Source organism: Diospyros lotus, chromosome 6 (genome assembly GCF_014633365.1).
Source record: "Diospyros lotus cultivar Yz01 chromosome 6, ASM1463336v1, whole genome shotgun sequence".
In the NCBI taxonomy this organism is placed as follows: Eukaryota; Viridiplantae; Streptophyta; class Magnoliopsida; order Ericales; family Ebenaceae; genus Diospyros; species Diospyros lotus.
Window position 1 is genome coordinate 12,963,038 of NC_068343.1, and position 72,089 is coordinate 13,035,126.

The following is a 72,089-nucleotide window of genomic DNA, read 5'->3' on the forward strand; positions in this document are numbered from 1 at the left end:
TTAATTTTGATTTGATTATGATTTTGACAAAAATTAAAACCAAATTGAATCATTGCCAACCCTAATTAGTGGTGTGGTTAGGTTGGGTTAGGTTAGGTTAGTTAGGTCGGCCTGCTTCTCACACTAATTATTAAGGATTAAATTTATTTGAGTTTGAGTCTGTCAATCTTTGAGTGGCTTGCTATACATAATTTATAGACTATAACATGTATGTAGAGGTCATCTAATACGTACTTCATAAATAGTCTAATCCATATAATAATTCTTTAATAATTAAAAAATATGACATTCGATAATTAATGTGTAAATGTCAAGATTCATATCTTAATTATTAAAAATTATTATTTTAAATCATTATTGTGATTAAGAATAAACGAAATCGTTATCTATATCACATAAAATGTCACGTTACATAAAAAAATTACTTTAGCGAGACACAAAATTAGTTTTAATATATAAATATGATATTTAATTTCTCAACAATTAAAAAAATTAATATTTCATTCCTAATATGAAAAGAGACTAAATTTAATATAAAAAAGACCTAAATTTTATTAAAAAATATATAAAAAAATTCATAGAAAAGATTTAAAAATATTTTAGAAAATACCTAGATTTTATAAAAAGACCTAAATTTCATAAAAGATTTAAAATTTTTATAAAAATGACTTAAATTTTTTTAAAAAAAAGGACATAAATTTCATAAGAAGACTTAAAAATTTCATAAAAATACCAAAAAAATAATAAAAAGACCTAAATATTAAAAAAAAAACCTAAAAATACTCAAAAAATGTATAATTTCATAAAAAGACCTAAACACTTCATAAAAAGACTTAAATTTCATTTTATATGTTCTATTTTTAGGTTTTTTAATAAAATTTTTAGGTCTTTGAAATTTAAGTCCATACTTTTTAAAATATTTTTAGGTTTTTTATAAAATATATGTCTTTTATGAAATTTAAATATTTTTTTTATCAAATTTGGTTTTTTTTAATACCAAGAACTAAATATCATATTTATGTAGTAAAACTAATATGATATATTTCATTGACGTGACCTTTTTTATGCAACGTGACATTCTACTAGCATAAATAACATGATTTCATTTATTCTCAATCATGGCAAGAATTTAAAATAATAATTTTTATAGTTGATATATCAAATTTTGATATTTTACACTTCAGAATCTAAATGTTATATTTTTTAATCGTTAAGAAACTAGCGTATATATTACCTTAAAAAATAATAGACACAAGTTTCTAGTGAAAAGGAAAAAAAAAAAAAAAAAAAAAGCAAGGCAACTAATTAATTTATAAGCAATTTTTTTTTTTTTTGTGGCCTTGAGATGGATTGTCATAAGTCAATTTTCATTCACAACTTAGGAATGTTATCTACTAAATACGTTGTTGTTGTTGTTTTGTTATTATATAAATATATATATATATATATATTATCATGTCTCATTCAATAGTGGAGGTGGGGGCAAAGATTTAGATTTACTATAAAAGTGGTGATGATAAACTTCTTTTGTGGCACAGGAAAATGCCATTTTAATAAAAAAGGATAATAATAATACTTACAATTGTTTTCGAGAAAATAATTAAGCTAAATGTAGTCTTTATTTTATCTTACATTTTAAAATATCTTATTTGAAAACTGAAAATAAGACATCTTATTTAGGAATTAAATTTATTTATTCTATCTGAAAATATATTTTAATATTTATTTAATACATTAATAGGGTAATGAATATGCAAAAAATAACATATTTACGCCGTCTGTGGGAATCGAACCCACGACCACGTGGTTAAAAGCCACGCGCTCTACCAGCTGAGCTAAGACGGCTGGTTGCTTTCAGGGTTACAAACTACAATAATAACCATTTATAATTTGGCATGAAAACTCCCCCCACATCTTAGAAAGTGCACTAACCGTTCACAAATTATATCAAATTACCTTCAATCATTAAATTTACTTTGACATAAAATCCCTCTGGAATTTTGTATACTTAAACAAATTTTCTAACACATGTTTAACAAAAAAATAGATCAATGTAATTTTCAGGACTTAAAAAAGCACAAGTAACTTAAAGAAACTTAGGAGTGCCGACTATATAACTTACACTATAATAAGCTTTATCATATTAAGTATTTTAATTTGAAATAAAAAAGTAAAATATAATTGAGGAGCTCTTGTCAGCTATTGTGTCTGTTCTGTTTTGTTTCTATCGACAGGGCTGCTGCTAGCTGAAGCCTATTACTATTAAACCCCTCTAAAGTTGGCAGGTAAGGATATTCACAGAGCTGCTGCAGCTGTATCATTTGAATGAAATAAGGTTCACAGAATTCGCTGCTCTCTCCCTCACTGGTTTGCACAACTCTATTTATTAACAATGAAACAAGCTCTGTATATTTTCTTCATTTGATTGGCCAAAATAAATAGAGTGGTTTCAATCAAACAAATATGAGAATGCTCGTAATTTTGAAGCAAACCAATCTGGTCATTGATAAGATCATCAATGGGTACTTCTAATTCTGCAGTAAAGAATAGAGTCTGGAGAAAGGCGATTATGCAAATGAGGATATTTGGAGCTCTATTCCAGCAACTCAATTAGGACTGGATGAATGATTAAATACCAACCGTAGCACCTTTGAGTAAGATTGTTTTTACAATATAAATTTGACATTAATGGAGCCAGCCCATTTCTTGCACATTGGTGGCTTACAGATCACTCTTCCCCACTTGACTTCCAATTTCCTGCAAGTAATGGTCAGCTTCCAAGGCTGCCATGCAACCTGCGTCAACATGGAACAAGAGGTACTGTCACGAATGCCAATGAGATAAACAATGATGTGATACTAGTTACTTGAAAGTTACAACCCCAAAAAGTGGTGTTACTATAACTAAGCAAGCAAATTGGCTTCATTTAGTCAGTGTAGTTATGTTAGACCACAGGTAGCACATTTGAAATACTAAATGCCAATAATCAAAGTTGGATAAAGAGAAAGTAGATTTAGAAAATCTATCCGTCCCCAAAGACCCTTTGTTTTTTACATGGTTCCTCCCCTTCAGACTTTTTTCTTCTCTCTTTATATGATGCTAATTAAAAAAAGGAAGGCAGCCTGCCACTAAGGAATCAAAATGGCGCACCAGGAAAAGAATTAAGATTTAAACTAAATTACTTTCTTTATTTTTTTTCTTTACTGTCTACGCAACAAACATACTCTAGGTGGAGGGGTTGCCTATCAAGTCCAACCGCTAGGATAAATGCACTAAAACTGGGAATCTGGCACCTTCATGCCAGGTAACCATGTAGCAATCCAGAACATTATGCTATTTAACTTTCGAAGACATAAATAGACATTATTACGAGTATAGAAGATAAAAGGTCAAGCAATCACTCTCAAGAAGATAGTTAAAAGCCTAGCATTTAACTGCAGGCTCATGAGTCTCACAACTAAAATACATTAGGCTTCACCACCAAGAGAAGCAATTTTGTTGCTTCTTAAAATATCATAAGCATAAATCAGAAAAGGACCAAATGCACCCTCAAAGAAGATTAATTAATTGCTTCCGTTCTCACGCTCTTTAAATCACAATTAGGACAATCACTGTTGTGATTGAAGATTCAGGCATAGAACATAGAATTAGTTTTGATAATATCTTTTCATACGTCACAGTTTCCAATAAAAGGGAAAGACTCACCTGCACTGGCTAAAGCATGCCAGATACCCCCACTCATTATTGTTCCTCAGTTCCAAACAAAAACAAAAATATTATTTGTGACTACAATTTCTTTTCCTTGCCTAGGGACCAACCAGGCAAAACAGAAATGCAGGTTAGATGCATTAAAAAAAAAAAGCATCAGCACAAAGGTCTGAGCATAACTTTTCTCTCTGTGAAGACAACTTAAAGGACAAGTATTTGTACATGAGAAAAGTATACTGATAGAAGTAGAAAACTACATGCACAGTTGAGCACAGCAGAAGTAGGAAAACACCAAGAATATTAGCAGGACAAAATGCTCTTGATAAAAGAATCAAGAAGATTTAATATTTAACAGAAATCTTTTGAAAAGAAAGTCATTGTATAGCAAAATTTTACTTTTGCATGTATATTTTTGCTCATTGTGTCCTATTGACTCATTCTGTCTATATTTTACAAATTTTAAAGAGATTTTTTTAGGAGAGATGCTTGCAGGGGCAGCTGACTATTGGTAGGCTACATGAACAGTGTTGACCATTCAATTATTTGATTTTGTAGTAAATGTTTGTTCCTGGGTGCAGTATAGGATAGTCTATTTTTGTATAGATGATATAGTCAAATAAATTGACAAGATAGTTGCACCCCAAGTTACAGACAAAGTATTGATTTCAATTGTATTTGGCAATCCAAATGTATTGACAGAGTTGTTTGTTATGGACCATCTGATGTATGTTGACATATATATATATATATAAGAGGTATATTAATGGTGATTCTTGCTCTTGATATTTATGCTTAAAAATTGAATTATTCAGAGACTTGCAGCCTTGCAGGTCCTTAGGAGGCCCTTCACCTACTAGGGATCCGTGCCAGGGGCAGCTCCCCTTATTTTCAGGTCATGATACAAGCCAAATTATTAGAATGCTATCATCCCTAACCCCCATGGAAATCTCTCCAAACTTGAGAATGTTCAAGTCCAGTAAAGAAAAGTAACGTCAACCAGGAGAAAGTAATTAGTTTAACAATATGTATTTCACAAAAAGTACAACTCATACATCATTATATTAGAACAAAAACACCCGAAGACTTTTAAAGTTGTTACTAGCATTGTAAGGACAAGTATTGGCAATATTTTGTTAATTCTATGTAATCAACTTGCAAAGGCTGAAATCATCACTTCATCGCTATCCCACAAATATTATACAACTATGCCTACCTATAAAACACCAATTTCTGCTGCAAAATAAGTTTCATCTTTAAAGGGCTAGTTATGTGACAAAATATAATCAGTAAAACATTAATACAGCATGATTGTAAGCAACATCCTAACAATATATAATCTAAACACCATAAGTAACTCCTATACAACGAAATACAAAAAAGGGCACCCTAGTGCATGAGACTCCCCACTTTGCAATGATCAGCTACATACACAGCCTTGTTTTGCAAAAAGTTTGTTTCTACAACTCAAGCTGATAACATTCTAATCACAAAGGGACAACTTTACTATTGCAAACACGGGTTGCTCTCATACAAATAGAAATAGCAAAAACTTAAACTAGCATTCCAACATGTAAATAAAAATTTAACCTATCTCTATGTTACAAAAGTTCAAAGTGACAATGGGATGCTAAAATGAATAAGTTAGTGTGCCATAACTCATTCCAATTTCCCATCCTTATGACATGATTAATCCAAGATAAATCCATAACAATGTCTTATCTCCATCATCACTGTATGTTGGGTGCACATGCATATCCAGTAATGTACTTTGGACCTAAAATCTAAAAGTTAATGTAGAAATAGAAGTATTTTTTGAATATAGAATATTCTTTGTATATCTTAGATTCTATGTATATTCTTATTTCTTTTTTTGTTATTTTTCTTTTGTATTATTCTCTTTCTCTATAAAGAGAAAAGGAAAATCATTATATAATTCTAAGAAATAGAGAATTATATTTTCTCAATTTTGTTTAGATGGTATCCGAGCAGCAATTAGGATTAAATCACAGCCGTTCAACTGTGAAACCCTAATTTCCTCTATTCCTCTACTATACCCTAGAAGTGTCACCGTCCTTCACTGGCCATCCTCCGACTGCCGCCGCCTCTGAGATTTGGCCATCCCGACCGCTGCCGCATCTTTAGTCGTCGTCGTTCTCCAGTGGGTTCCCACCTTTGGAACGGTCGCGATCTCCTAGCCTCTCGCGAAGGTCGGCTTTCATCAGTTGCACCTGTCGCTGTCCTTGGTTGCGAAGGTCGGTGTTGCATCGCACTCTAGAGCCGCTCCTATCGGTCATTCGTGCTGCTTCTCCATCACGCATCGGACGTTCGCACTTGTTGCTATCGCGAAGGTCGGCTCTGCATCACACACCAGAGCCACCCCTATCCTTTGTTCTTGCTGCTTCGTTCGTGCTGTTTGTGCTGCTATTCGTACTGGACCTCTATTGTTCAGATTGGGCAACTAGATACCCAGATCCAAGTATCCAGATCCATGGGTCTCTACTAGGGTGTCCAGATTTGTAGAGATCCAGATCCAACTGCTAGTGGGTCCTTGCTTCTGCTGCCCTGATCCGTTTCTTCAACCATCATGACTGACTCTGCATCTTCAGTTCACTCCGACCCAACAATCCCAGTCTTCTCAAGACCAGTTTCGAGTTCCCCGAAACTCCTCTGACTCACATCTGGTACAGATTACGACCATTCGTCTCAATGGTACCAATTTCCTACGTTGGTCGCAATCTGTTCGTATGTACATTCGAGGTCGGGGAAAGATTGGCTATTTGACTGGCGCCACATTAGCCCCAGACAGTAAAGACCCGCTATATGACATTTGGGATGCCGAGAATTCAATGGTGATGACGTGATTTGTTAACTCCATGGAGAAAGAAATAAGTTCGAACTACATGTGCTTCTCTACAGCAAAAGAACTATGGGATGAAGTCACTGCCATGTATTCCGATTTGGGAAATCAATCCCAAATCTACGAGCTCAACTTGAAACTTGGTGAGATTCGACAAGATAGTGATACTGTCACCCTATATTTTAATTCTTTAAAGCACATTTGGCAGGACTTGGATCTCTTCAATACATATGAGTGGAAAAACACAGAAGATTGCAAATATTATCAGAAAATGGTAGATGCTAACCGGGTATTTAAGTTTCTCGCTGGACTCAATGTTGAGTATGATGAAGTCCGAGGGAGGATCGTCGATAGAAATCCACTCCCGTCTCTTAGTGAAGCCTTCTCTGAAGTTCGGCGTGAAGAAAGCCGAAGACTGGTTATGTTGGGCAAGAAAAAGAGTGGAGAAAGTGGGCTATCTGAAAATATGGCGTTTGTGACTGCTGATGCTAATGCTAGTGGACGACATATTGCGAATCAACGAAAGGCGGAAGAAAAACCTCGCGTTTGGTGTGATCATTGCAATAAACCACGTCATACTCGAGAGACCTATTGGGTGCTTCATGGCAAGCCAGCCAATTGGAAGTCTAGATCGAAGTGATCCCAACCTACTGCTCATGAAGCTGATGCAGGACCATTCAACAAAGAGCAACTTGATCAATTTTTGCAACTGTTAAAGCCTAATCTGTCCCCTGGTACACCCAATTGTTCTTTGGCCTATTCATGTAGAAACTCTTTTGCCCTATCTAGCTCTTTTCAATATGTTCTATGGATCATTGATTCAGGAGCATCTAATCATATGACTGGTTTATCGCATCCATTCAACTCGTATATTCCCTGTTCTGGTAGTGAAAATATAAGAATAGCCGATGGTAGTCTTTCACCTATTGCAAGTAAAGGTCTAATTAAACTTTTTGACAATATTGATCTTCAATCAGTACTCCATATTCCTAAACTTGCCTGCAATTTTCTTTCTGTTAGTAAACTCTCCAAATATTCTAATTGTTATGTTATTTTTTTTTTTATTCTTATTGCATTTTTCAGGCCCAGAACTCGGGGAAGACGATTGGCAGTGCTAGAGAAATAAACGGGTTCTACTATTTGGATGGGGATGTCTTGCGTAATAAAAAAACTCACGGGCTAAGTGATATTAGTTTACCTCTGTTTCTAATCAAATAATGCAATGGCATCTTAGGCTAGGCCATCTCAGTTTTCCTTACTTGAAATATTTATTTCCTACATTGTTTAAAGGAGTGGAACTTTCTATGTTTCAATGCGAGAGTTGTCATTTATCCAAAGATCATGGTGTTAAATTTCTTTCAAAACCCTATTGTCCTTCAAAACAATTATATTTAATACATAGTGATGTTTGGGGCCCTTCTAAGGTCTCCACTTTGTTTGGCAAAAAGTGATTTGTTACTTTTATTGATGATCATACTCGAGTTTGTTGGGTTTACTTACTTGCAAAGAAATCAGATGTGCCTAGAACTTTCAAGGATTTTTTCCATTTGATTGAAGCTCAATTTAACACAAAAATCTGTATTCTTCGATCTGATAATGGCACTGAATATTTTAATGAATCTTTGAGAGGTTTTTTTTTAAAAAAAAGAAATTTTACATCAATCCACTTGTCGTGAAACTCCCCAACAAAATGGTATTGCTTAACGGAAAAATCGACATCTACTCGAGGTTGCCAAGACCATCATGTTTTCTATGAATGTCCCTAAATACCTCTAGGGTGATGCAATTTTAACCGCTTCCTATCTCATCAATCATATGCCCACTCGTGTTCTACAGTTTCAAACCCCCTTACACTTTTTAAAACAACTCTTCCCTCTCTATCCTATATATTCTGGGTTACCCTTAAAAGTTTTTGGATGCATTTGCTTTGTTTATGTTCTCCTCATATTTTTCATTCCAAATTGGATCCCACCGCTGAAAAATGTGTCTTTCTAGGCTATGCACCAAATAAAAAAGGGTACAAATGTTTTAATCCTGTTACCAAAAAAACTTATATTAGTATGGATGTGTCTTTCCTCGAAACTCAACCCTACTTTCCCAAAAATCATCTTCAGGGGGAGCATATTGAGAAAAAAGATAATTTTTTAAATTATAATATTGAGGAAGATAATTACTTAAAACTCTATGATCCTCGTCTTACCATGATTGGTGCTCCCCTCCACTCTGATAAACAACTCAAGGATATAAATGTTCCAAATATTGTGGAACAAGGTGTGTCTGGTTCACAAGTGCCTAGCGTGATGGGATTGGAACTAGGGGGAGAATTACCACAAACGGATCAAAATATTCCAAAACCGGAGCTTCAATTTTATACTAGAAGACAAACCCTGAAGAATACTATCAATCCAAATATTCCTCTAACAATTGAACAATCGATGTCTTCGAGTGATGGGCTTTCTGATAGTTCTTCTTCTTCTCATGATAACTCTAAACTCACTCCTCCAGATTATTCTTCATTTGATTTGTCTAATCTTGATATCCCTACTGCTACTAGGAAATGAGTGAGATCTTGTACCAAACACCCAATTGCTAAATACCTGTCATACCGAAAATTGTCCAATCATCATAAGGCCTTTCTTTCAAATATTTCTAACCTACATGTCCCAAGAACAATTCAGGATGCCCTAGGTGACCCAGATTGGAAGTTAACAATCTAGGAGGAAATGAGTGCTCTTAGAAAGAATGGAACTTAGGAGATTGTGAACAAACCAGAAGGCAAAGCAACAGTAGATTGTAAGTGGGTATTTACTATAAAATGTAAGACAGATGAGAGCATTGAAAGATACAAAGCAAAGCTGATTGCTAAAGGTTTCACCCAAACATATGGCATCGACTATCAAGAAACATTTGCTCCAGTAGCTAAAATAAACTCCATTCGAGTTCTCCTCTCCCTTACAATGAATCTTGATTGGCCACTCCACCAATTTGATGTAAATAATGCCTTCCTAAATGGTGATTTAGAAGAAAAAGTATTTATGGATCTTCCACCAGGGTTTGAAAAGAGCCTCGGTACAAACAAGGTATGCCGTTTGAAAAAATCATTGTATGGTCTAAAACAGTCTCCGAAAGCGTGGTTTGAAAGATTTGAAAAGGCGGTGAAAAGCTATGGTTACATTCAGAGCCAAGCAGACCACGCACTATTCTTCAAGCACGCCAACGACAGTAAGAAAGTAATCTTAATTGTCTATGTGGATGATATAATAATGACTGATGATGACAAGGGAGAGATAGAAGAGCTTAAGAGGAGATTAGCTCATGAGTTCAAGATCAAGGACTTGAATTCTTTAAAGTACTTTCTTGGAATGGAATTTGCAAGATCTAAGGAGGGGATCTTTGTCAACCAACGTAAGTATATTCTGGATTTACTCAGTGAAACAGGAATGCTTGGGTGTAAGGTTGCTGAGACTCCCATTAAACCCAACTTAAAACTTCAACCTGCCGAGGCCAAGAATGTGGTAGAAAAAAAGAAATATCAAAGACTTGTGGATAGACTTATCTATTTATCCCATACTGGACCAGACATAGCCTTTGTTGTAAGTGTTGTAAGTCAATTTATGCACTCACCTGGTTCACAACATTTTGAAGCTACCTACAGAATTATGCGGTACCTAAAGGGAACCCCTATGAAATGTCTACTTTTTAGAAAACGTGGACATCTTCATGTAGAGGCTTATACAGATGCGGACTGGGGGCAGGCAGTATAACTGACTGAAGATCTACATCAGGGTACTACACTTTTGTGGGAGGCAATCTTGTTACTTGGAGGAGTAAGAAACAAAATGTGGTGGCTAGAAGCAGTGTTAAACCTGAATTTCATGCAGTTGCCCATGGTATTTGTGAGGTCATGTGGATAAAGAGGCTTTTATCAGACTTGAGGGTCTCCACTTCCCTTCCAGCTAAAGTTTATTATGATAATAAAGCTGCAATCTCTATTGCTCATAATTCAATTCTCCATGACAGGACAAAGCATGTAGAGGTGGATAAACACTTTATTAAGGAAAAAATTGATAATAGAGTAATTTGTATGCCCTACATTCCAACAGTTGACCAAGTGGCTGACATTCTTACAAAAGAAGTACATAGAACTCAGTTTGAGAAACTTGTGAACAAGCTTGCCATGGAAGATATCTTCAAGCCAGCTTGAGGAGGAATGTAGAAATAGAAGTATTTTTTGAATATAGAATATTCTTTATATATTCTTATTTCTTTTTTTGTTATTTTCCTTTTGTATTATTCTCTTCCTCTATAAAGAGAAAAGGGAAATCATTGTATAATTCTAAGAAATAGAGAATTATATTTTCTCAATCTTGTTTAGAGTTAAAAACACCCTTCATTATTCCACATCCTAATTAACCATCACTCAATGGTAGAGCTAGCCTATTGAGCAAGTCCAAGCCCACACACCCTTCTCCCTTCCCCCAAACCAAAAAGAAACAAGAAAAATAAACTTTCTTACGAAGTCACTTTTGTACTAAAATTCTTTTACATGGTAAGCAACTCCTAATTTAACATGAGTCCCCAATTAGATTATCCTATTGACTTGATATTTCCAATATTTCAAGCTTAAGTTTCACTACACAATCATTATAGGGGATGCTAAAGCAAAGATTTTGGGTCGGAAGCAACTACCTTGACTATGCTCTAGTGAAAGGGACCTCTCCACTAACAACAAGAACAACATCAAAAGCCTTAACAAACTAGGAGGGATCACTACACGGATTCCAACTCTTCAATCTTCTCTATCCATGGTCATATCACTTCGTAAGGGGATATATTTTGCACCATGTCAAAAAGTTTTCCATCAAATTTTCTTCAATCTTATTCTACCCAGTGTTTTCAAAAGTGCTAAGCAGACTTAAATGCAGAAGACCTACCGAGCTTAAGCACAAAGCACATGTTTAAACAAAGTGAAGTGCACATAAATGAAATAAAGAGTATAAACTTTTACAAGCATAAAAGAATATAAATGATTAAAAAATCAATCATTAAAAAAACTGAATAAGAATAAGGGCATCAAATTTAACAAACGATGAGATACTATTTTTCTTGTATATTTTAGACAAGTTTAAAAGTTCTCATAAAAAAAGCATAAGACAAAAAAATCATCCGTACTTTACAACTATCCCCAATCAATTAACCCTTAACTTAGCAACAATCTGCAAACAATCAATCAATAATCCGTTTTTACAACAATCAGGAATCAATCATCAATCCCTAATTTACATCAATCAAGAATATATTAGCAATCCAAATTTACACCTAATTACACATGTCCATCAATATTTTTAGCTCAGTAAATACAATTGGGTCTTCTTTTCTGTTTTTTGTTTAAATGAATGAATGATTTTATCAGATCTTAAACAGCTTTTTTTGTGTAATGTTTCCATTCAGGCAGCAATATCATTGCGAAAACTTAAACAAATCCAACTATTCATATTGTCTGATTTAAAATATAAAAAAGAAAAGAACAAGCATATTTCTAAAGCACACTTTTTTGCACTCAAAAGTTCAGGTAAACTTGAGCGTGTTTTAATCGCACTCAGTTAAAGTTGCTGAGCTTCACAAACAAAAAGCCCTAAGCAGGCTGCACTTTGTGCTGTGCTCTTTTTAAACACTGCTTCTACCTCTCTTGTTATGAACTTCCATTTGATTCATTCACCAAAAATATCTCTTCACTAACACCATGAAAAGCTAAAGCCATGTTTCTTATCAGCATCGTATGTCTGGCACTAATTCAACTTTCTCACCATGTTTTTCTCATGCCCCACCTTGTTAAGTTGAGTTTAGCAACAGCCAGTTCCCTCTATTTTCTCATCATGTAAATTTGAAAACAAAAATAAAAAAGATAACAAGATAGCAACTAAAAGATAGAATAAACACATGAGCTAGCAAACACAAGAATAAAGGTATCAACTATGAAAATGAAAATATGCAAAAGTACAAAATAGATAAGCTACCTCAAAAAATGCAATCCAGGTTAATTTCTCGTAATATTCTTCTTGCTTTCTTGTAGGTTAAAAAATTCCTCATGGTGTTACACATTAACGAGTAACCTAAGAGGGTGTGGACATAAATAAGATAGGTACGAAAATTTCCATCAACCAAACAACAACATCATTCCCAAGCCTAATCCCATTATGGGGTGTTTGGCTTACTAGTTTAACTGCTTATAAGCTATGTAGCTTATTTTTTATGCATTTGATAACATTTAAAAGCTTAAATGCTATCAACCTTATAAGCTAATTCAATAGCATTTGAGAAAAGTGTCACATTCCAAGGATAGTATTTGTAATTTTGGTTTTCTGTTTTTTAATTTCTATTTCTATTAGGGCTATTTGTCTAACTAGAGGTTGTTAGGATATTTTTTCCTTTTTGTCTTATTGTTAAGGCAATGTCATGTGACAAGAGTAGCTGTGCCTATTAGAAGAGGGATAATATTGTAATAAATGAGGATGGTGGTTATGGGGGTAGAAGAATGTAGAAGATCAGTAGTTAGAAGAATGTAATTCAAATCTTGGCGCCACTCCTTAAGGAGGAGTATATAAGCCAGCAACCGCTGCTACAGCGGGCATGCTTGAATACAATTGGGTCTCATTTCCCTCTCTCATATTCTCTTTTCCGACTCTCCCTCTCTTTCTGTATTCCCTCCCCCTTCATCAATTCCCGTGCAATTCATCTTGAATTGCAAGAGAATCCTCTGTCAGAATCGAGTTCTGACAATCTAGTATCATAGCAAGTTCTTAGGCAATTGGGCTAGGCCATGGCAGACAGGACAAAGATGAAACAGATGGAGGCGCAACTCCAACAAGTGACGGCGACGGTATTATAGATGCAGAGCAAGATGGAAACGTTTGAAAATTCGGTGGAAAGGAGGATCGAAGGACCGGTGAATGTATGGTGTGAGGAGAGTAAAACGTAGGCTGCTCAATTAGAGGATCAGATGAGAGAACAGAGCCAAACTCTCGGGGATCACATGCATCAATTTATCCTGATGCTTTCACGCCAAACTTAGGTACGAATCTCACATGAGTTCCCTCCGAGGGAGCGCTCTGAGTCAATCATAAATGGCCAGGGAGGTAATTTCATATCGGAGGGATCTGCTGAGTTAGAAACAGAGCAACTGGTGATGGAGGAAAATGTGGGAGTCAGGAGGTCAAGCGTTGCAACCGGATCGAACTAGATCAGTTCGCTTATGCCTAGGATGGAGATTCCCCTATTTAATGGCCAGAATCCGAAGTGGTGGGTGAGGCGATGTGAGAAAGTGTTCGGCCTCTACAATGTGGCCGAACAACAGAAGGTAACAATCACAGCAGCCTACCTTAACGAAGTAGGAGATGTATGGTATCAAGGTTGGATGGGAGTGAAGGAGGAGTGCTCCTAGGAAGAATTCGTGGAAGGACTATGTGGGAGATTTGGGGAGAAAGGAATGTTAGACGTTGTGGAAGAATTTAATAAGCTTAGACAAGAGGGGTCTGTACAAGCTTATCATCAGAGGTTTGAGGAGTTGAAGGCCCTCATGCTGATCTCCAATCCCACCCTCACCGAGGGATATTTCGTGTCAAGCTTCATCAGCAGGTTGAACGAGGAGATTCGTCCCACCATGAAGATGTTCCAACCAAAAACAATACAGCAGGCCACTGAGTGTGCCAAGTTGCAAAACTTAACAATAGAGGCATTAACAAATAAGCAAAATGGGGTGAACAAAGGATGGCAGGCGGTGCCCCTACAACAAAGTAATTGGGGGTGGAATAAGGAAGGCAGAACATGGGGACAAAGCAGCAAGGGATTAGCTCTCCTGGCTCTTTCTTAGTCATTCGGGGGCAATTTGAGGGAGCAGAAGAGGTTAGCAAGGTTTTTCTTTAGATGTGGGGACAAGTACACCTCAAGCCATCAGTGCAAACACCAATTACTACTATTAGAAGGAACGAAAGAAGAAGAGGAAGAGATTGAAGAAGCAGATAATCAAGGCAAAGAAGAAGAGGATGAGAAAATGGAGATTTCCCTTCATGCTCTGAGGGGAGTGTCCACAAGCAAGATCATAAAAGTAGATGGGAAAGCTCAGGAGAACGACATGTCAATACCTATTGACAGTGGAAGTACATATAGCTTCCTCGATGAGGGCATAGCTAAGAGGCTTCATTGCAGACGAACGGGGACTCGACCATTGTCGGTTACCATCGCTAATGGACAGAAAGTAATTTGCAAGTCAGCATGTATGGGGTTTTGTTGGCAGATGTAGGGGGGAAGCTTTCGAGGCTAGCGTAAGACTCCTTAAGTTGGGAGGTTGTGACATGGGCTTGGGTGTGGACTAGATGAGAGAAGTAAGCCCCATTTGTTTTTATTTTAATAAAATGGAAGTTACGTTCGAAAAAAAGGGGAAAAGAATGACTATCATTGGTAGTGCAGAGGTTGGTACTTGCAAGCTTATCTCGAGAAAGAGAATATATAAGCTATTCAAAAACAAGTGGACCATAACAGGTAGTTACAATGCCTTGCCTTGTAATTAAAGAGGCTACAACTGTGAGCTTATATATTGAAGCCATAGCTCAGCTTACGTTGGATGGTATGAATGAGAATGAATTGAATATTGTTGTCTCTCCCCTAATATTTCTACCTCTATCTCTCTCGATTATCTTCTCTCCCTTATCCTCATCTTGCTGTGTTTCTCTCCCTTTCATCTTATCTCTCCCCCAAATTCTTCTCTTAATCTTCCCAAGTCCCTTTTCATACCCTAGCTTAACCCTAAGGATGTGACAAAAAGCTGCCCCCCCCCCCCCTCCTCCCATTTTTCCAAATAAGCTCCTAGGAGTTTTCTTGCGTTGACCAAGTAAATGACAGATTTGCCCTCACACAACTTCTTAATTTCCAATCTAGCCATCTAGGGTCTAACAAATTTGACAAGCAAGTCGCGAGAATTCTGCAAGGAATTTTGGAGAGTTATGTAGAAGTCTTGATTGGAGAGAAAGAAGCAGGAAGAAAGAGAGGAGGGGGGGAAGAAATTGAGAGGGAAATTTGAGATTCAATTCATTCATATCCTTTTTGGACGAGATCAATCTCTATTTATACTGGTCTTCCCTCAATCAATTGAAATTTTCCTGCCTAGTGCAACTTGTATCCTAACTGCCAGCGCCACTTGCAACAAGCATGTGCGCGTTAGTTATTCTATTTCACTCCTAATCTCCCAAGTTACAATTAGTTATTTTAGGCGGTACACGACAATTACCCTCCCCTTGAGGAATTTCTTGTCCTCAAGAAATACAAAGTAAACTTGCCACCCTAGGGAATTGCTTGAGCAAATCTGACAGATATTCCCATGTATTGTCATCCGTAGGCATTTGGCTCCCATTTGACTAGCACTTGAATTAGGGGCGCCCCTTGTTGATATTACACCTTTCCGTCGAGGATAGCATCTAGCTCTACTGTAGGCTCCTCGCTCCTTGTTGAGAGAGTTTGGATTGAATAGAAATTCTCTCTTATTTATTCCATGAGTATGAAACCCTATATATACAAGAAGAATGCTAATAAATCTCCTAAAAACTAGGAGAGGATAACAGCCTAATAAGTATGAACAATAATCATCTATAATTTACAAATTTATACAAAATATGAAAACTTAAACTTGATTTATCTTCTTAGACTTCATGCTTCCTTATCTTCTCATCATTTAACCGCCACTCCTTATCTTCTAAATGATAAGGTTCTTTATCCATAACACTCCCCCTCAAGATTGAGAATGGAAGTCATCCATCCATTCCAAGCTTGCTAATCAACTTTTGATGCACAACAGTAGGCAACCCTTTAGTGAGAATATCTGCAAGTTGTTCACAAGATGATATATATGGAGTACATACTAGACCACTATCCAATTTTTCCTTAATAAAGTGTCAGTCCACCTCAACATGCTTGGTTCTATCATGTTGTACTGGATTGTGAGCAATACTGATTGCTGATTTGTTGTCATAATATAGTCTCATAGGTTCCACCAAAGTAATCTTCAAATCATCTAACAAGATTTTTAACCAAAGTAACTCACATACACCTAACGCCATGGATCTGAACTCTGCCTCTGCACTTGACCGGGCCACCACATTTTGTTTTTTGCTTCTCCAAGTTACAAGATTACCCCCTAGAAATGTACAATAGCTGGATGTAGATCTTCTGTCCACCACTAACCTTGCATAATCTGCATCAGTATAGGCTTCAAGTATCATACTCTGTCCCCTTTTGAACATAATGCCTTTCTCTGGTGTCCCTTTCAAGTAATGAAGTATTCTAAAAACTGCTCTAAGGTGAGTTTCTTTCGGACAATGCATAAATTGACTGACCACCCCCACTGCATATGCAATATCTAGCCAGGTGTGAGCTAGATAAATTAGTTTCCCTACTAGCCTTTGGTAGGATTCTTTATTCACCTCTTTATCTTCTGGAACCTCCCCCAATTTGTGGTTAAATTCAATTGGAGTTGTAGCAGCCTTGCAACCTAGCAGCCCAATTTCTTTTAGCAAGTCCACAATATACTTTTGTTGAGAAATAAAGATGCCTTCTTTTGAGTGTGCAACTTCTATGCTCAAGAAGTATTTCAACCTCCCCAAGTCTTTAATTTCAAACTCTTTAATTAGGCATTCCTTTAATCTAGTCATACATTCTTCATCATTTCCGGTCACAACAATATCATCCACATATACCAATAGGACTGTTACTCTCCCTGTGGCCAAGTGATGGATGAAGAGAGTATGGTCTCATTGACTTTGTTTATACCCTAAGGTAAGCATCACATGGGTAAACCGGCCAAACCAGGCCCTAGGAGATTATTTAAGGCCATACAATGCCTTTTTTAGTTTGCACACTATCTGCCCGCGAGTATCTGTACTATAACCCAATGGTAAGTCCATGTAAACTTCCTCCTCTAGGTCTCCATGCAAGAAGGCATTTTTTACATCATATTGCATCAATGGCCAGCCTAGGTTACCAGCTAGAAATAGAAGAACTCTCATTGTATTTAGCTTTGCAACTGGGGCAAAGGTGTCTAGATAGTCAATGCCATATACTTGAGTGTATCCCTTTGCTACTAGCCTTGTCTTATACCGGTCTAGGTTCCCATTGGATTTGTATTTGATTGTATACACCCATTTGCATCCTACTGGTTGTTTTCCTTTGGGTAATTGAACGAGTTCCCAAGTGTTGCTTTTTTCAAGGGCTGCCATCCCGATTTCCATGGCAGTCCTCCAATTCTCATCCCTTATTGCTTCGGAAAAATGGTGAGGAATTGGAATGGTATGTAGGCTAGTTAGGAAGGTTTTGTGTTGTGTAGACAATTTAGAGTAGGATAGGACCAAGTGTAAAGGATGCTGAGTACAGGTCCTGGTGCCTTTTTTGAGGGCTATAGGCCATTCCAGATCACTGGGGGAAAAGGTAGGAGCATTTTGAGGTGTGTGATGTTCAGTTATAGATGCGGTGGAGTCAATAGGATTATTACCTGCTGGTGTCACAAGAGAACTACTGGTGTCAGTGTTGTTAACAAGTTCAGAGGAGGAAGTAGATTCTTGGATCTGCACTGGGCTAGTAGGAGTACTTGGTGAGGTTTCCTCTAGAGTCTTGTCTGGTGTATCTTCTGTAGTAACCGGATTTGGTGAGGAGGTAGTTTGAGGTGAGGGATCTAGATCAAGTAGAGACATAACTGGATTTCCCTCGGCAGCTTTTGTACTATCATGAGAGTGATCAAAATAGGGAGAATTTTCCACAAAAGTAACATCAGCCGAGATAAAGAATCTTTTGGAAGAAGGGCGGTAACACTTATAGCCCTTTTGGCTGGAGGAATATCCAATAAAAATGCATTTCAAAGCGCGGGGATCTAATTTGCCTCTATTAGGGTTGTGAACATGTACAAATGATACACACCCAAATATTTTTGGTTTCCAGTAGCTAGATATATGTAAATCAGGAAAATGACTGCTTAAGAGTTGAAGAGGGCTATAGGATTCAAGAGTTTGAGATGGCAGTCTATTAATAAGAGTAGTGGCTGTTAGGACAGCCTCTCCGCAATAATTTTTTGGAACATTATGGTGGAAAAGTAGTGCCCTAGTCACAGCTAATAGATGCCCATTTTTCCTCTCAGCTACCCCATTTTGTTGGGGTGTGTATGGACAAGATGATTCATGAATAATTCCTTTTTGTTAGAAAAAATGTGCGAGGGATTGATTGAACAAATCTTTGGCATTATCAGTCCTTAGCCTTTTGATTGGCACTCCAAATTAAGTACTAATCATGTTATAGAAGTTAGGAAAAATAGTGCTTACTTCAGATTTGTTTTTCATAAGAAACAACCACATTATCCTAGTGCAATCATCCACAAATATTATGAACCACATTGCCCCAGACAGATTGGGAATAGTTACAGGCCCCAAACATCACTATGGAGAAGTGAGAATGGACTAGAGGTTCTTTTATTGGATGAAGGGTAAGACACCCTTTTATGTTTAAAAAATTCACAAATAGGGCAATGAAAGTCTTGAATATCACAACTCCTAAACAAAGCTGGAAACATAACTCTAAGAGTAGAAAACGAAGGATGACCAAGACGATGGTGATGTAACCAGATCTGGTCCTGATTAGATTGCACCAAACAAGACACAAGATTCACCTTGTCCTTGTTTTCTTCCCCATTTGATCCATCAAAGTAGTATAGGCCAGCCCTAGCTTTAGCAAGCCCAATCCTCTTCTTCAACCCCTGTTCCTAAATTTCACAGCAAGTAGAAGAAAAATTAACACTGCAATTGTTAACTAGGCTAAGCTTTTGAATGGAGATGAGGTTGGTGAAGAGTTTAGGGACATGGAGAACATCTTTGAGAGTTAGATGGTTATTAAGGATAATATTTCCTTAGCCAACAACAGTGGTCAAAGAGCCATCCGCCAATGTTATCTTTTTTGAGCTTGAACAAGGACTATAGGTAGTGAAATAATGGGATAAAGGGGTCATGTGATCTGTTGCCCCAGAATCAATAATTAGATTGGGTTATTTCTGAAGCATGTGAGGTAAGAGAATGAGAGGACATACATGTAAGTGCAAGAGAACAAGTACCTTTTTCTTTCTTTTCAAGAGAGTCTAGAAAGTTTCTTAGCTTTTCAATGTTTGCCCGGTTGAAGTCCAAGCCATCTGCCTGCTCCTTTTGTTCCCTTTGCTTGTGCTTTGTCTGCTACTGTTGACTGCTGGCTATATAGGCTTGATTTTGGACCCCAAGCTGTCATCCTTTAGATGGTTTTCCATGTAGCTTCCAGCATCTCTCTATGGTATGCCTTGATTTCTTGCAAAAAGTACACCATAGAGAGTCTCGAGAATCTCTATAGCTGGAAGTTTTATCTCCAGCAGACTTCCTTTCCTCCTTAGGACCCCAGTTAGGACCTCTCAACGTTATTAATGCTGACTTTTCTACAGGAGCAGTGTGTAGCATTACTCCTCTTCTCCTTTCTTCAGCCCGAATTAGAGAGATTACCTCATTTAGGGAAGGTATATCCTCTTTGCCAAGTATTTGAACCCTGACTGCATCAAACTCCATATTTAGACCTGCCAATAAGTCATAGGTTCTCTCCTTTTTCACAAATCTTTTATGTAAGGTTGCATCTTCACTACATTTCATCTTTAGACATTGATAATGATCTAATTCTTGCCATAGAGTTTGCAGCGTATTAGAGTACTCAGTAACAGATCTTACCCCTTGTTTGGTTGTTGCAATCTTAGTTTGGACTTCATATATTTGTCCTGCATCATTCACTTTAGAATATGTGAGGTTGACAGCCTCCCAAATATCCTTAGCGGTTGTTAGAAACATCACTGTATCACTTATCTCGGGCATCATCGAATTCCAAAGTCAAGACATAACTAAAGAGTACTCCTCATTCCATACAGCAAACATGGGATCTCATTCTTTAGGGCCAGTCCCTAAAAGATGACTTATCTTACCTTTACCTTTGAGAAAGTTCCGGATAAGCTGAGACTATTTTAGGTAGTTTCTCTCATTCAACCGGTAGGCTGCTTGGAGATTTTGTAGTTCTCCTCCATTACTTGAGTTGCTAGATCCAGTGAATGGAGCTTTTGATGGGCAGCTTGTTTCAACCGCTTCTGATGTAGGATTGGTGTTGGAGACGGTAGACATCTTAGGAAAAACTCGGACTTACTTATCGAATGATGAACCAAACGAATGAAGGGAAAAACGATGAGAGAATATCGGGTGAAGAAGAAAGTCGTAACTGACTTTGATCACTTCAAGAAACGGAACAAGAAAAACCAGGCCAGAATGGTACTAAGCAGGAAAAATCAGCAATGAAGGCCTAAACGGAATTCCCTTGATACCAGGCTCTAATACCATGTTGAGAGAGTTTGGATTGAATAGAAATTCTCTCTTATTTATTCCATGAGTATGAAACCCTATATATACAAGAAGAATGCTAATAAATCTCCTAAAAACTAGGAGAGGATAACAGCCTAATAAGTAGAAACAATAATCATCTATAATTTACAGATTTATACAAAATATGAAAACTTAAACTTGATTTATCTTCTTAGACTTCATGCTTCCTTATCTTCTCATCATTTAACCGCCACTCCTTATCTTCTAAATGATAAGGTTCTTTATCCGTAACACTCCTATTTACAATGGGCAGTTTGAGGCTTGCCGGTTGACCCCCCACATATTTCTTTAGTAAGAACACATGAAAGACCAAGTGAATGTGAGAGTTTTCCAGCAATTGGAGCTTGTAGGCCACTTTGCCCAACCTTGCGATAATGGGAAAAAGGGTCGTAGTATCTCGGACTTAGCTTAGTTATTGGCTCATCTATCACGGCTTTATGCTGAGGAAGTCTAAGCTTTAGGTACACTTCTTCTCCTACTGAAAACTCCCTTTCAATCCTGCCTTTATCCACTTGTTTCATTCTGTTGTGTGTCATGGCTAGATCTTTTTTAAGCTGTTGAAGTACCTCTTGCCTATGTTGAAGGTGGTCATCCATTGTTGCAACATTAGTAAACTCTTATGGCATTGGTAGTAGGAGGTTTGTACCCAAAGAGAGCTTCAAACGGCGACATCTTGATGGAACTGTGGTGACTAGAATTGTACCACCACTAGGCTAGAGCAAGCCACTTATGCCATTTTCTGGGCCATTGAAAACTCAGACACCTTATGTAATTCTCCAGGCATTGGTTGACCCTCTTAGTCTGCCCGTCCGTTTGAGGATGGTAGGCAGATGACATGCTAAGCCTGGTTCCCAATGATTTCAGTAATGTCTGCCAAAAAAGGCTGGTGAATACTTTGTCCCGATTTGATATGATATTTTTAGAAACCCCATGTAGCTTGATAACTTGATCAAGGAACACTCATGCAACCTCCAGAGTGGTGTAAGGATGGGATAGGCCGGTGAAGTGAGCAAACTTTGTGAATCTATCAACCACCACCAATATACAATCTCTACTCTCTAATCTGGGCAACCCTTCAATAAAATCTATAGAAACACTCTCCCAAGCTTGTCCCGGAATGCTTAAGGGCTATAATAACCCCAGTGTGGCTATGGTTTCATACTTGCATCTTTTGCAAGTATCAAAAGTCATTACAAACCGAATCACCGCTTCCCTCAACTTAGGCCAAAAGAATAGTTGTTTCACCTTGTGGTACGTGTTTCAAATTCCGAAGTGTCCTCCCAAGGGGGATCCATGTAGGGCCTGGAGAATCTTGTCTTTCACCTATGGGCAGTCCCCAATCACTATCCTTCCCTTATATCGAAACACCCCATCATGTAGTGTGTACCCCTTTTTGCTGTTAGGATCCAACACTAACTACTCTAGAATCCCTCTAAATTACCTGTTTGAATCATAACTGCTGGCCACCTCCTGGTACCACTCCAGTATTAATGCAGTAATGGTTGCTGCCTCTCCCTTCTCCTAACATTGCAATAAAGCATCAGCTACCACATTGTCCTTCCCTTTCTTATACTGTATAATGTAGTCGAGACCCATCATCTTAGCCATACCTTTCTTTTGTAACTGTGTGTGGATTTTCTATTACAGCAAGTACTTCAAACGCTGGTGGTCGGTCTTAATCACGAATTGCCTTCCCTCCAAATAGTGTGTCCACTTTTCTACTGCCAATAAGACTGTCACAAACACTTTCTCGTAAATGCTCAATCCCACATGCCTTGGAGCCAATGCTTGGTTGAGAAAGGCTATGGGTCTGCCTTCTTGTGTCAGTACAACTCCTAACCCAATATCACACGCGTTAGTCTCCACCACAAAGGTCTTGTTGAAGTTTGGTAACCCCAACACTGGTGCCACGCTCATTGCTTGCTTCAATTGCTCAAAAGTTACCTCAGCTTCCGGCCCCCATCTGAACCCTTCTATTTTTAACAATTGTGTTAGTGATCTACTTATTACCTCATATCCCTTCACAAACCTCTTGTAGTACCCAGTCAAGCCTAGGAATCACCTTAAAGCTTTGAAGGTGGTAGGTCCAGGCCATGCTCGCATGGCTGCCACCTTGTGCGGATCAGTGCTAACCCCCTTTCCAAATATGATATATTCCAAATATTCGACTTCTTTGACTTCTTAATGTACAATTGTTGACTCTAAGGATCTCGCAAGTAGCCTTTAAGTGTGTAAGGTGTTGGTCAAAAGTATGGTTGTACACCAAGATGTCATCAAATAATACAAGAATAAATCTCCTTAGGTGCAGCTCAAATATTTGGTTCATTAAAGATTGAAAAGTGGCTAGGGCGTTGGTGAGTCCAAAAGGCATTACTAAGAATTCATAATGGCTTTGGTGGGTTCAAAATGCTGTCTTAGGGATGTCTTGTGGGTTCATTCTAATCTAGTGATAGCCTGCCCTAAGATCCAATTTAGAAAAAATGGTGGCATCCCTCAGTTCATCTAGGAGGTCTTCAATAAGGGGAATGGAAAATTTATCTTTGACAGTAAGGGCATTCAACTGTCAGTAATCCACACAGAAGCGCCACGAGTATTTTTTACTAACAACACAGGGGACACAAAGGGGCTATGGTTGGGTTGAATGAGAGAGTGTTGCAACATTTCTTTGACCATTCTCTCTATTTTTGTTTTCTGTGTTGGGGGGGTAACGATAGGCTTGGGCATTACAAGGTTCTAATTGAGGTTTCAAGATGATGGAGTGGTCGTGGGTTCGGGTTGGAGGTAAGGTTTTAGGCTCTTTAAAGGGATCCTCATATTCAACCAAAAGTACATTGAGTAAGTCAAGTTGGTTTACCTCCCATGTTTGTTGGGTTGGGCTGCTGACCACCAACATTTCGCTCATGATTCCTCCTCTTCTTCTTCGAGTGCTTGGATAGAGAAGAGCTGAGCCACGCAGCTCATCTTCTGCTTTAGTATCATCTGTGGCCTTTTTCTTGTGATCATCTTACACATCCCCACTTCTTTGTAGCCCACCAATGCCATTCTTCTTCCTTCTTTTTCGAACGTCACCTTCATCCTATTGAAATCAAAGCATATGGGACTCACATGCTTCATCCAATCCACACCTAAAACCACATCACATCCCCCCAATTGGAGCAGTCAGAGGTCGGTCTCGAAATTCTCTCCTTGCATTGCCCAACAGAACCCCACACATGCTAATCTACTCACCACCTTGCTCTTGTTTGCTACAATACTGTGAGAGGTTGTGTACTGATCAGGGGACACTTCAACTTTTTAGCAGTTCCTTCATCCAAGAAACTGTGGGTACTCCCACTGTCTATGAGGGTCATTAACTTGTATTCTCCTACTCTTCCTTCCACCTTAATGATCTTATTATTGGCCAATCCCCTCAGCGCGTGCAATGAAATTTCACCATTATCTTCCTCTCCTTCGTCAGGTATTTCCGCCACTTCCTCTTCTTCCACATTCTCCTCTTCGCCTTCCAGCAGAAGCAATTGCTTGTTGCATTGATGATTAGGGAAATACCTATCCCCATATTTGAAGCAAAGGTTAGCATGCCTCCTTTGCTCTGTCAGCCTATCTCCTTGTAATTTAGGACCCATAACGGGTACACTTTTCATTCCTTGATTCTTTCCAATGGGAATCAACACATTGTGTACCTCCCCTATTCATCAGCCTCTACTTCTTCATAAGCACTTCCACTGTCAACTCATGTAACCTTGCACTGTCAATGGCACGCTTGAGGGTCCTTGGTTGCAAGACCTTCACCATAGGTCTTAATTCTTCACTCAATCCACATATAAAACTCGAGGCGAAATAAACCTCTGTGAGATAAGGATTGTGGTTAAGCATCAATGCCTTTAACTCCTCAAACCTCCTATGATAATCCACCACTGATCCTTCTTGTTGAATCTTGTTGAATTCTTCTACTACATCAGTCATTCCCCTTTCTCCAAACCTCTCACATAATTCCTCTGCGAACTCAACCCAATGGCATTCCTCTTTCACCTTAGCCCATCCTTGATACCAATCATCTCTGGCATCATTGAGGTAAGCCACGGCTAGTCATCCTCTGTTGCTCCAGCACCCACTCAAGCTCTTTCACACCTCCTAATCCACCATCTAGGGGCGTTCCCGTCAAACATAGGAATATCCAATTTGGGCGTTGGAATTCCCGGATAGCCTTGGCCCCCAATTATTCCCGACCTCCTTCCGACTACATTTTCTCCCGTTCCCACCAGCTCATCCCCCATCTCATAAGCTTCCAGCCTCCTCTAATTCATCTCGTGACTAGGAAGAATCGATTCTACTCTTTCTCTACTAGGAAAATCGGGGGATAGACTTACCGAGTGTTGACGAGCAAACATCACCATAAACCCTTGCAATTGCTCCCTGATCTGAACTCCCACTTCCTCACGAATTTGACCGACCACTCCATTCAATTTGCGATCAATGGAAATGATCGCCTCATGATTGCAATTGGATCCGAGCTCCAACTGATTCACTCTTGCCTGCAAATCCAACACTGTAGAACCAAATTGTTATAGCTACATCTCCATGTTCTTCATCCTCATTCCCTCCACCATCTAGCTTAATTCACGGCGATCGGAATTGGCCCGGACGAGCTCTAATACTAGAATTGTCAGGTCTAATGGATCTGACAAGTAAGTCTCGAGAATTCCGCAAGGAATTTTGGAGAGCTATGTAAAAGTCTTGATCAGAGAGAGAGAAGTAGGAAGAGAGAGAGGGGGGGGAGAAGGAATTGAGAGAGAAATTTGAGATTCAATTCATTCATATCCTTCTTGGATGAGATCAGTCTCTATTTATACTGATCTTCCCTCAATCAATTGAAATTCTCCCGCCTAGTGCAACTTGTATCCTAATTGCTAGAGTCACTTGCAACAAGCATGTGCACGTTAGTTATTCTATTTCCCTCCTAATCTCCCAAGTTACAATTAGTTATTTTAGGCAATACACGACACCATCTCCTTCATTGCTTCTCTGTCGCCGCCTCCCTCCAGCTTTGATCGTCGCCGTCGCCTTTGCCACCTCTAGATGCTCTGTCATCGTCGGTCATCACCTCCAAATCCTCCTTCGTCATCGACCACCGCCTCCAACTTCGACCGTCACCCACACCTCCTCCATCTCCGTCGCCATCGACTGTCGCACGTGCCCCCTCCATCATCTGTTGCTTCCTCCTCCATCGGCCGCCTCTTTGTGTATATATATATATATATGTAACATATATATTTAACATATGTATATATTGTATTAATATAATTTTTAATAATTGTGTATATTTTTATGAATTTAATTTATATTATTCAGCAACATGTCTATTTTAATCTTCTTGTCAAGTTCTGACAACTTATCAGTTTTTACAGACCAAACGCATAACTATATAACTAATAGCTTAAAAGTACATTTATTTAAACGAGTTATCAGCTTAAACGATGCCCAACTTTTAAGCTCTGTACAACTTAAAAGCTAAATAACTTAGCTACTGAAAAAAAAGGGTAAGCCAAACACCCTCAATTTGGGGTCAGTTACATGACACAATTTGATTACACAAGCCCATTTAGAACACGATGTCATTTACTGTACAAAGAAATGAAGAAGGCTAAAACAAATGTCATCCACTAATTTGCTCTGCTATTTGATTTCACCACCAGAATGAATTCATCGATGCAATGCGGCTATGGTGAGAACATAGTAAGACCTTTTTTTAACGTGAACTACCGAGCAGAATTTCAGACATGAAGGTGAAGGAAAAAGGAATAGTCACACTAACCGGTTCCAGCAGCAGTAACTGCTTGCCTGAACTTCTTATCCTGAACATCTCCTGCCGCAAAGACACCCTGCACACTGGTCTGCGTTGTGCCGGGCTTTGTCACGACATAGCCATCTGAATCAAGCTGCAGCTGCCCATCCAAGAAGCTGGAAGCAGGCTCATGCCCAATTGCGAAGAACAAACCAGAAACCTTCAAATCAGAAACCTTCCCCGTGGCCACGTTCTTCACCTTCAATCCTCCTAAAACCCCCTTCCCCTTCTCTCCGTACGCCTCTACCACCACCGAATTCCACAGCACCTCAATTTTAGGGTTATTCAAAGCCCTGTTCTGCATTATCTTCGAAGCCCTAAACTCGCCCCTCCTGTGGATGATGTAAACCTTCGATCCGTACTTTGTCAGAAAGTTAGACTCCTCCATGGCGGAGTCTCCGCCGCCAACTACGGCTATCGGTTTGTCCCGAAAGATCGGGGCGGCGCCGTCACAGACGGCGCACGCCGAAATCCCCCGGTTCCAGAACCCTCCCGGGCCCTCGTCCGAGCCGGGGAAGTTCAAGCGCTTGGCAACGGCGCCGGTGGCGACGATCACGGAATCGGCGAGAACCGTCCTGGAGTCAGTGAAGAGCTTGAAAGGATTGGTGGAGAAATCGACTTTGGTGACAGTTTCGGTGAAGATCTCGGTGCCGAACCGGAGGGACTGGGCTCGGCACCGGTCCATGAGGTCCATGCCGAGGATCCCATCGTGGAAGCCGGGGAAGTTCTCGACGTCAGTGGTGGTGGTGAGCTGGCCGCCGGGGGCGATGCCGTTGGCCATCCAGCCCTCGAAGAGGATGGGCTTGAGCTCGGCCCGGGCGGCGTAAATGGCGGCCGTGTGGGCGGCGGGGCCGCTTCCGATGATGCAGAGACGGGTCCTGAGGGTCCGCAAATCGTCCATGAATGAATTTGCTTTGGTGGCGATGCGGGCTGAGCAGCGAAGTCTCCTCCGAAATCCGGGGATTACGAAATTTGGAAAGCAGCGCATTTAGGCGTTTCGGTCTCTGGGGTCCTTAAAAATAGGTCGAATTTCGTAGTTTCCGCGCCCAGCGCCCTTGGGGAACGGCTTTGGGAGCGAATTCGGGGTTTTGCAAGTCTTAGGGATATGGTAATCAGGATCCTGGAATCGGGTATCCCCAAACCCAAACAGAGACGCAAGGCATCTGCAAAGGAAGGCAACGTGGAAAGGCGCGTTTCATTTGATACCACTGAAAGGGAATATGGTTTCTAACTTAAACTAAAAGAAAATTGATTTTTTCAATTTTGATTAGGTTGCAAATGAGTTACTCACAAGACCTAAGACTTGTTTGTTAAAAATTTTATGAGCTTGTGTAGAGTTTAAATATGATGCTTTACGTGTATATTTAAAAGTTTGTTGCGTTCGAGTTTACTTTTTGATTTCAATTTATCTATTTATGTTAAACGAGATTTTAGTAATTTTTATATAAGTATTTTTATAATTTTATTAATTTAAAAAGGACTATGAGCAATAAAAAAGCTAAATATTTTCGTGTTTTTACGATTTTATCCAAAACTTTCAACTTTGATAATAAAAAATTGATTTGAGAAATTTAGTACAATTTTATCCAATAATCAAAATTGATTAGAGATGAGTGTGTCTTTGCCCCATGTGGCATGTCACGTGGCAATTTGAGTGAGCCCCACATTGATTGTTGTTGAAAAAAATAAAAAGCAAATTAAAACATTTAACTGAGATATCCATCAAAACTCATCCTTGCCTCTAAGAAAACAAATGAGGCGACCGATTGAGAAGACAAATGACGAATTTGGGAGAAGATCAGAAGCCATGGCAACAACGAACACCATCGATAATGAGAAGACAACCACGACAAGCTAGAGCCCAAGGTGAGATGCGGATCGTTGGCCATGGCAGACATCAACTCTGGCCACAAACATGATGAATTATCGAGACAAAAGTGGTCACGACAACCTATCACCACCATCACAACCATGGCGCATTCACGACAGCGAGCCATGACGATGAAAGATGTAGGAGAAAGGGACAGCCGACAATAGAGGAAAAAGGTGATGGCTGTGCAGAGGCAAGGCAAACCGATAGAGAATGAGAAAATGGGTCTTGACTTAATTAATTTGACTTTCATTTTTTTTTTTTTTTTTTCAACAACAATTAACATAAGGTCCACTGGCAAAGCCACACTCCTCTCTAATCAATTTTGACCATTAGATAAAATTGCACCAAAATTCTCAAATTGGATATTTATTGTCAAAATTAAAAATTTTGAATAAAATCGCAAAAAACACAAAAAAAAATTGACTTTTTGCTGCTAATACCCTATTTAAAAATCATTATAAACTTTATTTTAATCTTATTTATGTAGATCATACTATATATTCTTAAATTTAAAAATGAGGAATGATATTATTGTTGGAACTCTCATATGAACAGTGAAAACATATTAGTGTCAACTTAACGTAATTAAGCTTAACCTAATTAATTTATAGAATGAAAGGGCTGAGGTGGGCCTGTGTGTGTGAAGCGCAATTGGACACTAAAAGCAAACAGTTATGGGCCCAATATTCCTGTGTTGGATCGGGCCTTACCCTCTGATAAGGAGACACTTTGGAATAATAAAATTGCAAATTAATGACACTCATAAAACACATAAACAATCATACAAAATAATTTATCCATTAAACTCAATAAAATATATCAATAATTTATTTTATAATTATAAAGGATTTATTTATTTTTACTATTTTATTGTATGAATATTAGTATGTAATAGCATATATGTCTGAACATCACATGCAACAAATTTCCTTGGTTTAAGAGTTTTTTTTTTTTTTTTTTTGGGAGGGGGGGGGGGGGGGGGGGGGATAAAAGTACAAGGATGTACCATACGATAGTGGCAATAATGGAGAAGGTGGGGCGATAGCAAAAATTATGTGGTGTTCAAAATTGTAAACATCTTTTTATTATTTTTAAAACTTAAAAAATAACAAATTAAATGTCACATTTTGGCTGATAACTAATTAAATGTCCAAACGCGAGAGTTTATTAGTAAAAAAACGACAACTTAAATAAATACATGATGACAGTGGGAGGGACGATTACTAATTATTAATTAATTAAGCCATTTTTATTGTTACATTGGAAATTAGATATTCAAAAAAGTCAGTTGATGGACGCTCAACAACTCCATCCCAAGTTTGTTGCCGCTCTCTGTGCGTCAACAAAGATTGCCTTTTTCTCTTAATAACCTTCTCCTTAATTATTCTGATTAATTAGTTAGTCAAATAACGACGCTACCTCCCATTAATGTCTGCCCCCAATATCTTTTTCATATCTTCTTCATACCCACTCTGAACCTTCCTTCAAGATTGCCATATCAATCCAAACTATATAATATCAAACTCCCATTAAGTGGTGGCTAATTAAGTCAACACTAATTGTTGTTTTGAGGTCTAAAAAAGATATTAATAGTCGAGTAAATGACACTTAATTAGCTACTTTGTAGTAAAAAAAAAAGGATTATCGTGGAATTTAACCTCGCGGAGCTTTAACTTAATAGTTGAAGCAAAAGGTTAATTAATATCGAGTGATCGAGCCATTTGAATATGCATAATCAAAGTAAATCGAGACAACTTAAATCAAACAAACACAACTTAATTATATGCCAACTCATTAAGACTAATTCGCAGGACAAAAGAGACGTCACAGTTGCAGTTCTTTCGTTTTCTTCTTTACCCAGGGACAGAAACAAAAACCATGGACAATTAACTGAGGGTTTCCATCTGTATATACAAAGGTTCCGAATATTTAGGGTTAGGGCTTCCATATATATGTATGTATATAATTTACGTGACGTCGACGGGCTTGTACTCATCCACAGAAATGGAGGAGCGTTTGATGAACTCCAAGCAATCTGCAATGGCTTCTGAATAGAAAGAATTTGATCTCAACCTGCAATCGCCGGTCACCGCCATAGCCAAAGTACTTCTTCTAACGCCGGAACGCTCCTTCCGCCTGCCGGACGAGCTCCCGGCGACGCCTCTCTTGATCGATTCTATCGCCTGCCCGGACGAGTATCGCCACCTTCTCAGAAGCCGGAACAAGTACAAGAACTTGGCTCGCAGCCGCTGGACGGAAAATCTTCTAGGGTTCAGCCGGAAACATCTTCTTCCGTGGCACAATCTCCGGCGAACCTTCTGGTAGCCCATGTGGAAGAAACAGCAAGTGAGAAAGTTAATTTGAAGAAGGTGGTGTGGAGGGAAGAAGAAAGTTAAAAAGGGTTTGGAGAGTTTGGCTTTTGTTTTTTGAGGCAAATTGATTACATGGATATGACAAAGATATTATGTACTTAAATAATTGCATGACATAATGTAGATGATAATGATATTAGTGATTAATTATATTTATAATTAAATTATGAAAGTGTCGCTTTACGGATTAGGTGACATGTGTATAAGTGGTTGGATACAAGATTGGACAGCAATAGCATCTTTGAAATTAATTAATTGGAGGGTGGTATGCTATTTGCATAAAATTAATTTGTCATATACATAAAGGACCTGATTTTCTTACATTCTCATTAAAAGAGAGAGTTCCAAAACCTATTAATAATCAACATAAATATATAGTTGAATTTTACTCAAAATAACCATATAAGTAATTAACCTTTTGTAGGGATTTAAGACATTTCACTAATTAAGTATAATTATTACTATTATAGATATCAATTAATTAATGTATGTTTATGTTTATTTTAGTGGTACTTGTTTGGAAATAATCATAAATTTTGACTATTTTGATCTATTCAATTAAAAACCAAATTATAATCTTTTATAGCTGAATTGAAAACCAAAATTAATTTAAAAATTTAAAGCTGAATCAAACTGAAATTTGTAGATTCATTTTAATTAAAAATTCAATATTTATTAATTTTTATTTAGTTGTTATATTGTAATTTTGTTGGGTACATACATACATACATATATCTTTTATAAAAATTATGCAGGGATATGGATTCATATATGGTTTGTTTTTGTTTTTAATTGAAATGAGTTGTCTAATCTTGTTCTCAAGATTAAGGTAACAGCTAGCAGTGGTAATTCCAAAAACAAAGCTAAAAGTGGCAATTTTTCCACTAGGGTGGCAAACTTTCTCAATAGGACATTTTGGCATGCTTTCTGGTCTCCATTTGGAAGACAAGGTGATGGCTTTATGCCCTAATCAGCCATTAATTTTGAGTTTTTAGAGCAGCAATTTGTTGACCTTGTGAAAGACAAAGGTAGCAGTTAATGTTAAAGTTGAGACATGTAGTCATAATATATTAATATTAGAGGGATGGGCACAAAATTTAATAGCACCACAAATGCTGGCATCCAATCTTCATCAGTCTTCGCCTAGGAAAATGATGTTTCATAGGCCCATCATAATTCAAAATTTTAGTAGCTTTTTAGGCTTCTATATATAATATAAGCTTATATAATAGTACATTTGTACAGAAATAATACTTTTCTACCCGTGTGTTTGCCCGTGGACATATAAGGCGTTGTATGGAGGGTGGGGGAAGGGGATGGGCCCATGCTCTCCCCTTATATTATTCGTGGGGGCAAATATTATATTATTTAAAGTAAATAATATAATAATTTTGTATATTTATATTTACTCTAATTAAATTTACAAGATCCAATCAATATGTAATTATTTTAACCTTTCAACTTGGAAGACATAATATAAACTAAATAGAATGTGCCCATAGCTTTTAAACTAAATAGATAGTTGCCTTTTTGTTAGATGTTTTGGTTTGCAATCTTTAGAATTGGATTTGTATGAAGCTGTTGGTTAGATTGTCTGTTTTTAAGATCTTTACCTAATGAAAAAATAGCATAAGTTGTACCGACTATTTGTGGTTTGGACTATTATATTTTTTTTATGTATAATTTAATAATAAATATTAATATATTAAAATTTTAATATTATTTATACATTTTTAAAATCAATTTACTAACACATAAATGTACAAAATTAATAATAAAATATACAAATTAATGAATAATTCCTCAAAATCAAATACACAAACCTTAGCCATCACTGTCGGAGATGCCATCGTGACTATCCGCCTTCTGTTGTCGGGCCTGTTCACCATCAATCGTGTCTACTCCTCGTCATTGTCGTGTTTGTTCGCCTTCTATCACTGATTCTTTGTCTTCTTTGATCACGAGCCTCTTTTAATCGTCGTCTCCAACCGCTTGGACCCTCATTCTCCAAATTGATTGCAACCACAAACCTTTTCTGACGGCAAATTAGCTTCAACCGACGATGGCGACTCTTGCGATGATTCCTATTGTCAAGGCGTTAGTGGTTGAGATGGCATTGTGGGGAGATACGACGAAGGCTTTTTAGACTAGTTGGATCTCAAAATTTGGCTAGACATTGGCCGTTCACTATCAATTTGGCAAATGACAAGTAGCATTGGACTTGAGAAAATGGATTACCTCCCTAAGGCGACGTTTGGTAGAAGATAAATTTTTAAATTTCTAAAAATATTAGGTTTTAAATATACATTCTCATATTTGGTATAACTTTTTTTAAAATGAATTATGAAAAAATAGCATTTCTATTATTTATTTTTGATCAACTTTATGAGAATCTTGGATTCCCATAGATTAAGAAAAAAATTTAACAAATAAAAAAACCAAAACATCCTTTACCCTCTTATAACCCCATAATATTTTCACTATTATTTTTGCCATACCTTCCTTCTTGTTGTGCTCTTTACACGCCACAGCCCTCGTAGCTTTCTTATTGTGGGTTCCAATATTTTATATATTAGAAAGAATTTATTATTTTTAAACAAAAAATTAAATAAGGATAATTTTAAAAAAATAACATAAATTGTGCATTTAAACTAAATATAGAAATGTACGATTATCAGAAAATAAATATCTAACATTCTTAAGAATATTTAAAACTAATTAATATAAAATTGCATAAATTTTGAGAATAAAAAATATTTAAAAACATTATTAAAAATCATGAATTTCAATAATTCAAAAAATATTTTTATACTAAACGCCATGTAAAAATATGACTTGGCAAGGGAAATAGCGACCTGGAGAGAGCCTTGGGGGACCTATTTAAATATAATCAACCTAATTTAATTTTTTTATTCGTATCTAGGTTTCGTTTTCTATTCCTACTTGGATGTAAAATATTATAAATCATTTAAATTTGTCATCAATTTCCGTGTGTTCATTTTCAATATTTATTTTCAAATTTTTGTGTATAATTTTCATTATTAATTAATAAAATAAAAACTAACCATTTAATTTTATTTTTGGAGAAATTACACTATTATTAATTTCTAAATTTTACACTTTTATACCGACTAGTCACTATACTTTTACTAATTTTTGTTGCTATAATTACTAAGCTTTTATTTTTGTCATCATTCAGTAACAGATTTCGATTTATCATTAAATTTTATAAATAAAAATTGACTTGACATATATTATATATGAACTCAAAAATCACTTATTATTAAAATTAATATGACCTTACAATCAAGGGATTTTAAATTTATATTAATACATGGTATTAGTTTTCATTAAAAGAATTTCATGAAAAATAAAAAATAATAATTGTAATAAAAATCAAAATTTATTAATTAAAAATGATAAAAATTAAATTATAATGATGAATTTATTACGAAGAGTAAAAAGTTCAGATAATTATATCACATAATTACTTATTTTCTCGTCCTTTTATTAGAGAATTGTCTTAGAAAAGGCATAATTATATCACAGAAATTATTGCTCCCTTTATCGGCCTTGCTGAAAACGTCAGAGCCTTGAGCCAAACCACTAGTTATTTGGCATTTTTTCAGTTGGCATGATCCAAATCACTTAATTTATTCTCGTTTAGAAATTTAATTTTTAGTGATCTTGTCCACAAATTTACTAAACCATACATATACATATATATATATATAATTTTGATCTCCTAAACAATTAAGTAACGCTAATATAACAACTCAAATAATAATTATATTTGACTCGAATCTCACATAATAAAATAAATTGTCATATGAGGTGGGTTCTACATAATAATTATATTTGAATTGTCAAATTATCATTCATTGTTGTTAAAATCCTGATTTTACGCGTACGATTTTACGATTCGAAAACCCCCAAACGAGTCAAATCCCATGTAAAATCTAATTTGGGATAAAATCCTATAAAATCTCGATTTTACATTTACGATTTTACGCTTCAGAGATTCCTAAACGATTTTACGATTCAAAAACCTCTATTAATTTAAGTTGTAATTTAGAGGATGCTTCCAACGTCTCAATGTCACATAGCATCTGACATTGGAACTTATGTAATGAATTGTTATATTTTGCCTCTAAATTGGAACTTGATTTAACATTGATTACATAAATTCTAATGTCACATAGCATCTAATATTAATTGCTTAAGTTCCAATTTACTTGATTTAAATTATAATTTTTACTTGATTTAACATTGATTGCATAAATAAATCAAGGAAAACAAGTAATTAATTAATGGACCATCCAATCCCAAATTGAGATATTACTTGATTTAATCAATGTTAAATCAAGAAAAAATTACAATCTAAATCTAATGGAAGGCATTGGAAGCATCCTCTAAATAATTTTAAACTATATTTTATCTCTAAATTACCTATATTTTGCCTCTAAATTGCCTATATCAACCTGCTAGTTTTTGAGCTATATTTGGAAAGTATCATTTTTTGAATTATAATAAGAAATAATCAAGTTATTAAATAATATTAATTCATTTTCTACAAAATTATATTATTATAAACATATATTTATAAAAATTAAAAGGTATTTTTAATTATCTCTAAAATCTTACGATTTTACGATCTGATTTTATAGACCATTTGTCGATCCCACTTAAAATCTCGATTTTAACAACCTTGTTAGCATTATTCATAATAAATTAAATAATGTTGTTCAAGAGATTAAAATTATATAAATATAGATTGAGAGAAAGAAAAAAAAAGAGAAAGCATCTTAATGGATCCAGCTTGACTCACTTCCGATTGAAGCTAGAGGTCAACAACTAAAACCACAATTTATTTTACTACTGAAATAAATTATTAATTTTTTATAAATTCATCAACAAAGTATATTGGGAGTTGCGAACGAAAACAAATTAGATGATTTCGGCTATGATAGCCGAAAAGGGCCAACATAATAGTGGTTTGACCCATGATTGATGTTTTTTTGACAAGGGCTAGAAAGGGAAGGAAGAAAATGATGAAGAATATACAATAGTGAGGGTGATGGGTTTTGTTATTTTTACAAGCAAAAGAGATAGGAGGAGAAGAAGACAAAATATTGCAAGAAAAAAAAAAAAAAGAGTGATAGAAGATAGATACACCCGCTAGGGATTAAGACAAGGTGGTTTAGTTTTCGATGATATGTGTCTTTTTTGACAAATCATCATATTTCTCTCTAGTTAATGAAAGCATAGACTTTAAAATGGACTAAGAAATATCGCTAAACACCAATCGGGACCGTACCATAGGTCACATCGTAAGAAATGATTTAGTAGAATCATGCTCAAGCTATCTTGGATCGGAATATATAGAGTAGAGCCCAATAATTTCAAAGGTAAAAGAGCCTAAGAATAGGCTAAAAAAAAAATTATGAATATAAGAATTTAATTTATTTGTTCCTCATCGTTTAAAATTCAGACCTTAATATATATAATATGTTTTAGTCTTTTTTTTTTATTAAAAACATTCTCAAATTCATGGGAAACTTGAATTCTCAACCCTCATAAAAATATTTTTGTGATAAAGTTACTTAAAAATTATTTATAGAATCCTATTTTTTATGATTTTTTTATAAAAAAATTATATCAAAGAATATAGATTCTAAACTTAATATTCTCAAAAATCTTAAAATTTTTTCAATAACAAACGCTCCCGACAAAAAGACTCGTGACTGCAAAAGTTAGCAACTGATGACTAGGGTTTCTCAAATTCCCAGCAACATCAAAGAGCAACCATGGCCGAACCAGTGTCTTTCACCATGGCTCTCATTTTCAGCAAGGAAGTGTGCAACATGGAGGAAAAGAGGTCGACATTACAACTCTATAAATGAATATTTGCCACGTTAACAATTAACAGTAAAAATATAATTAGTGAAGACTAATACGTAAAAAATAATATTATTTTTTAAATAATTTTCTAATATAAAAATAACTAAAAATTAACAAACTTTTTTCTTCCTGGTAAATGATTGTAAAGGAATTATACTATTTTAATTAAAATTTGTGATCATATCTCTATATTTTTATATTTTGAAAACATTTCTATCCCCTTCCTAAGTTTCAATTCTGTCAATGTCTGTCGGTAAATTACTAACGTGGCATATGGGCCCTAAAATAATTTATCAATAATTCCATAAATGGTTTTTTTTAATACAAAAAACTAAAAAATGTAAAAAGATTAAACAATTTACTCAACTTATTTTAAATTCCTATAATATATTTAAAATTTTATTTAAACTCAACGTATTTTATTTAAAATTTTGTTTATACAAATTAAAAAAGTAAACTATAATCATAAAAAAATTATTTATATTTTTTATTTTTATACGTGTGAGTTGCTCCTTTAATATATATATGCATAAATTTGAAAACTTAAATTTAAAGGAAAAAATAATTATAGATGAACTTTACATATAAATATTTAATCTTTTGAAGGAAAAAGGATAAAATAGAATAAATATATTTTAGATAAAACAAAAAAAGAAAAATGATGAAAAATAGATAAATATGATATTAATTATAAGAAACTTAAGTAAGTTCGTACTACAATATATAATTGATTCATTTTGATAAAAAGATATAAAATATTATGCTAAAAAATATTGCAATAAATTTAAACATCTTACAAATATATCATGATCATACAGTTCATACAAAATTATGTGAATTATGTATATTTTGTTAATAAAGATGGATAATATGGTCTTTTCCTAAATTTTGTTAACGAATACTCACGGAATTAAAATATAGTGGGTAATAGAGGTGTTTTCAAAACACATGAATGTGATCACGAATTTTCTATAACCTAAGGGAGAAATAATAATTTACTTTATATACTTTGTTAACAAGGATGATCAATATGATATTTTCATAATTTTCATTAAAAGGATACTGGTGAAATTGAAATATAGATGATAATATGGGTGTTTTCAAAACACAGTGATATGATAATGAATTTCACACAACCTATAGGGGAAATAGTAATTTACCCTATATACTTTGCTAATAAGATAAAACAATATAGTGTTTTCTTAATTTCGGTTAAATGATGGTGATGGAATTGAAATGAAGAAAGGTAATAAAAGTGTTTTAATAATATAGAGATATGATATGATCACGAATTTCACTTGACATAATAAATAGATAGTAATGTAACGACTTGTAAATAGTAAATTAATTTAATTATTAATTTATTATATTAATTTAAATTAAAAAAATATTAAAATAACTTGTTATTATAAATAATAATAAATTATGTAATTTTAAGGAAATAATAAATTAGGGTATTCTTGTCTTGTGTTTAATTCTCTTCTCTTCTGTAAGCGCTTTCGTTCGGATAGACCAAGTGGTTGAGATATCTGGGCGGGAGTGTTTACAAGTAATTTATCTTTAATTCAAATCTCGTTTTGATGGGTATTGGATAAATAATTTTAAATTAATTTTATACTAAATATGAGAAGTCATTAATTTAAATCCCATTGGCGTAATATAATTTTATTTTTTAATAAAATATTCAAAGTATTTCAAAAAATCAACTTATTAATAAAAAATTGTAACACTAAAATAGTATATTTGTTTATATAATAAAATAAAAATACAGCAAACATATATATATATATATAGAGAGAGAGAGAGAGAAGGGTGGATATTTACGTTTATATATGGATATACCCGTAACTAATTAATTTTGCATTAATTGCAATAACAACCCCCAGCGGTCGGGTACTGAATGGGGATGGAGGCATCATCCACGGACCATGCAGCGTCATCAAGGAGCTTGATTTAAATTGATTTTATGGAGCCTTGACGTCGTTCTGAAGTTGGCCTTTGCCATTTATGGACGTTGGCCCGCAGGTCCAGCAGGGTCTTGTCCAAATCATGGGCTCAGATTCTCCGCCCACGCCCACTAAAACTTTTGAAGAATCAACATAAATTTTAACAAATTATTATATGGCATCGCAATTGGATAATAATAATAATAATATGATACGTAGGATTACGCAATATCAAATAGAAATTTAAGAAGAAGATATAAAATTTTAATATATAATTTAATCTTAATAAACTTATCTTTATGATCCCATAAATAAGAATCATTTCTCTTTTAGACAAAGGATTCTATCTCTATGCCCACTGAGATTTGTCTCTTTGACCAATTGCCAATTGACTTGCACAAACGTATTAGCTCACTTGTGACAATGATTTTTTTTTTTTACCTAGGTAAAATGATTTTTCTTTCATAGTAATAGTACACAAAACCAATTGATTCTTTCTTTCTCTTACCCAAACAGACCCACTTCAAGAATGGTTTCCATTCCTTTTATTCCTTTGGCTAAGAATTTTGAAATGGTTTTGACAAGGAATAATGCTCACGTCACGTCATCATAATTTGTGATAAAAGAGACATGGCATAACCATATCAATAGAATAGAAAGGCCAAGTCATCAGAAAGCACCATCCTCTCCCACTAGCACCTACCCCAGGCAAAGTCTCCTGTAGGAAAATGACCTAGCAAGGAAAGCTATGTCTTGCCCAGTTGATGAGGCCAATCACAAATTCAAGATTACTGAATCAGTCTCAATCAGTAAATTCTAAATTCCAAAATATTTTAAAAAATTGAAGATCACCATTAACAATACGTCATAGTGCAAGAGATAAGTTTAACCATATCTCTAAGTCAATTAACCATATAAGTACTCACCTTAAGTGGCGAATTCGGGTACGTTCATTTTTTTTTGCTTTACAATTGATCTATCATCTTTACAATTTCTATTCATCTTTACAATTTCTTTACGTAATAATTTTTACTTGAGTAACGTTAGTTAATATGAGTAAAATAAAATAATATTAATATAAAATTAAAATATTTTTAATACCAAAATATAAAATAATCAAGTGATGAATTCGAATACATTCATTTTTTTGCTTTACAATCGATCTATCATCTTTTCAATTTTTCTAGTTATTAACTTTTACTTAAAGTAGTATCTATTAAAAAGAGTAAGATAAGATAATATTAAGATAGGGTTAGAATGTTTTATGAATTAATATATGAAATAATTAAGATAAGATTGTGAAGTATTCCAATATTTTTATTAGATTATTTGTTAAATTTTTTAAAATTAATTGATAATTGTATTTTTTTTCCTATATATTTGTTAAATGTATATGATAAATATCGAGATAATAATTTTTTGTCAAAATATCTCTATTATTAAATTAATTCAAGACTGTATGTTAACATCAACAATAAATTTATAATTACAATAATATTTTATGATTAATGTGAATTGTCAAAAAATAAAAAAATAAAAAATATTTTTTATTTTCTAAATTCATGTTCAAAACTAGATTTTAAAAAGACTCAAAAAATAAAAATAATTATTAGTGGAATTATAATAATTCCACTTAGATAATTAGAAATTGTCAAAATATATTTTCATATTAGATAATAAAATATAAATTTGAATAAAATAATTTAAAAAGAATGTGAAATTATCTGAAAGAAGAGTCTTAAGGAAATATGAAAATACGCTGGATCCATGCCTTATTATTCAACTGAAACATATTTCAGTGAAGTTTCCATGCGAAGCTTCACAGATCAGCTCTTTTCCCAGCCCACAGCATAGTGTGGAATTTGGATTTCTTTTGGATATAAAGGTGTTAGATATGTAAGACAATTTCATATTAGATCTATAATTCCACTTAAAATTGTGAAATATTTAAAAAGAAAATGGAGGATTGAAGGAAGATTTGAAAGAATATACATTTGCAAGAAATTGGTGACTAAAGAATATGCGATCCCAAGGAAGGTCGCATGAAGGCTGGATGGTTCGGCGGCAAAAGAGAAGATGAACAGTATTTGAAAGAAATGAGTGAGGCTTTTATATAAAGGGTATGTGGATAATTTATGTTTATCTGTAAAATTTTAGATAAATTTATTTGATGGGAGTTAAATAAATTTATTTTTAAAAATTCAGATAAAAAGTCATATGAAATTTTGTTTCGAGAATTATAAGATAAATTTAACAAATATGTTAGAAATGATTTTCATATTTTATATTTTTTATTCTATATCTCAGTTAACAAATATTATATTAACACATAATATTCATAAGACAAACCTTATTATCTTACTAAATCTTATAATATCATTTTTTTAAGAAACCATAGTATTATATTCTGCGAGCATTCTGTATGTTAGTCCAGACATGTATTGTTGTCAGACCCTAGCCACTAAATCAACAATCTCACTAATTACTTATTTATTTTTTCTTCTTGGATTCCCTGTTAACAACGACAAGGGAGAGAGGCGGCAAGTAGTGGCAAAGAGGTTATAGAATGCAATCATACAATGAAATGAAAGTAACCCCTTTTATTCCCCTGCACGCACATTCATAGTTGAATATGTAAAGAAAGATAAGAGTGTAAATATTCAGTAATAGAGACTTTTAATGTACTTTTTAATAATAACAATAACAATAAAGTAGAAATGTTTGCAAGTAAACAAAAAGTAAGTCATAAACTTCTTTATAAATCCAATCCACCATAAAGTTTAAGTGAATTTACCTTCCAAAGTAATAACACGAAAATATTACATAAATATTTAAATTTGATACATTCTATATTGATGATGAGGTATCGATTAATTATTAGTTATTACATTATGAATAATTATTAATTAATAAATAATTATCAATAAATATTTAATTATTATTAATATAAAAATCACTATAAATATTAAATATAAGTGGGTAACAATTTCAATAATAAAGATGACAATAAAAAACTAAGCCACGAGTTTGAGATCCGTGTTTGGTTCACCAACGCTTCCTAGTTGAACACGAAGGCTGCGGTCAATGGACTGGCAGGTGGTAGCTAGCTAGCACGAGGGCGGCCAAGCATCATGGTCGGTCCGCTCTGGCCCCACCGTGACGCGGTTCAGCTACGGCCCCAGATTCCTTGCGCTCGCACACGGCTCCAATCTCACCCGGTTCATTACCCCTTGCCGCATCCTTTAGTAAACCAAACAAGACCGGTCCAATCTGGCCCGAAAATCCAAGGCGTTGTTTGGCAGTTAACTTCCATCCAAATAAAGCCACCTAGTTTATCAACTTTGTGGTATCAAAGTCGCTTTTTATTTCATACAAATTTTGTTCTTTTCTGATGACAATACTGTTTCACTGTCTGTATAAAAACAATTCTGATATCAACTGGCCAAACGCGTCGTCGGAATACGAATTGCGAAAGCAAAAAGGGAAACAGTTTGACGATTCGTGCGGCACGTGCGCTCCTGGTTTCCTGTTCCTCGTGTTCTTGTCTTGTTTTTGTTCTGGTTTTTGTTCTCCGGTTGCGCCGTGTTTTGAATTCGCATGCTTGTTTGATGAGCGGTTATGGCAGTGGTGTTGTCGGGTTGAAGCCACAATCATTGACATTGTTGCCGGTTTGCTAGAGTTAGGGCGGCAATGATTCCGAGCTATCGTTGTCTTCGAGTTTGAGATCAAGCCGGTGAGTTTTGCCATTTCTCCTCGAATCAATCACTTTGCGCTGACGCTTTCTCTGTATTGCGACGCAACATGCTTTCCCGAATCAATCCGTTCATGCCGTTCCTGAATCTGAAAGCAAAGAAAGAGAGATGGAGATGGACTAGTTGTTGAGTTTTGCTTGATTTTTTCTTTTTTCCTTTTGTTTTGATTTCCATTTCTCTTATTGTCGCAGCACAATCAAATGGAAACAGAGACGTAATTTGTTTTTCTACTTTACGCTTTATTTTCTTGTGTTTTGCTCTTTGTTCTTTCCTTTCCTTTGTTAATTGTTTCTATTGAATAGTGATTCAAATAAGCTGGTTTCTCATTTTTACAGCTGTTATTCGAATCATTGACATTCCCAGCGCTGACTCATCAGTTTCCCCTTTCAATAGATAAAAGTTGGTTCTACGTTCATGCATCTTAATGATTTTTTTAAGATTTTCTGTTGTGAATTAATAATACTTCTCAATTTCTTTGAAGTTGTATTTATGTTATCTGCTGGAAAAAACTGCTAAAAGTACATTTTTCATTCTCACCTGATATAATTTTGGTTGTGACGTGCCATTATAAAAACGAGAAACTGTGTATTACTCAATGACAACATGAATCATGATGTTTACTGATTTGGCTGTTCACCAAACACCAGATTTGGCTTTGTAAGATCTTTCTTCAACAATTTTCTCGTTGCAGGAGTGGAACACTTGTAAACTTTTCAGAGCAGCTGCAAGATATGGGGCTTGTAGATCTATTTTGCGTTGCTTCAATGCCTGTCCTGAAAGTTCTTCTGATTACTGCTCTCGGGTCATTCCTTGCTTTAGATAATATAGACATATTAGGAGAAAATGCCAGGAAACACGTGAATCAGGTAAGTCATGCAATTTTGGTTTCATTAATAAGCAAATAACTGTATTATTTCATATTCTATAAATTCAACAAATTATTTATTTATTTTTTCTATGTGATCAGATTGTGTTTTTCGTATTCAATCCAGCTCTAGTCGGGACCAACCTAGCCAAAACAATTACTTTCAGTAGTATGAAATTATTGTGAGTTCATTTCTGATCAGTCTTCTTTAACTTTTCCACTGTCGTTTTCATTTGAGATTCTTTTTCTCCCAGCTTACAAATCAACTAATAATGTAATGTATAGGTGGTTCATGCCCCTCAATATTCTTGTTACAGTTCTTATTGGCTCAGCACTGGGATGGATACTCATAAAATTCACAAGGGCTCCTCAACATCTTAAGGGCCTTGTATTAGGTTCATGTGCAGCAGGTTGTTCTTGGATTTTTATTGCAATGATAGGAAAATCTAGTTTCACATCAGTTCTTAGTGTGCCAATCACATATCTTTTGTTTAATTTAGATTCGTATGGAAGGTCTTCAATTCTTATTGCCAGGAATAATACCATATTTGGTTATTTCATAACCTTTGTTACTGTAGTTCTTATTAACCTGTACAATCGTAGAATTATAAACCAAGTATGTTTCAATTACTAGTTTGATTATTTTAACGGTTCGGAAAGATGTCAAGAGTTCAAATTGCATACAGTATCTATTGATGTTCCTCGTCTTTATTATGAAATTGTATGGTCAGGTGTGACTAGGTGCAAGCCAAATGAAACTTCATCTTCTCTTTACCAATAAGTAGTGTTACATGGATATATACCATAAAGCTATGAAAGTGTGTCTTCCTTATGACAAATGACTTCAATGAAGGGGGCCAGTGAGCAGGGTTTGTTTTTCCTACTTTTAGAGTGGGGAATAGGAGGGTGTGAGAGTTATGTGCAATGCATCATGAACTTCAATTGCTTCTTGCTGCATCCTATTTGAATTATATGCACAAATTTCGTCCAAATGAGATTTCCACTCTATTGCATTCTGATGATAGCATCACATGTTTTCCGCACATCACATTGGGTTTTGTTTACACATGCCTGTTGAGCTGGCATTGTCCACTACTGCAGATATATGTGGCTTGTGGTGACGAAAGCATTGCATACTTGTAATGGTTAATATTTTAACCATGAGAACTTTTCGGTGTGATCTAAACAGGAAACTTGGGAAACTTGCCAATAATCATCATCCCAGCAATATGTAGGGAGAAAGGCAGTCCATTTGGAGAACCTGATATCTGCCACACATATGCAATGGCTTATGCTTCACTTTCCATGGCGGTATGTATTTAATTACCTTAAATGGTATATGTGCCGATAAGATTAAACTGATACAGAATGAGAAAATATAATTGAATTGGTTACTGATGCAAAACTCCAAGCTTACTTTCCACATTTGTTAGTTGATTTTATGATTCAATCTATCAGCTGCTTTCTTGTAAGCTGTTAGCTGTTAGTGTTATACCATGCCAGTAGAAGATCCTGTTCTTAATTCCATGAGTGATATATCTCCTTATCAGATTACAGAAGCACGTTTCACATGCACAAATTGAGCACATAATCATAAATATTACTCTCATGTGCTATTATTGGTAAAAGAACACATCTTGTCTATTCATTGCATTACTTCTTGTGACTAGTTATGCAGAATTTGGAGTATAAAGTCTAACTATTTTCCTGCTTTGATGATGCTTCAGATAGGAGCCATTTTTCTGTGGTCATATGTTTATAACATGGTCCGAGTGTCCTCAAGCAATATTGGAAAAGAGGTCAACACAGATGAGTCAAAGTCTAATTGTGTAACACCAGAAAAACTTCAAGGGAGCTACGAAGAACCACTTCTTCCTCCAGAAGACCATAGCAGTATGGAATCTGTGTATCAGTTCACCTTGCCTCAAAGTAACTCTGATGTCAAAGGAAAGGTTGTTTTGTCCTTTTGACTTACTAGAATGTCATGCATTATGATTTTCAAAGCTTCTGAATTTTCCTTCATGTTAGCAAATGATCATCACGTATCTCTATATATGAATATATCAACCTTTTGCTATTTTACTTCCATAAAATGCAAAAGTCTAGTGAAATGGAAAATCTCTGTTAGGATTTGGGGAAGAAAGGAATTAAGTGCCTGCACAGTGTAAATACCATCGGATGTAGACCTTCTAGAACTTGGTGTTGCGTTAAAAAACCAATCAAGATAACAAGAACTAACTGTAGGGAACTTCAAATTATTGATTGTTAATCACCAGCAGTGGTGAAAGTTCATTTTTCTTGGTTTTCTTGTGATTCTTATATCCTGTTTTCTGTTTCTAATAAATTTGAATATTTCATACTTCTTAAATCTACTATTCATGCCTATTTTTTAGGTTCCCCAACCTGGCCAATTTAGCACACGACCTCATTTCAACATACCAAGTCTAGTCCATTTACTTGTTTCTGTATTGTGATCCCTGTTTATATTTTTCAGTATTATGATTTCCAATATTCATTTCAAATAATAACTTACTGCTGTTTCATTACATGCGTGGTAAATTCAACTGAACCATTAAAAAGATGGAATCTTATTGAAGTTGTTTACCACATCATGATCATTGTTGTTGTTAGTATTTTTATTGTTGTTATTATTTTGTTACTTCAACCTTAGGTATGAGCTAAGGTGCCACCTGCCACTAGGCTAACCCCTCTCCTTTATCATAACCATATTCACTACTCATATTTGTTGTGATTTTGAGACAATTTTATGCCATGCGTTGAGAGTAAAAATAATAATATAAAAGCTGTTAATCCTTTATTTACAAGCTTAAGCTTCTAGATAAGATTGTGATTAACAGTTTAACATAGTACTAGAGCAAGCAAAGGCTTTGAATTCAAACCTCACCACTAGTTGCACGCATTTGGAACAATAATGCATCGAAGCCTGGCCAGATGTGACGGGGTGTATTAAGAGTAAAAATAATGATATATAGGATAAAGTTAATTCTCTGTCTACAAGCTTTAGCTTTTAGATAAGATTGTAGTTAAAAATTTAACGTCATAGTTTAAGGGCAAAAATGCAACATTTTCCATGTAATAATTGAACTAGTATAAAAGGGAAAGTTAATAAAAAAATCTCATGAATAGTAAGGCTCGTTTTGGGTACCTTGAAAATAATGATTTTTCTGTTTAATGGCAGGTACCCATGTCAGATAAAATTAAGCTGCATCTAATGAATTTCTCAAGAAATTTAAATCTGAAGGCAATATTTGCACCTTCAACTACTGCAACGGTATTCTCTTATTCTTATCATATTATTGCTTATTTGAATTGCAGTGCTAAAATGGTCCATCTAATTTTATTGCTTATATTATGCATTTTGCTCTAATTTTAGCTTTTTGAGGTTTTTCTATTCTGGTATTCTCAGTTACATGTTTGAAAATTCAATTAATCTTAGTATTCCAACTCATCTGTTTTTCAGTTCATAGGATAGGTTACCACACGTTATCAAAAGCTATTGTACTCAATCTTATGATAATCAAAACAAGCATGGGGGAAATTGTCAATTTGTCCAACTTCATTCACATCAGATATATGATTTAGTGAAGGTCAAGCGAAAATCTTCTCACTACAAGAGCACACACTGCAAAAATTTAGAGTCTTTTTTCAGCTTCTTTGCTTAAAAAGTTAAGTCCTTTGCTTGCTAGCATTTTTTGTTTAAAAAACAGAGTTTTTTTTTTTTTTGGGGGAGGCAACAGTCTGTGCTAGGCCTAGATAAATGAGGGGACTTTCATTAGGTAGCTGATAACCAGGGTAAAAATTTGTTGAATTTTTTATAATGAATTCCAGAAGACCAATAGATACCTTTAGGGCAAGTGGATGTGATAAAATATATTCTCTATTCTCCTTATTTATCTTGTATTTTATCTATCTTGTACTTTATCTTTCTTATTTCTTTCTTGATTATATTTATTTATATTTTTCTTTGTCGTAATCTAGTTCTATAAAATAGGAATGTAATCTCTAAAATCTAGGAGAATTCTTAGGAAACTCTTGTATAAATATTTTACATTCGTATCAATAAAACATATGGGAATACTACTTCCCTTCCTCCTTTTCTACATGGTATCAGAGCCTCGTTAATAGGCTGATATAGTAAACCCTAGTGCCTTCATTGCACAACCATTTTGTTCTTCCAAAGTGCCTTCATTGCACTGTTCAAGTCGGAACTCCTCCGTCTGGCCATCATCTTGCAGCAGCACCACCACCATTAGGTTCGCCATCTCCAGATTGGCCAACCCCAGAAAAATCACTGGCAACCGGAACCCCACGGGCAGACCGACGCGCCGCCGTTCAAGCTCGCTCCGACTCCATGCGTCGGCGAGTGAAGGAGCGTTCGCAGCCCTTTCGCCTCCGGCTGCTCCAGATCTGATCTCCAGCGTCTCTCTAGCCCATCCCTAGTGTCAAAATCTTTCGTTGCTGAGTGCTTCTGTTGTTGTCAGTTTGCTTCTTCCGTTGCTGGTGTCAAACTACTTGTCGTTGTCTTATTTTTCTTTCTACCGATACTGTTGCTGAGTCTTCACCATGACAAACACTTCTGAGACAAAGAACGGTGCTTCATCTGACATGCCAATGGGGAGTTTGTCTAACAGTGACCTTCCAGGGTTACATCAGTCTTATAGGCTTGATGGAAGGAACTACTTAAATTGGGCGCAACTTGTGCTGACTTTTTTGAAAGGAAGAGAAAAGATGGCCCATCTGACCGAGCCTAGTCCAGATGCTAAAGACCCTAATTTTGCTGCATGGGAAGTAGAGGATTCCTTGATAATGTCTTGGCTGTGGGGCTCAATGCACCCTGAGGTAAGTAAAAATTGCATGTTCTTGTCTACGGCTAAGGAGATTTGGGATACTGCAAAGCGTACTTATTCTAAAGTGCAAGATGCCTCGGTTATTTTTGATATCAAGATGAAAATAAGTGGTACTAAATAGGGTTCTCTAACTGTCACCGAGTACTATAATAAAATGAATGGATATTGACTTGAGTTGGATTATTATCAAGATATCAAGATGAAATGTAGTGAAGATGCAGCCACCATAACTGCAATATTTGAAAGAGATAGGGTAGTTGAATTTTTAGCAGGCCTTAATGCTGATTTTGATCAAGTAAGGGTGCAGGTCCTAGGGAAAGACGAAATTCCTTCTTTAAATGAAGTCTTTGCTATTGTTCGTAGTGAGGAGTATAGGAGAATTGCTATGCTAGATGAGACTTCGCTTGAGGGATCTGCAATGGCAACTAACAAGAAAGATGTTTCTCGGTTTAGGTCACAACAAGGTGGGAATGTTTTTAATCCTAAAGCTCAAAATAAAGATGGTTTATGGTGTTCTTTTTGTAAGAAACCCAGGCATACCAGGGAGACTTGTCTTAGACTCCATGGGAAAGAAGCGGTTCTGAATAAGGTAGGAGGAATGAAAAATCTTCAGAATTTTCAGTCCCGACAGCAAGTTCAAGCCTATCAAGCTGCCAAAGAGGAAGAGACTGCATTGGAGAAGACAAATTCAGTTACAACTGATTCATCTATCATGACCGAACAGCTTAATGCTGAAGAAATCAGCAAGCTTAAAAGCTTCCTAAAGACTATTTAAGGTGGTTTTTGTTCCATGGCCCAAACAGCTATTTGCTTGAATTCTGAATCTAGTATTGTCTCACATACTATTAGGAATAATCTATGGATTCTGGATTCGGGGCTACTGATCATATGGCCTTTGATATAAATGTCTTCGATTCCTATACCCCACTAAGTAGCTCCAAAAAGATAATGGTGGCCAATGGTAATACAATTCTATAGCTGGACATGGTAATGTAAATCTTAATTTCTCATTGCCTATGCAACATGTTCTTCATGTCCCAAATCTTTCTAGCAACTTGATTTTTGTTCATAAGCTAACCAATGATCTAAATTGTTGCGTTGTCTTTTTCCCAAACAAATGTGAATTTTAGGCTCTGGACACGGGGAAGAAGATTGGAGTTGGTGAGGAATGGAATGGGTTGTATTTTCTGAAGACATGCAGTGCTAATCTTAAGGGAGAGATACCTTCAGCCTATTCTTCTCAGCCAGTTTCAATCTTCTTCCCCGTGTCCAAAGCCTGAAATTCACATTTGTTTGGGAAAAAGACAACGCAACAATTTAGATCCTTGGTTAGCTTATGAGCAGAAGTTGCACCCAACACCCTTTGGCCAATTATATGTCCTATCACCGCTTATCTCCAAATCATATGGCTTTTCTGACTTCCTTAGACACAATTCCTATTCCTAAGATAGTTAATGAGGCTTTCCAAGATCAAAATTGGGTTCAAGCAATGCAGGATGAGATAAGGGCCTTAGAAAAAAATCAGACATGGGATATTGTCCCTAAGCCAAAGGGAGTCAAGCCCGTAGGTTGCTGATGGGTTTTTAACCTCAAATATAATGCAGATGGGTCCCTAGAAAGGTATAAGGCAAGGCTAGTTGCTAAGGGATACACACAAACTTATGGTATTGATTACCTAGAAACTTTTGCTCCGGTAGCCAAAAATGTCAACTATGCGTATCCTATTAGCCCTGGCAGTGCACTATGGCTGGAAGTTGCACCAATTTGATGTAAAGAATGCCTTTTTGCATGGAGATTTAGAGGAAGAGGTGTTCATGGAACCTCCTCCCGGCTTTGATAAAGGGTTGCACGGACAGGTATGCAAATTAAGAAAAGCTCTTTATGGCCTTAAACAATCTCCTCGGGCCTGGTTTGATCGTTTTTCTAAAGCCATGGGGCATATAGGTTTATTCTCAAAGTAGGGGTGATCATACTCTTTTCTTTAAGCATTCTTGTGGGGGAAGGGTAACAGTTCTTTTGGTTTATGTGGATGATATTATTGTCACTGGAAATGACTGTGAGGAGCAAGTACAACTTAAGGATAATTTGTCCAAGACTTTTGAAATTAAAGATCTTGGCATTTTGAAGTATTTTTTGGGTATAGAGGTAGCTTATTCTAAAGCAGGTATCTTCTTATCCCAAATAAAATATATTCTTGATCTATTGCATGAGATAGGTTTGCTAGGTGGCAAATGTGCAAGTACTCCGGTGGAATTTAATGTTAAACTATGTGATCAAGGTAAACCAGTGGATAAAGGGAGGTATCAACGATTGGTCGGCAGACTAATCTACTTATCTCACACCAGACCAGATATTGTCTTTGCAGTAAGTTTGGTTAGTCAGTTCATGCATTGTCCTACAGAAGATCATATGCAAGTTGTACGACAAATTCTGTGTTATTTAAAGACAACTCCAGGTAAAGGAATCTTATTTAAAGCTGGGACAGATTTGGATATCATAGGATACACTGATACCGACTATGGAGGGTTTTTGGTTAATAGACGTTCTACCACAGGTTATTGTGTCTTCTTAGGTGGAAATTTGGTTTCTTGGAGGAGTAAAAAGCAAGGGGTAGTAGCGCGATCAAGTGCGGAAGCCGAATTTCGGGCACTAGCAATGGGCCTATGTGAGTTGCTGTGGTTGCGAATTATTTTGGAAGATTTGAGGATTTTCAGCCATGGGCCAATCAAATTGTGTTGTGATAATAAGTCAGCTATAAGTATAGCACATAATCCTGTGCAGCATGATCACATCAAACATGTGGAGATAGATAAACATTTTATTAAGGAAAAATTGGAAGCCGGATTGATTTGCATTCCGTATGTGTCTTCGGAAGAACAACTGGCTGATTGTTTGACCAAAGGGCTGCCTCCTAAACGGTTTGAAGACTTGGTGTGCAAGCTAGGGATGGTTGATATCCATTCCCCAGCTTGAGGGGGAGTGATAAAATATATTCTCTATTCTTCTTATTTATCTTGTATTTTATCTATCTTGTACTTTATCTTTATCTTATTTCTTTCTTGATTAGATTTATTTGTATTTTTCTTTGTTGTAATCTAGTCCTATGAAATAGGAATGTAATCTCTAAAATCTAGGGGAATTCTTAGGAAACTCTTGTATGAATATTTTTTATTCGTATCAATAAAACATACGGGAATACCGCTTCCCTTTCTCCTTTTCTACATGATGGAATGTGAAAAATATGTAAAAGAACAGGTAGAGGAAGACAGAAGAAAACTTGAAAAGTTCTTAGACGTCACATATGATATACTGACACTAAAAAAGATATGACCAAGAAAAGAGAAGGTTAAAGAGCTAGAATTCACATAGCCAACCGCACCTAATGGTATGAAGGCTCATGATGTTGTTGTTGTTATTCTGGCCTAAAAAAGCATAAAAAGCTCAGAAAGGAAGCAGCACATAAAAAGGATGCTTTTTGTTATATATTTTACTTTTATTTTTTTCGCTGGAATGAAAAAGAGTATATTTATATCTTCTATAACTTTTTCCATAAGATAAACCAATGCTATCAGATGACTAATAAAAAAGTTATTTTGTAAAGCAATTAGCAAACAATTCTTTACAACTTTTTTTTTTTTAAGCTAGCTTTTTTTCTATTGTTTTTCTTTAAGCTAGTTTGTTGGCAAAAAAAGGGCCTAACAGAAAAGGGACCTAACTGAGGCTTAGTACGGTACTCTACTGCAGTTCTTTCCAATTACAGTTTGAAGATGAGAGTGCAACTAGTCTTAGCTGCAGCTTATTTTGTTTTCCTGTCAAAACGGTTCTCTATTGACGTGATATTGCTGGTTTTGATGCTTATGTAGTGCAATAATGGCCCATCAAGGACCTCAAGTTAATCTACATGTTTTCTCGCACAGATCATTGGTTTCATCATTGGAACAATTCCGCTGGTTAGAAAATTATTTATTGGATCTACTGCTCCATTTCGTGTGGTCCAAGACTCTGCCGCCTTGATAGGGTATGTAATCTTTACGTGAATACTTTGTTTAGCTCCTGGTTAGTTAGGGGCTTCTATTTACTATTGCATGTCACCTGGGAGATTTGAAATTATGAATTTCTGAAAATAATTTCAGAATCTGGAAAAAAGACAGGAGAAAACTGTTACGTATTTCATTCTCATGCTATTACTGTCAGAATGGATGTCTATTTTTACTGTCTGCAGCAAGTATGGACAAATGGTTGTAGATGTTGTACACGGCACCAGTTCTTGTGGTAACCTCAAAGTTCAAGGTTATAAATGACGATTGTCGTGTTCTTGCTCTTGGCGTGCAGGAGTCTTACCATCTATTAATATTATTTTATAAGGCTGCAATACATTCCGTCAGTTTCAACGCATAAATGATCAATGATTACCGAACAGGAATTAAAGTAGAATTTAAATTAGTCTGAAATACATAGCAATTGTCAACTAAATGCTGTTTATTTGCTTTATTCTAATTTTCGTTCTCTGGGTTTCTTTCTTTTTGGTGTCTTCCAAGTTCTGAAGTATCTTTTGTTGAAACAGGACTGTAATATAATAAAAAGAACCATGTTTCCATGCAAAAGATAACACAGTGATAACAGAACATGAGGATTGATTAGCTTATTCTGTGTGTGTTCTGTTAGGTCTTTATCCATGCCTCCTTCCAGCCAAATTATCAAGGTTTATACTTGGGTATCTGCATAAATTGTTTAGCAAATTTGTCTGGCCAAGCTCTTAGCAGAAGAAGATGCCAACTAGAAATTTGATTTCTTACCAACATTTTCAACTTGCAAACTTTAGAGCTCTGACAAGTGACAACCTTGCAATTTTTCTGAACCAAATGTCAAGTAAGTCAGACTTTAACAATTGGTTACTTCTCCAAATGTCCAGCGTTGGTGGGGAATTGACACAATCCAAATGAAGTTTGCTTCTTGTAGATTTCTTTCTCATTCTGTTAAGTGAAAGTTCATATGAGCTTCTGTTCTGGTTTTTCATTCCCCTCCCCTCACTTAACTCGAAACTTCTCAACTTAACATCATCTTCTGCCACTCAATGTTTCATTCAGTTTCAAGTTGCTTGTGTGCCTGTTATCAACTTAAATGTTGCCACTTTTCTGCTGATTATTTTTTCTCCTTTTCAGCTAATAACACGTCGTTGCTTGTTCCTCTCTATTTCCTTTTGCTTAATTGCAGGGATGCGGCAATTCCAACTGTCACCTTGATAGTAGGAGGAAACCTTCTGAAAGGTAATTCATCATTCATTTGCACTAAATTGTGGGAGCAGGAAGAGGAGTGGAAGGGACGAGAATTCCAAACTAGAAACTATTGAATGGGAGAGCCTTTATATTGCCATAATAGGCTTGTTAACTTGTTCTTTTAAAAGTTCACCTTCACCACTACTATGTATATACACTAGAATATGTTTATAGAACTGAAGCTGGTGGAAAAATGCAAATATATGGTTGACCTAATTTCTAGTAGCTGATGAAACACGAATGGCAATAAAGCAAAAAAGAAAAAGGGCGCCTTTCATTTAGTTTGGGGATGTCTCTGAGCAGAATTTTGTTATGTTTTGAAGTCATATTCAATTACTCAAAAACACCTAATTCATAGAGAGAGAGAGAGAGAGAGAGAGGGTGGAAGGGATTTTTAATATGATGGTTTAAAAGAATGAAACTAATATTTATGATGGATTTTCTCATAAAGCTGTTCCATGAGCAAGAGAGTTAAAGAGTCCAGATTAGAGCATCATGTGACTTGGCATTTGCACAACGATGTGCTATGTTGTATTGTCTAGTTATATTTGGTCTAGAGTCGACGTGCAATAATCACTAATAGATGCTGGATCTCTCCTTTCCTTTTTTTTTTCTTCATTCCCAGGCTTAAAAGTTTCAGGTGTTCAGCCCTTGCTCGTTGTGGGGATTATTGCAGTTCGATATATTTTCCTCCCTCTGGTGGGTATCATAGTTGTTAAAGGGGCAATCCATTTTGGCCTGGTGCACCCAGATCCACTTTATCAGTTTGTTCTTCTACTACAATATGCAGTTCCACCTGCCATGAACATAGGTATGCCAAAGGTTCTTGATCTGTGATTTTATCCATGGAGCTATACTTTTCAAATTGCTAGTCTTTGCTTCCTGCCATCCATTGCTTTTGCTGCTATCCGTGTAGTACTCGTTATCCACCTGGGCCGAAGCTTTGCTGCTACTTAATTCTGGATTCTTCTTATCATGCCATCTGATCATCAGAACATGAATTCTGGAATTTCACATCATTCAGCACTCCACCAATTAATGCATAATTTGCATGCCTTATTTTCTTCGACTCATTTCCTATAAACTCATTTTGGCAGGCACAATTACCCAATTATTTGGAGCCGGCCAGAGCGAATGTTCTGTTATTTTGCTATGGACCTACGCGCTGGCATCGGTGGCGCTGACTTTTTGGTCAACTTTTTTCTTGTGGCTTGTTGCTTGATTTGTATGTTGGACAAAATAGGACGGTAAATCTATTGCTTAGAAACCATATTTACCTTCCATTATGGACCCATAATCGGCTTCACTTGGAAGCTAATTGAGAATCAGACTATATCAGTAAACTATTCTGAATAGAACATATGTACAAGCTATGGCGAAGAATGAATAATGGAATGATGGTTCTTCCTGTAATTGCATAAAGCCATCTTTCTGTTTATTCTCCAATTATATATACTCGTCCGCATTGATGCAGTACTTTTCTTCAGGCTTCTGTCTCCTATCATGGACAGAATGGAACAATTAGAGATTATGAAAATATGTTGAGACAAAGCAAAATGAAGATTGCCATTCTGCTATCTGGCTCAAGAGTTGTTCATTGATGTTTCTTTATGCAGCAGTGTTTTTTTCTCTGTTTTTTTAAAAAAATTAAATTAAATAGGTTGTTACAATTACGGAGATTGTTTCGGTGCTTTTAGTTCAGTTGATTTAATTGGATAAATATTTTTATGGCAACAAATATCATTTTTGATACTAAAAGTAGTTGTAATGCGGACTCACTTAACTGTATATTTGTGATTCATCAAATCAAACGGTGTCCGTGATTATCAAATGAATAATTATTAGACGAGCGGTGCTCCGATGTAAGGGGAAAAAGGAAAGAACTATTTACCATTTGATGGCCGTTCACCCATTTTCCCTACATTCCACTTCTTGGCATCCTTCTCAATTCTGCGATTTCGATCGATCCCACATTTCCAAAACCCTAATCAAAAAGTTCCTACCAAGCCTAAGATTCAACCTTTTCACTGAAACCTAGGTGTAATTTCTCTCTCTCTCTGGCGCACACTCACACCCCACCTGTGAGCGCGAAGTTGTTTATTGCAAGCTTCAATCTCTATGCTTACAGGTCAGTTTCATGTTTGTTTTCTGCTTTGTACATGCTTCTTGTTTTAGATTTATGTTCGTATGTGATGATCACTAAAAACTCTCAAATTTCAGGTCGAATTTTGTAGATAAATTGGTTTTTTTCTTTTTTGGGTTTCAGTATAATTGTTTCGGGGACGTAAGTGCAGCAAGGGATTAGCTTCGATATGGAGTTTGAACCGTTGGGAATAGGAAGCGAGGTGATGGAATTCGATATGGTGGCGCTGGACGAAGACGCCATCGACATTGTGCACCCGGTTGACGACGACGACAGCTTCGTCATTGAGAGTTCTTACGGAAGTGGCGGCGCTGGAAGCAGCAGCGAGATTTCGATTCCTGAAGGGGACATGAACCTTGAGCCCCACCAGGGCATGGAGTTCGAGTCGGAGGAGGCCGCCAAGGCCTTCTACAACTCGTATGCCCGGCGAGTAGGATTCAGCACCCGCATCAGCATGTCCCGGAGGTCCAGGCGTGACGGTGCTATCATCCAGAGATCGTTTGTGTGCGCCAAAGAAGGGTATCGCGCCGAGAGGGAGAATCAGGGTGGCGATAGTGCTAGGGCAAAGCGTGCCCGTCTTGATTATAGGGTTGGCTGCAAGGCCATGCTGGTTGTCAAGGTTCAGGATTCTGGCAGGTGGGTTGTTTCTGGGTTTGTCAGGGAACATAATCACGAACTGGTCCCGCCAGACCAGGTGCATTGCCTCCGCTCCCATCGCCATGTGTCTGGCTCTGCAAAGGCCTTGATTGATACCTTGCAGGGGGCTGGTATTGGTCCCAGTGGAATTATGTCTGCACTGATCAAGGAATATGGAGGAATTAGCAATGTGGGTTTCACAGAACGAGACTGTAGGAATTACATGAGAAGCAATAGGCAGAGGACTCTAGGAGGAGACACCCAGGTGCTCTTGGACTACTTGAGGCAGAAACAGTCTGAGAATCCGGCATTTTTTTACGCTGTGCAAGGAGACGAAGATCAGTGCATGACTAATGTCTTCTGGGCTGAGGCAAAAGCAAGGACTGATTATAGCTATTTTGGTGATACTGTTACATTTGACACCACTTACAGGTCCAACCGGTATCGATTGCCTTTTGCACCTTTCACTGGTGTGAACCATCATGGGCAACCTGTGTTGTTTGGCTGTGCCCTTTTGGTAAATGAATCTGAGGCATCATTCATCTGGCTATTCAGAACATGGCTTGAGGCGATGGGTGGCTGCCCTCCAGCTTCAATCACCACCGATCATGATCGAGTCATTCGTTTAGCTATTAAAGAAGTTTTTCCTGGGACTCGTCACCGTTTTTGCAAATGGCACATCTTTAAGGAGTGCCAGGAGAAGTTGCCCCAAGTGCTCTCTGAACATCTCAGTTTTGAAGCTGAGCTCCATAAATGTGTAAACCTCTCTGAATCTGTTGAAGAGTTTGAATCTTGTTGGTTGTCACTGGTTAATAGATATAATCTACAGGAAAATGAGTGGCTTCAAACTATTTATGTTGATCGCTGGCAGTGGGTTCCAGTTTACTTGAGGGACACATTCTTTGCAGAAATGTCTATAACACAACGTAGCGATAACATGAATTCTTACTTTGATGGATATGTAAATGCATCAACTACTCTGCAGCTGTTTGTTAAACAGTATGAGAAGGCTTTGGAGAGTCGGTATGCGAAAGAGGTAAAAGCTGATTATGATACATTGAACACTGCTCCAGTTTTAAATACACCATCTCCAATGGAAAAACAAGCTGCTGCAGCCTATACAAAGAAACTGTTTATGAAGTTCCAGGAAGAGTTAGTGGAGACACTTGCTTTCTTGGCAAACAAAGTTGAGGATGAGGAGGCAACCATCACTTATCAAGTTGCTAAGTTTGGAGAAAATCATAAACCTTTCTTTGTCAAGTTAAATCTGAAAGAGATGAAAGCAGCCTGTAGCTGTCAGATGTTTGAGTTCTCTGGACTTCTTTGTAGCCATATATTGACAGTATTTAGAGTGAGAAATGTTCTCACTTTGCCATCTCACTATATCTTAAAACGTTGGACAAGAAACGCCAAAAGTGGGGTTACATTGGAGGATCACACCTGTGAATTTTTGCATGGTTCTCAGGATTGTCTGACAGTCAGATACAACAATCTTCGTCATGAGGCCCTCAAATATGTTGATGAAGGTGTGAAGACTGTTGAAACTTACAAGGTGGCTATGGATGCTTTAAGGGAAGCTGCAAATAAAGTTACACTTGCCGTAAATAATGGTGAGAAGGTTATTCATGTTAAAGAAACTAGGAAGGAAGTTCATCTTACTCATAGAAGTCACGATGATACTGGTGGGTTTCACCAACGGCTTTCCGAGCAACCTCTCACTGAGGTCAGTTGGGTTTATCTTATTCATTTATTTTCTTGCTTCCTTTTCCGCATTGATCAATTTTTGCTTTACTCATCCTTTGTTTGGTTTACTTGATTTTTTTATTTATTTTGCTGTTACTAGTTGTTTGACTAACATTTTCCCGAGATAGAATCTGGAGGAAGACAGCACCTTATTTTTTAGCCAAATGAAAGTTACCAAAATCTTGTCATAGTCTGATTTCTCTTTTAGTCCTTGGATGACTTAAAAATCTTAGTTCTATCAATTTCTACGTGGTGACATTTCTGATGGACAACTAACAACTTAATCCCATTTCTGTTGGCATACTCTCTTTATTAATGATGACCGTAGGTAATTAAGTTTTTTGTGGAACTTTCAATGCTTGTTTAGTGCAGCATCATCCCATATGGCCAGAAACTAATTTATCGGTTTCTTAGAGGATCTCAATGTGTTATTGAGGTGATCTTGGTAACATCATCACTACCAACCGCCTAATAATCTAGTTCTATGGTGGCATTAAGTACCAGAGGGTGAGAAAATCACAGGAAAGGTGCAAAAATGGAGGAATAGCTTTAGGTTTCATCTTCTTTAAAATGTTATGTGCTGCCAAGATTTCATTGTCATTTTTACATGATAAAAGTGTTGTTAAAAACAGAGAACTAGAAGTCGTCTCTTGTGAGAGTTATCTGTCATTCATGAATACTCTCTGTTAAACTTGTTCTACCACTACAAGTGACAGCAGCAAAGGATGTTGCAAGAAAATTTTCTTCTGGTTCTTATTTTCCTGCTACTTTGAGCCTGAATTGAAGCTGCTTGTCCAGGGTTATACTTGTCACCCAGGGTTTGGATTGGAATTTGGAAGAATCCAAGGGAATTAGGACCAAGAACAAAAGGATTGAGGGAGAATTGGACAGAAGGAGGGAGATAATAGACCGAAATGAGGGAGAGTTGCAGATAGAATAGAGAAAGGGAGAGATTATAGAGAAAGCAGAGGGAAACGGGATGGAATTTGAGAGAGAATTGATGAGAGGGAAGCTGAAATTCAATTATCATTTAAACATGTTCTACAAACAGTCTTTAGTAGATTTATATAGCTACTCTACAGAAATAACAAACTAGTAGAAAAATACAACTAGAGGAAAATACAAGTAAAATTTAAAATAGGCTAATTATTGTTTTAGCTCTAGTAAAACCCTTGGGTCCTGACAATACTTTGTCATGCACTTAGGTTTAGCCTACGGTTTGTCGGGGAATTTAGAAGAAATCAAGGAAGAGAGAGCAAAAATGGAGGGAGAAACAGAACAGAAAGAGAGAGAGAACAGAGAGAATTGAGGGAGATCAGAAGAGATCGAGAGAGAGAAATGTAGAGAGAGATGACTGAATTCAGATTATCATTCCACCATGACATTCTTTAACAAATCTAGCCTATTATGGGCTATCTAGGCTTTCAGTTATTAGAACTGAAAGGTACAAGCAGGGAAAGTAGCAAAATATACTATGACTAATATACAATGCATGTAATATACTATGACTAATATACCCTTGGGGTCATGACAATCCCCCCTCCTTGAGAGGTTTCTTATTCCCAAGAAACTACAACAATTGTGGTGTTGTTTCTTCATCCAATTCCCATTTTCGCTATCTAGTTCATCCTTCACCTTTTTTTTATTCTTTTCTCTTTTCTCTGACCTCTTTTTTTTTCTCCTTCTTGGCTTTATCTTATGGATGAAAGAAGAAACAACATCTCTTTGTTTAGCAAGTATTTCGAGCTCTCTTGAAGTACCAGCTTTACTTACCTCTACTAAAACCAACACCAAATCCTCTACGTCATCAGCTGCCAAGATATCTGCAATATCCTGCAGATGCAACAATTCAGAGGCGTAGATTCGCTTCAAGTACTCAGACAAAAGTTGTCCAAAAGCAACAACACGAGGATTTGTTGTAACACCAAGTCAAGCCGTCCATCCATCCTGTTAAGATTAGGAGCACTTTTGATTACTCAATCAATACTTTCTAATGCCAATTCTCTCACACTCCTCACTCTAAAATCTCACACTCCTCACCCGAAAACCAAACAACAATAGAAATATGAAAATTGTAATTGAAAACAATAAAGATAATAAGGAGAAAGACAACCAAACCACAAGAAGAGACTAGGATTTATCCTGGTTCAAACTGATTAAAATTAGTCCTACATCCAGCAGCGGTTTGAGAGCAATCCACTAGAAATCCAATGAGAAATCAGTACGCAAGAAACCCTCGCCTTTCTCTATCACATGAGTACACTGCCTTCAACCAAGATTACAAAGAACTTTCTTTCTTCAAGCCTTTTCTCTCACAACAATTCTCGTATTTAGAAAGAGTAAAAACTGAATGATCATGATAATCATTCCAGTCCGCCTATCTATCTATTTATAGAGGATTGGGCGAAAATTACAAAGGGTAATTTAAAAACAACACAATGTCTATTCTACCATTTTATAACTGACTTAATTAGACCTTATCTAACTTGTTTCCGGTTATATCATCAATCTGGTTTCTTCTGATTCTTTATGATCTTCTAGAATATACTCCATGCAAAACTTCAACAAATTTCCACCATTTTGCATGAGACTTCTAGAATCCGGCTCCACCAATTACTCTCCTCTAGGACCTACAAAACAAATTGATCATTCACAAATACAAATGTGTAAGAGCCTCAAACAATGATGTAACTTAGACATAGATACTGCTTTAGTGAACATATCCGTAGCATTTTCTTCTCCTGCTACCTTTATCAAATCTATTTCCTTCCTTTCAAGTACTTCTCTGATAAAGTGATACCTAACATCAATGTGCTTAATTCTCTCATGGTGTGTTTGATTTTTAGCACTTTGGCTATCACACTTTAAGGTTGTTTTAATATCTCTCCCTAGGAGTTCACTTACTAAACCTCTCAACCATAGGCCCTCCTTTATAGCTTCTATGACAGCTATATACCTAGTCTCAGTGGTTGAAAGAGCCACTACCAATTGCAAATTAGTTTTCCAGTTTATGGTAGCATTCCATAGCTTAAATGCATACCCGATAGATGACCTCCCTTTGTTCAAATCTGCTGCATAGTCAGCATCAGTGAATCTTAGTATATTAGGCTCATCTTTTACACTAGCTCTACCATAAACTAAAACCATGTTTATTGATCCTTTAAGGTACCTAAATATCCACTTAACAGCAGCCGAATGCTCCTTACCCGGATTAGCCATGAACCTGCTAGCAACACTTATAGCATGGGCTAAATCCAGCCTAGTACACACCATACAATGCATGAGGCTACCTATAACACTAGAGTAGGGTATCTTGTTCATTTCTCTTATGCTCTCTTCATCTCTAGGTGATCGGTTGTGGGATAGCTTAAAATGCTGTGCAAAGGGAACATTTACCTCCTTTGCATCATGTATTTGAAATCTCTTAATCAATTTCTCTAGGTATGCCTTTTGGGATAGTTGGATTAACCTCTCTTGTCTATTCCTTACTATTTCAATCCCTAAAATCTTCCTAGCTTCCCCTAGCTCCTTCATCTCAAAAGCTGATTTTAATTGCAGCTTTAACCTATGAATTTCCTCATCTGATTGACTAACAATCAGCATGTCATCCACATAAAGAAGGAGATAGATAGAAATTTTAGATGAAATATGCTTAACATAGACACAACAATCAAAGGCACTTCTCTTGAAGCCTTGGTTGATCATGAATGTATTAAATTTTCTATACCATTGTCTAGGGGATTGCTTAAGTCCATATAAAGACTTCTTTAGCAAGCATACTTGCTCCTTCTTACCCCTAGCCTCAAATCCCTTAGGTTGATCCATTAGAATATCCTCTTCTAACTCACCATGAAGGAATGTAGTGGTCACATCCATTTGCTCTAAGCTTAAGTCCAAATGGGCAATCATAGCAAGCAAGATTCTAATCGAGCTATGTCTCACTATTGGTGAGAAAACCTCATTAAAATCCACCCCAGCAACTTGGGGGAATCCCCTTGCTACCAACCTAGTTTTATACCTAGGTTTTTGCTCCTTACTTGCCCCCTCTTTAATTTTAAAGAGCCACTTACAGCCTACAACCCTTTTACCTAAGGGTCTATCAACCAAGACCCAAGTCTTATTTTTATTTAGAGATTCCATTTCTGATTTGATGGCATCCAACCATAACTTGGAATCCTTTGATCTCATAGCCTCTTCATATGAAAGAGGTTCATCTCTAGCTGTCTCTTCTGCACTTAACAGTGCATAGGAGACTAAATCAGAATATCCATACCTTATAGGAGGTCTAACCTCCCTCCTTTGCCTATGCCTTGGCACATTGTACCTTCCTAAACTAGGGAACTATCTGAACCTGAAGATCCAGCACTACCTGAAGGCTGGAACCTCTCAGAACTTGAGGGATCATTACTGCCACTTTGCTGAAAGCTATCTAAGGTAGGGGAATCAGGATCAGCAACTTGCTGGTCCATAAACATAGGAAAATCAGCACTGTCAGTGTGCTGGTTTGTTGCTGAATCCATGGGATTATCCATGGCAGCATCATGGGTTCCATCTCAACGGCCTTGTCTTTTCCCTTCCTATCCTTTTGAAGATCTACCTTATCATCCTTTAAGAAAGAATCCTCACTGAAAGTCACATCCCTACTCACCAAAGTCCTTGGCAATCCTTCTTCTAGGGCCCATAACTTATATCACTTAACCCCGGTTGGAAAACCTATAAATAGACACCTTTTGGTTCTAGGCTCCAATTTTCCCTGCTTAACATGTGTATAAGCAATGCAGCCAAATACCCTTAGATGCTCTAAGCTTGGCTTATGGCCATTCCATACTTCATAGGGTGTTTTAAACCCTGTTGCAGTTGAAGGTGGCCTATTAATAACATAGGCAGCTGTTGTAACAGTTTCTCCCCAAAATGATTTAGATAACCTAGCATGGATTAACATGCATCTCACCCTTTCTAAAAGGGTCTTATTCATTCTCTCAGCTAGGCTATTTTGCTTAGGGTTACGCGGGACTGTTAAAATGCCTAAAGATGCCATTTTCTTTACACATTTGGGCAAATTCTTTGTTACAAAACTCAAGTCCATTATCTGTCCTAATGACCTTGATTTTCATACCTTTTTGATTATCTATTAAGCTTTTTCAGGTTTTAAATGTTTCAAAAGTTCTATCTTTTGATTTTATTATATATACCCAACCATCCTAGTGATTGACAAAAAATACCTTGCCCCACTATGTGTTAAAGATTGACTAGGGCCCCACAAATCTAAATGAATATATTCTAAAGGGGCTTTAGAATTTTACCTTAGAAGACTTGCCAAAAATACATGTCTCACATTGGTCCAAATCTGTTACATTTCCAGCCCCTAGGATACTTTGTTTGGACAGTTCTTTAAGGCCTTCCTCACTTATGTGAGCCATCCTATAGTTCCACATTTTGTTTGATTATAGGTTTTATTTTCACCTATAGCTGCCTCACCACTTAAAGTGGTTGCTTGCAGCACATATATCCCATTGTGAAGGGCAGCTTTCTTGCATATAAGGGCTCCCTTTGATACCCTTAATACTCCACCATGTCCTTTATAGGAATGACCACTCTTATCAAATTCTCCTAGGGATATTAAGTTCCTTTTTAAATGTGGAACATACCTAATAGATTTTAAAGTCTTTACCAATCCATCATGCATCCTTAATTTTATGTCTCCTATCCCTTTTATTACACTCATGGTTGCCCCTAACATAACCTTTCCACCACCTATATCTTTATAGTTTAGAAACCATTCTCTATGGGATGTCATGTGAAAAGAACAACCTAAGTCTAAAGCCCACATATCCTTATCTTCTAGGCAAGATGCAACCAATGCATCTGCACTATCATAGTCATACTCACATAGGGAGGATGAAATTTCAGAATTTGATTTTTCTTTAAATTCTTTCTTTCTCTTAGGGCAGAATTTCTTAATATGTCCCTCTTTATGGCAGTGATAACATTTAATTTGTTTCCTACCATTCTTAGACTTGGACCTAGACTTCCCCCTAGACTTAAATTCTCTCTTTTCAGTCCTACTTCTAGCAATTAGGACATCCCTGGCTGAACCTTTCCCTTCTAATTTCTTGATATGAATTGTAAAGATGCAAAGGCAAGGATTGTCCAAGAGCATGTAAGTTTTGGGGCAATTACTCGTTCATTGGCTAAACAATTTCAAAAGGAACTTGAGTTATTTATTGGGAAGACTCCAACCCATTTGGAAGAGTTAGAATTCAAAATGAAGGAGTTAAAGCCCAAATTAATCATATTGCTTGTTTGCTTGGAAGCCCAGGACCAGAATGCAACATAGGCACTCCATAATCAAGCCCAAACAATCATCCCATCTACCAGGCCCAAGTTTCATAACTGATGTCATGGATGATGTCACCCTTCATTTGTCCTTTACGTTTGAGAGTGTTTTGTCTTTATGTATCATTGTGTTTTATCATCATGACTCCATTTGTCAAAAGTAGCATGATGATGTTTTTCGTTATCCTTTTGGTTTGTCTTTTATCATCATTAACCCTCTTTTGTCAAAAGAGGCAATGATGTTGTCTGTCTTATTATTAGGTTTGTCTTTAAGACTAGTATTTATATGTGTGATCTTGTAACGTTTTGCCATGAACATTTTTATGAAGAGAGTGCGAGAGCATTTGTATCCTAATTCTTATCTAAGCAATTCATTTGTTTAGTGGCGAATTTACTTGATTCTTATCACTCTTCCTTCTTCTATCTTAGAGTGTGGCAAATCAAAACTAGTATTTTCTTGTTTGTGGCGAACTTTCTTATCAAACAAGGGGTGCTAGTATTTCTTTTGTATTTTGGGCACATCATTTTTGCTGCAACTCCTTGGAGTTCAGTGCCCCGCCCCAAAAACATCTTCTAGGGATAATTTTTCTCTACCATGTTTTAATATATCAACAAAGGTTTAATATGTTCTTGGCAAAGAATGCAATAATACAAGGGCTTTATCTTCCTCATCATAGTTAATATCTATGTTTTCTAAATCACGACATAGTTTATTAAACTCATCTATGTGATTTTGTAGTTTCTGCCCTTCTTGCATTTTAAATGTAAAAAACTTTGCCTTTAAATACAGCCTATTTGACAGAGTTTTTGTCATGTAAAGACTCTCTAATTTAGACCATGAAGCCTCAGCCATTTCCATCCTTGAAACTTCCCTAAGAACTTTATCTCCTAAACTTAGAATTAGAGTATTGTAGGCTTTTTTGTTGATTTCTTTCCTACGTTCACTGTGGTCCTTTTTCTATTCTTTAGTGGCATTCTCGGGCAATTTCTTTTCTACCTCTAAGGCTTCTTCTAATCCCAAGTTTCCCAACAATGCCCTCATCTTAATTTTTCATAGACCGAAATCATTAGAACCATCAAAGTTCTCTATGTCATATCTAGCAGAAGAGGGTGCGGAAGCCATGACAGGGATTACAACTAGAGATTTCTAGGGTTCTTGGTAGTTCTTGAAAGAGTTCTTGGCTTTGATATTAATCTGTTAAGATTAGGAGCACTTTTGATTACTCAATCAATACTTTCTAATGCCAATTCTCTCACACTCCTCACCCGAAAACCAAACAACAGCAGAAATATGAAAACTATAATTGAAAACAATAAAGATAATAAGGAGAAAGACAACCAAACCACAAGAAGAGACAAGGACTTATCTTGGTTCAAACTGATTAAAATCAGTCCTACATCCAGCTGTGGTCCGAGAGCAATCCACTAGAAATCCATTGAGAAATTAGTACACAAGAAACCCTCGCCTCTCTCTATCACATGAGTATACTGCTTTCAACCGAGATTACAAAGAACTTCCTTTCTTCAAGCCTTTCCTCTCATAACAATTCTCGTATTTAGAAAGAGTAAAAACAGAATGATCATGATAATCATTCCAGCCCGCCTATCTATCTATTTCTAGAGGGTTGGGTGGAAATTACAAAGGGTAATTTAAAAATAACACAATGTCTATTCTACCTTTTTATAACCGACTTAATTAGACCTTATCTAACTAACTTGTTTCTAGTTATATCATCAATTTGGTTTCTTCTGATTCTTTTTGATCTTCTAGAATATACTACATGCAAAACTTCAACATATCCATTATTGCGATTGAAAGTAGTTCTAATTGACCTGTCATACCTCCAACAATATCATCTCCAATGATTTCCTTAGTGGTGCCTATAAGATCAACAAAGTCTTTTGTTGAATGTTGTAATCATTTGCATTAGATTAGCTTTAGGTTGTCTCGGGAGGGGGTTTTTCTGTTAGCATTTGTATATTACTTGTGTTTTTCTAGAAGGATTGTTTCTAGAAGGTTTAGATAGCAGTATAGTTCGGTTAGTTGGTTGTAACTACCGGTTTTTAGTTAGTTTTTGTTTACCGCCTCTATGATGTATAAATAGAGGTCGGGTGAGAGGCATTAGTGGCATTCTATTTTGTCTTGTGGCGAGAAAGTGAGTAGTATGTGCAAGGACAAACTTGAGAGTAAATAGGGGATATCTTTGTAATCTTGGGTTGGGAAACTCATTGCACTTCTGGGTATAAGGTTGTTGAGAGTTGTAGTGCATGTAATCCTTGAGTTTTTCATTCAAGATAGTGAAGATAAGTGCCTCGAGCAGTTTGGATGTAGGTCTTCTTTAAATGACTGAACCAGGATAAATGTGTTGGTGTTCTTGTTTTCGATCTCATGTTCGTTCTTTTTGTGTTTCATTAATTCTTGTTGTTGTGAGGAGTTGAGAGATTATGTGAGAGGGTCTTTTTGCAAGTGTGAGTGTCATGGAGGGAGAGCTGTGAAATTATTATAACACTGGACATAGACATATTTTTTAACGTCTTTTTCCTCCTCTCTGGCTCTATTATGTAGATCCTCAAATATTAGCTTTGCATTGTCATCAGGTATTGGAGGAGTACTTATTTCTTCAAGGAAAATAGACTTAAAATCTTCAAAATCCAAAGTTGATGTGATAGTATCTTTTCCCAAATTCATAGCATCTGGTACTTCCTTACCAGGCAACCAGTTTACCTGGTACTTCCTTACTAGACATTTCTTCAATTGGTGTCACGTTGATTTTCCTGGCAACTGCCATTCCTTCCTAGGCAACCAGTATACCTGGTCCAATTCAGCTGATTCATTAGTTTTTTGCAGACTGAAGGTATTAGGTAGGATTCCAGCTTCTGCTGGAATCAATTCTGCAGGGGATCTTGAAAGAAGTTCCACTGGTAGGCTGAACTGAAATTTTTTTGACATCAGAATTAGTAAGTCATCCAGCTTGTGGTTGAGTTTACAAGTTTTTCGCCTATTTTATTGCATTCTTCCAGCTTGTGGTTGAGGTTGGCGAGTGTTTTGCCTATTTTGTTGCAGCGCATGCTTCCTTGATTCCTTTTATTGTTGTGGCACTTTCTGCTCAATAGCAAATCTCCTCCACGTTAATCTGTCTGAAGCCTATTTCCAGATTGCCCAGCCTGGTTTCCAATTGTTTCATCCGATTTTCTCCTTCCATCTCCACTGGTTGCCTCATTCGGACAATTGCCTAAGATCAGAATCAGCCTCCTGAATCAATCATTTCTGTATCAGCTAGCTCACCAGAAATCGCTTGGCTCTGCTTCAATTAACAGCTGAGAAACAGCCTAGAAGTATTGCATGGATCTGCTTCAGAAGTTGCTTCTAGGAGTTGCCTAGATCTGAATTACAGCTATGATGCTCCTGAATGTTAGCTGGAATTTCCTTTGCACTGCTTTGCCTTCAAATCTGAACCTTGATCAGCTGCTAGAAACTGACGGAATCACAGCCAAGAATCGTTGGCTCTGATGCCAACTGTCATGCACCTAGGTTTAACCTAAGGTTTGTAAGGGAATTTAGAAGAAATTGGGGGAGAGAGAGCAGAAATGGAGGGAGAAACAAAAACAGAAAGGGAGAGAGAATAGAGAGAATTGAGGGAGAACAGAAGAGATCGAGAGAGAGAAATGTAGAGAGAGATGACTGATGATTGAATTCAAGTTATCATTCCATCATGACATTCTCTATCTAATCTAGCCTCTTTATAGGCTATCTAAGCTTTCAGTTGTTATAACAACTGAAAGGTAGTAGCAAGGAAAGTAACAAAGTACAACAACTAACTAATACATGTAATATACTGACTAATATACCCTTGGGGTCGTGACATACTTTGACCTCTTAGCAGCATAAAACTCAACCAAGCCTTCTTCCAGTTAGTTGGATCCTGCCACATTGTGTCATAATTAAGATAAAATGAGGGTATCATAATTAAGATAGTTTGGACATGTAAAAAGACTATTAGAAGCACCTGTGAGGTGAGTGGGTGAAATAAAGGAAATCTGTAGCAACAACCTCTAGGACTTGTGATACAATAATCTTTCAAAGGATACAACCATGGATAGAGATGGTTGGAGATATGGAATTCATGTAGCTGTCACGACGCTAAGGATCCCCAAGGATAAAGTAGTCATTATGTGTTATATGTAATTCTTTTGGTTGTATTCTTTTGCTGTAGCTGTTAGTATCTTAAGTTGTAAAGCCTATAAATAGGCTAGATTAGTTAAGAGAATGCATATGGATGAATGACAATTGAATTCTGATTTCCTTCTCAATTGTTCTGATCTCCCTTGTTTCCCTCTGATCACTCTCTCTTTCTCCGTTCTGTCTGCATTCTCCCTTAATTTTGCTGAATATCTTCCTCTGTTCTATCCGATGCTCCCTCCATTCTGTTTAATTTTCCCTCGGTTCCTTCCTAAATTCCATTCTAAACCCTAGGATCATGGCAAATGGTATTAGAGCCAATGATTCTCGGCTGTGATTCTAGAAATTTCGATAGCTGATTCAAGTACAACTTTTGAAGGTGGAACATGCCAATGATTCTTGGCGCAATTCCAATCAACTAAGCAGATCGAAGGAAGCACGGGACCTGACAATTGTCTTGGCTGTTGATAGGTGAGTACTAGCAGTCGTTCCCGATCCAATTATGAAGGAATTAAAAACCGATTGTAACTGAGAGAGAGCAAAACAGTTTTCTGCTCAGAATTGAAGCCGAAGCAGAGCTTGGCGACTTTTGACTGAGATTCCGGTGAATACTGTTAGCTGCAGTAGAGCGAATCGAACTATCAGCAGGCAGAATCTGTAGATCTAGGCAACTCCTAGAATCAATTTTAGAGGCGATTATAATCCACTATAATTCTAGCAATTCAGAGCTGCAGAAGTCGATCAATTTGTTAGGTGATTCCTATCAGCAATGGAATTGATCGAACTCTCAGGAAGTAAATTATTAGGAGGCTGTATCTAAGCCAATCGATTCTCAGGAAAGCTGTTTAGAGCAAATCGATCCTTAAGAAGACTGCTGATTTCTCTATTTTGACTGTGATAGAGGTGGATTCAAGGTTGCTGAATTGAGGTTTAGGTGACTCCAGGAAGTAGTTTCTGAGGTGAGCAATGGACACAGGAATCCAGGGACATTTTGCTATCCTCAATAGAAAGCTGACAACTTTTTGATTCTATTTTATCAGAAATTTTAGGTTAGTATTCCGATTAAATGCTTTTCTAAGGAATATTCTGCCCCCTTAAATCAGATTGGAAATGAGAGTTGCAATGAAGAGTTCAATAAACTAAAACAAGAAGGATCAATTACGGATTATCAGGTCAGATTTGAGGAATTGAGATCACTAATGCTCAATTCCCATCCGACCTTGACTGAATCTTATTTTGTATCGAACTTCATCTGTGGTCTTAAAGACGAGCTAAGGTCTATTGTGAAAATGATGCGTCCTGCCATGGTAAAACAAGTGGCTAAGAAGGCTAGACTGCAAAAATTGGCACTGGAAGCGATTTACAGAAAGCATAATCTGCAGCCTAAGAGTTATCTTAAGAGCAGCCAGCAAGTTTGTGATGGTCTACATGCAGCTAAAGAAGTTTTGATGGAACAATCCGGATCAGAACATTCTTATATTGGCTCTAAGGAAACTGATTCTAAGGCTGATGAGCATGGACAAGCATTCGACGAGGACTTGGACCAAAGAAAAAAAGCTAGAGGTTGAGGGAAGGAATGGTTTTGAGAAAGAAGGTCCTAAGGATATTGTTCCTTTGCCCTTGGTTCTGGAGAATGTTGAGGAGTCCATGGCTTTGGTCAAAGTAGGCATCAAACAGGTTAAGATAATTCCAGCAGAAGAAAATTTTACTGTTATTTTGAGTGTTTTTGATCTTGGTCAATATGACAGTCTTGCTGTCATTTCAACTGGTGTAGACCAGATTCTGGGGCCAGTTTTAGCAGAAATGGAACAATTGAAGTTGACTGAATAGAAGAACAGCCATATGGTTTGGAAGATTATGGAAGGGAAGGTTGCTGCCATCTGGTTCGAAAGTTTTGACATTGGAGAAGGGAGCTTTGAAATGGTGATCCTTGAGATCTACATTTTATGTTTGCAGGAAAAGCGAAAGCAATGGAATGTAAGAGAAGAGAGGAAAAGGCTTAGAAGGAGAAAAAAAGAAAGGAAGAAGAGAAGAAGAATAAATTCGATAGAGAAAGCAGGGATTGGATGAAGAGAACAGTGGCCAGTTGCTGTAAATTCTTGGGGACAAAAACTCTCTCAAGGGGGGTTGGGGGTGGGGGGGGGGGGAGGGAATTGTCAAGACTCCAAGGATAAAATAGTCATTATGTATTATATGTAATTCTTTTGGTTGTATTCTTTTGTTGTAGCTGTTAGTACCTTCATTTGTAAAGCCTATAAATAGGCTAGATTAGTTAGAGAATGCATATAGATGAATGATAATTGAATTCTGATTTCCTTCTCAATTGTTCTGATCTCTCTCGTTTCCCTCTGATCACTTCTCTCTCTCTGTTTTGTCTGCGTTCTCCCTTAATTCTACTGAATATCTCCCTCTATTCTGTCCAATGCTCCTTCCATTCTGTTTAATTTTCCCTCGGTTCCTTCCTAAATTCCATTCTAAACCCTAGGCAAACCCTAGGATCATGACAGTAACAGACCCCCTAGTGGGGTTAAAGCTTGTGATTGTTGTTGTATGGTGGTTGTATAAATCTCACTCGTCAAGATTCCACTTTGATTCTAAATTGAGAAGCTTCTTTCCATGTAACTTCTTGTTCACATTTTAGATCACTAATGACATTGGTTATGCTAGGATGGGAATTGATGCAGTGGCAAAGATTATTGGGATGGGAAAGAATTATTTGGTTTTTAATGATGTGAGATATGTATTAGAGATGCAGCTCAATTTGATCTTAATTGGTATTCTTGATGATGAAGGTTATGTAAATTTCTTTGACTAAAAAATGGAAGCTCACTAAAGGTAGCTTTGCATTGGCCAAGGGGAAGAAAGAAAGTTCTTTGTATACGACACAAATAAGACTCTAATGGAGAAGTGAATGCAACTGAAAGTCTCTTCCATCAAGTTGTGGCACATGACTGGGTGCATGAGTGAAAATGGCCTTGATGTTCTTATAAAGAAGAAGCTATATCATTTGATAGGCACTCATCTAAAACCTTGCATCCTTTGTTTGCTTGGTAAACAACACAGGGTTGCATTTCTTTGGAACTTCATAAGCTAGGTCAGATGTGTTGGACTTGATGCTTGTACCATGGATGCTAGAACCTTCAGTGGTGCACCATACTTTGATACTTTCATCCATAATTATTCTAGAATAGGTTTGAGCCCATATTTTCATATCTAAAGATCAGGTGCTGGATGCTTTCAAGCTCTCTTTCACCCGGTGTTGAAAGAGACACAGGGAATTAGTTGAGATCTGTAAGAGTAGACAATGGTGGTGAATGTAGAGGTCC

The 72,089-nt window shown here is 36.5% G+C and overlaps 3 protein-coding genes and 1 non-coding gene across 4 annotated transcripts in view; 2 read left to right on the top strand and 2 right to left on the bottom strand.

Annotated features, from left to right (window-relative positions):
* Positions 1-1,772: 1,772 nt before the first annotated feature.
* TRNAK-UUU (transfer RNA lysine (anticodon UUU)) lies at positions 1,773-1,845 on the bottom strand. Its single transcript has one exon. It is a non-coding gene; the product is annotated as a tRNA-Lys (tRNA).
* Positions 1,846-2,114: 269 nt separating this feature from the next.
* LOC127803476 (thioredoxin reductase NTRB-like) lies at positions 2,115-27,885 on the bottom strand. The gene is made up of 2 exons (XM_052339718.1): positions 26,843-27,885; positions 2,115-2,795 (listed from the first exon to the last, which is right to left on the bottom strand). Exons 1-2 carry the CDS (start codon positions 27,858-27,860, stop codon positions 2,722-2,724), a joined length of 1,092 nt encoding a protein of 363 aa, XP_052195678.1. The 5' UTR covers positions 27,861-27,885; the 3' UTR covers positions 2,115-2,721.
* A 14,427-nt stretch (positions 27,886-42,312) lies between these two features.
* Positions 42,313-55,147, top strand: LOC127804097 (protein PIN-LIKES 3-like). The gene is made up of 11 exons (XM_052340828.1): positions 42,313-42,697; positions 43,408-43,582; positions 43,684-43,763; positions 43,867-43,991; positions 44,771-44,892; positions 45,309-45,533; positions 46,781-46,873; positions 52,367-52,467; positions 53,664-53,716; positions 54,351-54,536; positions 54,823-55,147. The coding sequence occupies exons 2-11, from the start codon at positions 43,448-43,450 to the stop codon at positions 54,945-54,947; spliced, it is 1,245 nt and encodes a 414-aa protein (XP_052196788.1). The 5' UTR covers positions 42,313-42,697; positions 43,408-43,447; the 3' UTR covers positions 54,948-55,147.
* Positions 55,148-55,445: 298 nt separating this feature from the next.
* Positions 55,446-72,089, top strand: part of LOC127804096 (protein FAR1-RELATED SEQUENCE 5-like) — a 19,657-nt gene continuing 3,013 nt past the window's right edge. The window contains exons 1-2 of the mRNA XM_052340827.1: positions 55,446-55,853; positions 55,992-58,227. Of these exons, the coding sequence (XP_052196787.1) occupies positions 56,038-58,227 (2,190 nt within the window). The 5' untranslated portion in view covers positions 55,446-55,853; positions 55,992-56,037. The remainder of the gene's footprint in view (positions 55,854-55,991; positions 58,228-72,089) is intronic.

Bases quoted from the DNA above. Each gene is read 5' to 3' on its own strand.
- LOC127803476 (XM_052339718.1), bottom strand. From the start codon at position 27,860: ATGCGCTGCTTTCCAAATTTCGTAATCCCCGGATTTCGGAGGAGACTT. The intron at 2,796-26,842 runs GTTAGTGTGACT...ATGTTGACGCAG, and splicing joins AGTTACTGCTGCTGGAACCG to GTTGCATGGCAGCCTTGGAA.
- LOC127804097 (XM_052340828.1), top strand. From the start codon at position 43,448: ATGGGGCTTGTAGATCTATTTTGCGTTGCTTCAATGCCTGTCCTGAAA. The intron at 46,874-52,366 runs GTATTCTCTTAT...TTTCTCGCACAG, and splicing joins CACCTTCAACTACTGCAACG to ATCATTGGTTTCATCATTGG. The intron at 54,537-54,822 runs GTATGCCAAAGG...TCATTTTGGCAG, and splicing joins TCCACCTGCCATGAACATAG to GCACAATTACCCAATTATTT.